Genomic DNA, 72089 nt, shown 5'->3' with positions numbered 1-72089 from the left:
GAAGAGATTCCCATAATTTTGGGAAGTCCGTTCTTGGCCACTAAGAGAGCTCTCATTGATTGTGAGACTGGGGAACTCAAGATGAGATTGAACGACGAAGAGATAACATTCAATGTGCAGAAATCTATGAGGCAACCAAGTGAATTCGCCAATTGCTCTCTTATTGATGTCGTGGATGTAATTGTAGAGACTGATGATGAGATGCTGACTATTGAGAACCCTCTTGTTGCATGTCTGATGAATTTAGATGAGGTAAATGGAGAAGAACTGACAGAATGAGTGATGGCATTAGAGGATAGAGGGTTCTGTGATAGAACTCTTGAATTTGAGCCCTTGCACTTGGAAAATAGAAAAACTCCTCCAGCCAAGCCATCCATTGAAGAACCACCAAAGCTGGAGTTGAAGCCACTGCCCGCCCATCTCAGGTATGAGTTCTTTGGACCTGACTCCACATTACCTGTTATTATCTCATCTAGTTTGTTAGATGTGCAAGCACAACAACTCTTGCAGGTACTTAATGAGTGTAAGACTGTTATTGGGTGGACCATGGCAGATATAAAGGGGATCAACCCAGCCTACTGTATGCACAAAATTCTGCCGGAAGAGGGACACAAACCTTCCAGGGAACACCAAAGAAGGTTGAACCCCAACATGAAGGAAGTGGTGAAGAAAGAAGTGATAAAGTGGTTAGATGCGGGAATCATTTTTCCAATATCTGACAGCAGCTGGGTTAGTCCGGTTCAATGTGTACCTAAAAAGGGGGGCATGAAGATAGTTAAAAATAATAACAATGAACTTATCTCTACGAGAACCGTCATGGGCTGGAGAATTTGCATGGATTACAGAAAGTTAAATCTAGCCACCCGGAAAGACCACTTCCCACTTCCCTTCATTGATCAAATGTTAGACAGATTGGCAGGGAGGTCACATTTCTGTTTTCTAGATGGGTACTCAGGGTACAATCAGATCTCTATTGTACTAGAGGATAGAGAAAAGACCTCCTTCACTTGCCCATATTGCATTTATGCCTTTCGGAGGATGCCCTTTGGCCTATGCAATGCACCAGCCACATTCCAAAGGTGCATGATGGCCATATTTACTGACATGGTGGAGGACATAATGGAGGTATTCATGGATGATTTCTCAGTGGTGGGGAAATCATTTGATGAGTGTCTTATAAATCTAACTCGTGTGCTGAGACGATATATTGAGACTAACATGGTTCTTAATTGGGAGAAGTGTCATTTCATGGTACAAGAGGGCATAGTCTTGGGGCACCGGGTGTCAAGCAAGGGAATTGAGGTGGATCATGCTAAAGTGGATGTGATAGCAAAGCTGTCCCCTCCAACTTCAGTCAAGGCAATCAGGAGTTTTCTCGGGCATGCCGGTTTCTACTGGAGATTCATAAGAGACTTCTCAAAAATTGCCAACCCTCTCTGTATATTGTTAGAAAAATATCACCCTTTCTTATTTAGTGATGACTGTAGGGTAGTATTCGAGGAGCTGAAGAAGAGGCTAGTCACAACACCTATAATTGTTGCCCCTGACTAAGAGCAACCATTCGAACTCATGTATGATGCCAGTGACTACGCAGTGGGGGCAGTGTTGGGACAGCGGAAAGACAAGCTGATGCATCCAATCTACTATGCTAGTAGAACGCTGAGTGGAGCCCAGCTGAATTACACTGTGATTGAGAAAAGGAGATGTTGGTTGTGGTGTTTGCTTTCGACAAATTCAGATCATACCTGATTGGCTCTAAGGTAATTGTATACACTGATCATGCAGCTTTCAGGTACTTGATTGAGAATAAGGAGTCTAAACCGTGCCTGATTCGTTGGGTGCTATTACTGCAAGAGTTCGACCTTGAAATTCGTGACCGTAAGGGCACATAAAATCAAGTCGCTGATCATCTATCGCGACTTGAAGGAGCTGAAAAATCAGTCGAGGTCGAAGAGATCCTGGAAACCTTTCCAGACGAGCAGCTGCTCGCAGCCAGTCTTGAGGAAGTGCCATGGTATGCAGATTTTGCAAACTACCTGACCTGCGGTACTGTTCCCTATGACCTTTCATCTGTCCAAAAGAAAAAGTTTTATCGTGATTACCGCATGTATTATTGGGATGAGCCCTATTTGTTTAGAATATGTGTTGACAATATGATCCAGAGGTGTGTCCTCGAGATAGAACAATCTTCTGTTTTGCAGGCTTGTTATGCATCAGCATATGGAGGACATTTTGGAGGGGTCAGGACAGCTCCGAAAGTGCTAGAGGCCAGATTCTTTTGGCCAATAGTGTTTAAAGATGTGCACCAATGGGTGAAGGACTGCAATGAATGTCAACGGACCAGGAACATTTCCCATCTCCATGAGATGCCCATGAACCCGATTCAAGAGGTGGAAGTGTTTGATGTCTGGGGGATTGACTTCATGGGTCCTTTCATCAGCTCCCTTGGTAATAAGTACATACTTGTTGCTGTGGATTACGTTTCTAAATGGGTAGAAGCTACAGCGTTGCCCACTAATGATGCAAGAGTGGTGGTGGGATTTTTGAAGAAGAACATATTCACCCGCTTTGGGACACCAAGAGCGATCATCAGTGACGGAGGCACACACTTTTGTAATAGAGCTTTCGAGAAGTTGCTCGCAAAGTATGATGTACGCCACAAGGTGGCTACCCCATATCATCCCCAGACTAGCGGACAGGTTGAAGTGTCCAACAGAGAGATCAAGAATGTCCTAACCAAGACTGTGAATGCCACAAGAACTGATTGGGCGAAAAAGCTAGATGATGCACTCTGGGCGTATAGAACCGCTTTTAAAACACCAACTGGTATGTCTCCATATAACTTGGTGTTTGAGAAGGCCTGCCACTTGCCAGTGGAACTTGAACTTAAAGCTTGGTGGGCACTGAAACAGCTGAACCTTGACATTGAAGCTGCAGGCACAACGAGGATCACTGAATTGCACGAGCTCGACGAGTTTCGACATCTTGCTTTTGAGAGCACAAGGTTGTACAAGGAAAGAATAAAGTGGTTGCACGACCAAAACATTGTTGAGAGATATTTCAAACCAAGGGACATGGTACTGGTCTATAATTCAAGATTACGGCTATTCCCAGGTAAGCTTAAGTCACGATGGTCTGGGCCATTTCGAGTGGTTGAAGTATTCCCTTCAGGAGCTGTAGAGATCGCCTCAGAGAAAGACTCTCACACATTTAAAGTCGATGGGCAGAGATTGAAGTTATACATAGGCATGAAGGAATCAAAGGAAGTGTTAGAGGTCCACCTAACGGAACCTCAGAGGTCGAGAGAACCTTAAATGCGCTTGTCTGCGTCGTGCCATGACATTAACTAAGGCGCTGATTGGGAGGCAACCCAACGATAGTAGTAGTTGTTAATTGTGAGTTTTAGGAAATTCTAACCAATGCAGGTGCCAATGGGCAGGTAATAAAGCCATCGAAAGTGGTAACAACAGGTGGAAAATAAAAAAAATATCTGCCCAGGAGTGCGCCCGCGCTACAGGACGCGCTATTTGGGCAAACATTCTGCCCAGCCCGCGCTCGTGAGCACGCTACTAGCCACGCTACTGGCCGCGCTAATGGGAAAACATTTTGCCTGGCCCGTGCTCGTGAACGTGCTCCTGGCCGCGCTACTATCACGATCGCGCTCCTGGACGCGCTAGTCCGACGATTTTTTTTGTTTTATATTTTCTGAAATTGTTATACATTTTATCCTTGTGATTTCTAATAACCCCCCCCCCCCCCTTTTTTTTATTCCTCCAAACCCACGACCCACTCCCAATCCCCACACCCCAATTCCAAACACAAGAGAAAGAGACACAAAACCCTCCCCAAATCATCTTCTTCATCAAATCCCCTTCACCTTCAACTCCCCTCTTCCACAAATTTTCAATTTTTTTTTCAATTGGCCCCAAGTCTCCAACCACAATCTCCTCCACCTTTCTTCTCTGTTCCCCACCTTCTATCACTACAGGTATGCATTTTAGGGACCAATTTTTTTTTCTTTTGTTCCTTTTATTTCTGATTTTTATTATTGTTGCTCTTGCCTTTGTTTAGTCGAAATTTGTAGTATATGTTGTAGTAACTATGGATCGAATGGTTGGTGGAGTTAGAGAATGATTTGGTTGTGCTTGTGGCTGCATTGTGGTGGGTTTTGATGTTGTCAAATGCTTGAAAAAGGTTATAAGTGCCTAATGCCCACAAGGTATTTGTAAAAATGCCTCAATGAACGTAACTATGTAGTTGTGACCATTTATGCGTGTGAAGTATGAGTAACCGCGATGCGTCACAATTTTGTTTTAGGCTATGCTAATATGTTCTCATTTTTCAGGTACTATGACTCTCGGAAATGCCGCGCCACAGGTGCATCTTCTAGCAGCCAAGCCGACTCGTCTAGGACACGAGGAGCAGCCCCTGCATGCACATTTGATAGCACCAGATTTGTCTTGGCCAAGGCTCAGGACCGCTTTGCGGCGAAGGCCTCTAAAAAACCGATTCCGTAGAGGGGTATTAACATCGGATCGGTCCAGCGGCACTGCCCTCACATGTACACTGAGATGCTGAGGCGGGGGTTGCAAACCTTCATTAATGAGCCAGGTGAGGGCAATGTCATGGTTGTTAGAGAATTCTATGCCAATGTTTCGGAACATGAGAATGGTGTAGTCATGGTGCGCCATAAGCCGGTGAATGCTTCTATAGAGGCGATACGGACGACATACCAGTTGCCCCCTCCTGTGGTTGATTATGATGACTTTTATAAGTATGGTTGTAACCCAACACACGAAAAGTGGGAGCGATTCTTTGAAACAATATGTGTCCCAGGGAAGGAGGTGGTTTGGATGAAATATGGTGAGAAGTTTCACTCCTCCGCACTAACCTTTGAAGGAAAGTGCTAGTTGTATCTTATAAACAACCGTCTGCTTCCGTCCTCCAACACTACGGAGGTAAATGGACCCCGAGCAGCTTTGATTTGGTGCTTCATTAATGGTTACAACTTCGACGTGGCCAAAGTGATACATGAAGAGATGTTCATCCACTGCCTGGTGAAAAGGTATAGGTTCTTTTTCCCTTCTTTAGTTACTCAGCTTTGCAGGGAAGCTCGGGTGCCCGAAAATCTAGCTGTTGATGGGTTAGTACCAAGAGACCGCAAGTTCTGGGCTGACAAGGTAATAACGGGTAAGGAGCCGGCGGCAGTTGAGGGGGAGGATAGTAGTGGCTCTAATGACTCGGAAGAATAGGAGGACGAGCAGGAGGATGTGGAGGCCGAACCACAGGCCCATGAGCACAGTGCAGCAGCTGCAGCACCACCTAGGGCTTCAACATCTTCACAGCCACGCCGTAGTACCCACATGACCGCTTTGGAGCAAGATATGGCTGGGTTGCGTACCTCTGTCACTGATTTAAGTGCCCGAGTTGACGCGGTAGCTGAGTGGCAAGTGACTTCGGAAAAGAAATTCTTAGACTGGCTAAGAGCTCTGGGTCGCGCATGCAATGTGAAACCATACACCGTCTCGGATCAGGAGTAATCCTTCAGGGAAGTTCCTTCACCTCACTACTTTTTAAATTTTGATGCCATAAGGACATGTTTACATTTTAAGTGTGGGGTAGGGGATACTTCAATGTATATATGTAATTGTACAATTTGACTGTTTGATGTTTCTTTGTTTTGCATTGATTGTTTTCGATGTCTGAGTAATAGTTTCATTAGGTTAGTTTAAAGTAGGTAAGTGGCTTATTCCAAAGACGGATCTCTTTCGGCGGGATTCTTGAAGGACTAAGTCGATTGAAAAAAAAAGGAAATATGGAGACTCTTCCTGATGACGGAGCCTTTAGACAATTTTTTTGAGGGAAATAAGTCTAGAAAAAAGACCAAACTTTTTTTTTTAGGTAGTGTAGTAACCCCCCCCCTGGTTTTTCTTTGGGCCACGGTTCTTTTCCAAGGGTTTAGCTTGAACCGGGTATAGGTAGTTTTTGTTTATTTTGTTTTCTTTTAGTAGATTAGGATTAATAGGCTACGAGCTAAAAACCGAAAGTTAAGCCTCCAGCGTTGATACACCTGAACACAATAGATACTAGAGTGTAACGCTTAGTCTCAATAGTTGATTCTTGCTAAAGTACATTACAAATTGTATGTTTGTTACTGACTTGAATACTCAGAAGAGAGTGTCTTGATAAGCCAATCTGGAATGAGTCATGTGCCATGTGTGTGAGAGCTTTACTGTATTCCATGATTCACATTTGATGCCTAAAACTTGCCCTGTGTGTTTGAAAGCGAAATAGTAGTTTCATTCAGTCCTAAAAGTCATATAGGCATTTCTTTGTTGAGCCAGGCATATAGTAAACTCACCTAAATGTATTACATCTTAGTTAACCCCATTGAGCCTATAAGCATGTTTCTTTGGCAACCACATTGCGAACCTTACCCAATTGTTTGAATAGCCTACTGTTTGAACCCTTTTACCTCTCATAAGCACTTGAATGGTATGGAAATTATGCAAAGGCAAAAGTGTGGGGCGGTGGTTTTGTTTTTGAGTAGAACCATCGAAATTGAGAAAAGGTGTTTGGAAAAGTAAAAGAATAAGCACCACTGGAAAAAAAAATGAATAAATGTAGTAATCGATAAGTTGTGGTTTGTTATAATTGCATCCAATAGAATAGGGTTGTTGTAAGTAAAAGAAAAAAAATGGTGGGATGTTTGGTTGACATAAGTATGACTTTGAATGTTAATGTAATTGTATTAAAAAAGTGCTTAGGGAGGTTAGTCACTATATCCAAATATATCTTACCCGTACCTTAGCCTACATTATAACCAAGTGAAGACCTATTAATCTTAGACTGAGTGGGCTCGATTAGCAGAGTGGTATGCTACGGGCAAGCCTATGGTGCATATTTGTGGCATGTGAATGTTCTTTTTGAGAGTGGGCTAGTTTTGTCTATCTAAAGTTCCTAATTATTCTAAACATCATTATATGTGGAACTACTCTCTTGTGTGAATGTGAGGGCATGTGATTCATGAAGGAAAGGCAAGTTTTGACTTCTGTGTAGAGTAGTTCGAGAAAGTATGAATATTGCACGACACGTGAGAGTCGACTTTTGAGGCTAAGATTGTTCACTACTAGGCGTAACTCATGTAATTTGCTCTTGGTGTGACGCGTTAAGGAAGAATGCTTAGTGAAGGAACCTCTATAGAGTGTGGTGAATTGCTCAAGGGCTAGCAATGATTTAAGTGTGGGGTGTTGATAATAGGCTAGATTTATGTAATTTGGCGATTGTTTATGCCCTAGCTTAATTATGTTTCAATGTTATAATATAGTTAAATGATGAAAAATGGGCTCTAATTGTGAATGTCACGCGTTGCAGGAGTAAGGAGCTTGTATGAGGCCTTAAAGCTGTGATTGGAGCTACATTGAAGCAAGAAACAAAACCCCTAGGAGCTGAGTACGCAAGAAGACGAGACAAAAGAATAGTTAAAATGAAGGCGTGGAGTAGCGCGATCGCGCTAGACTAGATGGTTGAGGCAGAATGATAGGGCATTAGCGCGCCCACTAGCGCAGCCGCGCTAGTCTAGTTCCAAAATATTAATTTTCAGGGGTAAACTTGGAAGTCTGGGAAAAAAATTCACTTAACCTATAGAAGGTTAAGCTCGACCAAAGGGGGTTATGCAGTTTTTGATAGCTTAGTGCAAGAAAAGGAGAGGCAAGAGGCAAGGAGGAGGATTCAACATCAAGTTCTTCATTTCTTCCTTTTGTTTTTATGATTTGTGATAAATTTGATTATTGTTGTGATGAACACTCGTATGAGTAGCTAAATATTTATTCTAAGGTTTGATGGAACCTATTGAAGTATGAACTTCTTGATTATGTTAATATAGTTTGCCTTTTTAATCTCTATTTATTCAACTACATACTTGTTGTAGTTAATTGACAGGATCCTCAATTAGTTGTGCCTATTTAATGTGCATAACTCGGGAGAGAGTGCATATTTAGGTAATTGTTGAACAACACCACTCCCAAAATATATAAGGGATCAATAATTACGGGTTTAAAGGCGGGATTAGGAATAACGAAGCCTTGGGTGCAATCTAAAGTGAGCTGTAATAAACAAAGCCAGCTAGCGTATCTCGGGAGAGTGCTTCTAGTAAATTATCGTGATTACTCGGGAGAATTTAAGGTAAGAGGAGTGCTCATGATTGATAGAGATGATTTGGTGATTCTATGTGAAACATAACCGGAAGGGATTCCATCAATAGGGGAAATCATAGCCTTAGAACCTTCTCTTAATTGTTACAACTAAATCATAGTTAGTTTTAAGCTGTTTAATTACATTCATTCTTAGTTAGTAGAGATACCATCAATTGTTATTGACAACGTTTGGGAAGTTGATTTTGTAGAGTTTAGTACGTTTAACGAAAGTAATTGATAGGTTAATTCCTTGTGGGTTCGACTCTGGGATAAATATTCAGATTATATTTTCAACGTCCGCGTGTCCTTTTTATAAGGCATAGTTGGGCGTGATGAGGACTCTTTAATCTTCTTTGTGTATGAAGTACATAGAGCTCCCCTTCCTTCTTACCAATCTCCTTCACCTTCCCAGTGAAGAGATCCTGTAAAATACAGAAATCAGGATAGAAAGCAGCACAACATTTAAGGGCCTTTGTCAATTGAGACACAGACAGTAGGTTAAACTTGAATGCTAGCACACATAAGACACCTATAATAGTTTCTCCTCCATTCAGTTGGCAACTTCTAACATGAGACACTTTGACTGAATCACCTGTAGGAAGCTGGACACTACCTACATTTCCTATTATCACTTTGTCATGCAAAATGTCTTGGTTACCAACCATGTGATTAGTGGATCCAGTATCCACAATCCACTTTTCATCAGACTGTTGAACATAGGAAACATTACCTGCCATATGTGCAGAAGTAGGAGTCTCTGAGGCATGTGTTTTATTCAGCATAGTAAGGATTTGTTGATACTGCTCAGATGTAAAAGTTGGTGCTGGTGCATACTGTTGGTGCCCTAGTTGTTGTCCTTGTCCAGGTCCTTGTTGACCATAACTCTGTGATTTAATTGACATTCCATCTGATGGAGCATAAGCACATTAACTTGGAACACTGCTGGTCATATTTGCCTTCCTCTTTGGCTTAAAATCTGCAGGGTACCCATTCAACTTGTAGTAATTTGTCTTCAAATGCCCTTTTATGTTGTAATATTCACACCTTAATAACTTGTAGCCGTTATCTCTTGTATGTCCTTTCATATTACAATAGTCACACTCCAAATTGTAGTTTTTCTTCATCTTTTGCCGCAATTTTGATGAGTACAAGGCTGTGGGATCTGATGAATCAGGAACATATCAACTATTACCAGCCACAATTTTTTGACTTTCATCTTGTAAAATCATTGCATATGCTTGATTAACAGTGGGGATTTTAGACTTCATAAGAATTTGACTACGGGCTTGACTGTAACTATCATTAAGTCCCATCAGAAATTGCCATAGTCACTGATATTGTTGGTGATCTACAAACTTTTTAGACTTATCACAACAGGTAGGAGGTGGCATTATTGAGTCATATTCATCCCAGAGATCCTTCAGTTTAGAGTAATAGACAGAAACACTAGTCATTCCTTGAGTCAATGTGAAGATTTCTCTGTGAAGATAATACATGCGTGAAGCATTCACCTTATCAAAATGCTCACGCAGATCAGCCCAAATCGCACATGCATTTGAGCGAAACAGAACACCACACAACAAATCACAACTAACATTATGCATAATCCATGATTTCACTATAGCATCAATCCCAGAGATTAGCATACTTATCTCCATAAGTGTCGCGATTGATGGTTCCATCAATAAATCCCAGCTTGTTGCGAGTCAACAGTGAAACCTCCATAGCTTGGCTCCACATAGTGTAATTCTCTATTCCGATCAACTGAAAACCTAATGACAATGCTCCAGGTATATCGGATAGATACAAATACAAAGGATGATTGCGATCAATCACAATCGAGCTTTGATCGGCAACTTCATCAACTGCCATTGGAGAAAATTAGATTTTTGAACCAAAACAGAGAACAAAACAAAATATCGATTTATCTCTCGTTCTTCAGTAAATTCACAGTGAAGAACCCTAGATTTGATTGATTATCTGCTCTGATACCATGTCGAATTGATGAATTCAGTTAGCTTCCAATCCAGATCTGAAGAGTGAAAGATGAAGACGAGAGAAGAAGAACTGAGAAAATGGAAATATTACTATTCCATTGAGAAAGTATACTGTACAACACCTACAACTTCCCAACTAACATATATTTATACTAACTAATCTCTAACTCAACTATAGTTACTAGTATGTACTCTAGTTAGCTAGCTATGGTTGATAAATAACAACTAACTAGCATTGTCCTGTATCAATACATTTCTCAACAGTTAAAAGTCAAAATGGAATTTTAGTTACTCCTAGTATTCCATTAATTATCCTCGAGAAAGAAAGAGTTAGGATTAATTTGACAAAGGTTTTTCCTCCTTTTTATTACTCCATTATTTATTTTTAGTATAGATACTCATTCCGTACTTGTGAAGATGAAAAAAGAAGGCTGACTACAAACTGTACATAGAAATGTAGCGGTATCGGTCGGTACAATAAGGTATTTACACATTTCAGATCGGTATTTTCGATATTCCGTTTTCTAAAATGGTATATCAATACTGTACCTAATTAAATTCGATATGGTTTTATTTTTCTCCTTTCGGTTTCGATTTATTCATTTCGGTAACTTCGGTTTGAATATTAACTAGTGCTTAGAGTCATAGGCTATAATACTATTAATTAAAGTACAAAAATAAAAAAACGTTTGTTAACAAAAAATTTGTCCAAAACTAGAAAATTTCAACCCAGAGAGAGAAAACTATACATAAAGGAATAAATTTGTTCATTCGAAATGTCTTGTTACTTGCTTAGAGTTAATTGATGAACATAGAGAATAAATGAAAGTAAAATCTTAGAGTTTTTATATTTATGTTATAATTAATAATATGTGTATTGTATAATATAATATATATTCGGTACAGTATCGATATTTTGGTATTTTATTTTATAATACCTAATATCATCCTTAATACCAATTTTTTTAAAAACTTAAACCAAATACTATACCGAATATCAAATACCAAATTTTTTTATTTCGATACGGTAATTCGATATTTACCAAATTAGCACAGCCTTATAGAAATGTTAACGATATTCTTTCAAATTTTAACTCATGACAAAAATTTTGTCTAAAGAAGTTAATGTTAGCCGCACTGCATAAGTTCCTAAACTCTATTCATGAACAAAGGTGGTCCCACAATTTGAAGTTTATAGTTTTAGAATATTAACCCTTTTAAATTATTAGATTTTAAATTAATAATTTGTACATATTTAATAAGTTTATTAAAACAAATATATAGTTTTACTGGATTCGATCAAACTCATAGCCGAAGGGCTGGCTCCACCAAAATTCATGAAGTCCAATGAGAAGCTAAATAATGAGAAATCGCTTGGCAATTCTTTAGTTCTCAAATGAGATAAATGAATTTGTAAGATTTGACTTAGCTTCAAGATCATAATTATACAATGCATCTACGTTACAGATTGAAGAGGGGCATTTGTATCTATACCCGCTTTTTGTGTCACGTTTTAATTTGTATCCGCTTTGCAAAAAAATTATAAGCTTACCCACTTTTTCGCATAAATTCAGCATACGGGACTAAAGTAGCAAAGACAATCACGCAAAACTTCAGCATTCTAGTAGACGGACCTGAAGTTTTTGTTTTGTATCTGGCGAACTTCAGCTTTAGAGCTGAAGTTTTTGTTTTGCCTTAGCTATTAATTAATAAATTGATATCTGACAGGAGTTGAAGCTAATCATTTGTGTTCCCAAGCATTTCCAGATGCTCGCAAATGGAAAATATGACTTGCGATTTCAATTGTGGCATACAGTATCTTAGTTATTTGGTAGGCTTTTCACGATAATCTTATGAAGTTTTCGTCTTTCCCTTAATTAACCTGTTTAATTAGAAACATTATGTCGTTATATCTGAGGCATCTTTCCTTTGGCATATAATAACGTAAAAATGAACCAGCTTGCAAAAATGTAAATACACGGTCTCATTGTTATCATCTAACAAATTTATCTATGCACAATTCAATCCAAAGTAGATAAAATAGGGAAAATTTCACATGAGAACAACTGGGCTCCCTACTTTTCAATTTTATAACTCATATTTATGGCAATCATCCCATGAACTGAAGTTCATAGCAGCACCAACAGCAGCAGAAGAAAGACTAAGAAAAAGAAAACGAAGGAGGAGAAATGGGGCTGAATTTATTTAAAAAATAGGTACAAATTAAAAAAAAAATTAAAAAAATGGATATAAGTTAAATGGGGGTCCTAATAGGACGCCCCGTGCAATTTTAGTTTCCTAGGAAGTGGACCATAAATAAAATAAAAAATGGGTATCTTTGCTTGACCCCCTTGAGGGCTGAGATTCATATGTATCATAATAACCTTTGGTATTCACTATTCTCATTTTTTTTTTTGCTTTTTTTTTTTTTTGGTAAGTAACCCTTGGTATTTCTCATTAGTGGTGAAACCACATGGTCATGAGGGTGGTCAATTGACCATCGTTCGTCGAAAAATTATATTGCGTACATAGGTATATGATACATATTGAACACCCTTTATCGGATTTTTTTTTTACTTTTTTAAAGTTTGAACACTCTTAAGAAAATTTCTAGCTTCACTACTGATTCTCATTATTAAAAAGTTTTTCACTTGTTGTAAGCAGAGGCGGATCCAGGATTTTAAGTTTATGGATTCCTGTCGCAATTTCAAATTAATATACAATAATAACTGGGTTCACAAATTGATATTTATAGATATTTAATAAAGTTTTTAACAAAAATATAGGGTCTACGCAAAAGTTATTGGATTCCCGGAAACACGTATACTACACGCTAGATCCGCCCTGGTTGTAAGTATTTTTACAATATGGGCCATCCCTCCCCGTCTCACTGTGACTTTTTTTATTACATAAAAACTTGAAAAGAAAAAGAGGAAGTTTGCCCCAAAAAATCATTATTTCGTTGCTGTTTACACAAAAGTTATGTTGGTGTTCGAAAATTTAGCTCGTCTTTCAGCACCAGAAAATTAGCCTATTGTTTGTGTTTGAAAACTGCTTCAAGCTTTAACCATGAATCATGATCAATCACAATTGCCATGATTTGAAATTTTTCACAAGTTATCAAACATTTTGACCAAATTTTCTGAAGCCTCTGTAGATTGACATTGAACCTTGACCTCTGCTGTGAAAATTGCTCGTACTGGTCTGTGGTCCGATAGTTTACACTCACTTCTATTATACTGCCTTTGCTTCAGTCCTTTCCCAAACCATATTATCCGATCACACCTGCACAAAAATTAATTACTTCAATCTTTATTTATTAGTAGATTTGCAGTTCTATTTGTTCTGGGATATCTTGACACATCAAATGGAATTAATCATGCATGATCTTTGCAACCAAAAAATAAAACTAAAATATATGATGATCTTTAATTTGCACTTAACATAAAAAGAAATTATGATCTTTTGCCACTTACCAAGCTGGGGTTCGACTCTTTCCCTTTTTTCCATTCTGATCATTGCAGCCATAATAATCATCAGAATCTAAGTTATATTTATATGTCGGTGGAAACTCGATTTCTTCCTCATTCCATCCCTCAAAGGTACAGCCTTCTCTTAGTTCAGCCTTAAGCTTCAGTTTACAAGTTTTTCAACGTCAACTTCAGAGTAATGGTTATACTAGATTACTAGTATACTATTAATACTAAATATTATACATCGACACTGTATAGATAACTAATCATAAAAGGTGGAACTAGCTTAATTTCTGGCTGTTAAATTACAAAAATAGAGTAAAAATTTATTACACAGTTCGTGTTAAATTATTTATTATTTACTGATCGATCATGATTTAGAATACCTGATCGTTTTGTAATAATGTGCTCCATTGCTGGTCATTGACTAAAGATCTAGTTGTGGGTTCTGGTAAGTAAATCCTGTAATTCAGGTCGCCAAGCCAAATCACCCTGCTGCATGACATTACGTAGCTTGTTTCTGTTAGAAAATATAACTGATATACTAATCGCTGCGTGCAAATTTTGTGGTATTTAGAAGATAATTAAATGTTTCAAGATATTCACCACTTGATATATAATAATCACTGCTTGCAAAGCGAAATCTTCTTTGTTTGCTAAAATAAATGAAAACTTTGACTTATTTGCTAAATAAGTGAGCATCCACATGACGACACTACAAGAGGTTAGGTAAGCATATTTGACATTTTATGTAGCTAATTAACTTTCTTTTAACTTGTAATTTACGCCTTTTACTTTATGAAACATAATTAAACCGTTTACTGTGTTAGAACTAGTTTCTAAAACTACCTTTGGAAACTGGATCCTTTGTTGAAAAATTATATCGTATAAAACATGCAAAATTCGAGAGCTGTACATACTCGTGCTGTAAAATTTTGCTGGGTAAACAGTGAAATGGATCAGAAGGAAATCTAGTGCGCGATAGTATTTGGGAGGCATTTGCATTTCGCTCTCTCTTGTCCCCTTCTTTTCCACCAGAAGCCAAATGACAACACACAAAGCAGAAGCTTGTTTCGTGCAAGCAAAATCTCACCGAAACTGAACCCTGTATATTATCAATTGCTCAGTAAACCAAAGAGTTGTGCAGTAATTAATCTGTAGTGTGCTAAATGAAGAAATTACAGATAGTGACATTTAAAATTGTGTACCTTGTTGCCAAGACAGCCGAAGATACCACAGCCTACAGAGGAGACACTTGTATGTCTGATATAGGGAAGCAGGGGAGTCCTTGCCCATATGGTAATAAAAATTCCTACCATTTGTTTGCTAATTATGCAGTCAAAATGTGTTGAATTATTCTCTCTCTTTAGTGGGTAAACCTTTTGACTTTCGCCCACCTCTGCCTTCTGATGACCAATAGTAGTCTTGTTGAGAGCTGCTCTAATAAGAGAATTCCATTGCATGGATATGCTTGTATTCTCTGTCACCATAATATTTCCAGCATTCAGAGGTACGATTTCTTGAAACCTGACAAAAGTTTATAAAGTACAACTTTTGGCGGCTAATTTCTGATGTAATAGGAAAAAGAGCTACAATATCTTTTGTCACGTTAAAGTAACTCAACTTTACTCACTATAACAATAAAGTCAGTAAGTATTACCCGAGAACATAGATGTCAGCCAACTCATTTCGAGTGTCGAGCAAGTCTTCCATGTTTAATTCGGCAGGTGGTGTAATGCCTCCAACATTCCATGAGCTAACAAATAATCTTTTCCAAAAGAAAAAAAGGGACAGGAATATGTATAAGATAAAATGGAAGTGTATAGAAGAATTTGTAAATGTTATAGATAAAAAAATGAGAAATGTATACGTGAAATTTTGAATCTCAGCTAAAGATTCTGACGTTTCAGAATCAGCTGGTGAGTCTTGATCGTTGACTCTGTCCTCTAGGATCTTGTTAGCTGCTAAAGTAAGCCACATGACCTCGGAGGAGTGGGCAGAGACAGAAGAAACAAAGTGCAGAAATTATGTCATAAATATGGGCAAATGTGGGGAATAGAGATAGAGAGATGGTGGGCAATAGTTAAAGGAGAAGTTCGTGTATATATATATATATATGAGGGGGGACAAAAAGGCTTGTGGGAGTTCTATAAGACTTTAACTAGTAAATGGTCTATTCCTGAATGTAAAAAGGTGAAAACAAGTAGTAGAACACTAGACTAGAAATATTGCTAATGGTAGGTGGTCTATTCTGGAAATGCTTATATAAAGGGAAAGAAGTAGTTAAACACAGCAGTAAAAGAAACATATTCAATCTATAATTGGAAGGACAGCCTCAAGGGGAGAGTGATGTGAGGGATGATGCAAGTTGGACTATTCAGTTTTTATAGTATAATTTTGTCACTAATTAATCATTTTAATTACATACCGAAAGCGGAAGGGAAGGTTAATATAAGAGAGGGTGGTGGGGGATGAGAAAGAGGCTACGATGATTGGAAAGGTTGTCACTTTTCCCTAATAATTATTGTTCTAGGGCAAGGGAGTTAATGGATATTTAAAAACCGACTAAACCGACCGAATTGTACTGCACCGAACCGATTTTTAGTTTTTTTAATAAAATCGTAGGTTTTTATATAAATCTACACCCGTATCGATAATTAGGATATGTTTTTTATTTTATGAAAATAAATCGAAAAAATACCGAACCGTACCGATCGAATAAATTTACATATGAAAAATATATTTATATATTAAGTTTAAAAATAATAAAGTACTAAATTTTTCCCTAGGTATTTGAATTATAAAAATGATTACAAGCCAACAAATAATTAAGATCAAAACAATCCTATTATGCTACTACTACTGAAACTAAATTATTTCCAGCATATTCACTAGCAAGATACAAAATATTCTAATGATTATGAGTAACAAACTACAATGTATTGAATATGTTTCCCTTCGTATGATTTCTATTAATCTTTTTGAATATTTAATCTTCTATATACTTTATTCTTGAGTTTCAACTAGGTTAATATCTTTTTACTTGTGTGGTTTATCTTTTCTTTATCTTTGCGTGGTTTCTTTTACGCAGTGGTAGAGTAGTTGATGAATTTATACTCAGGCCATCTTTCATGTTTTCATAATTCATCACCATTTAAACAACAAAATTGTCTTAGAGAGTTTTGCTAAGTCCTATAAAAGCATGTATGTTATTGCATTCTACTTTTACTAGTGACCTTTATATGACATTTAAAAAAATACCGAAATTAATCAAATCGTACTGATACCGAAGAGAAACCGACATGATTGGGATGATTTCAAAAAGTTTAATTTTGGTTATACATAATAGAATAACCGAAAAATTGGTATGATATAAATTTTATAAAATAACCGGCCGAACCGAACCATTGACACCCCTACTGGGTGGTATAAGATATTAATTAGCTATCTCAGCCACGGATCCACAGTTGCACGGCTTTTAGCTCGAACCATATGGCTATAAAATGTGAATATAATAAATAGGGTTAAAATAAATTTGATCTGCTAGGTACTGGCTGTCTCATGATCAAAGATATTGTTATTAAAGATGGTAACATCTGGGATAAGCGATTTTGGACCATTGGCAAGAGTGATCTATCTGGAGAAGAATAAAGAAATGCTCGCTATGCATTTTTGTAGTACTATCTGTTTTTTTTTTTTTTTTGAGGAATACCGGTAGTTAATTATCATATAATCATACAAAATAACTAGAGCAGAAGAAATAAGTATCGATTTACGAGGTTCAACCAAATCTCTTTTCTAATTTTGGATCGTGAATTTATGAAGTGGGTTGCAATTTGAATTCAAGACACAAACCATGCACGTTAAATGTTTAGGTCCCAACATTTTTGCATTCAATATTTGTTACTTTCCGTATTTGTCTGGGTTGGATCAGGCGTATATATATAATCAACCAAATACTATATTATTCCATTGTTTATTAATAAGCTCCTTCCTTGCTTGGGTTATTTGTCGACTCTACATTGGTCCGTAACAAACCAATTAACCTTTGATTCCATCCTTTCCGAAAAAGGAATTGGAAGACAGCAAAAGCACTGCATGCAAAAAAAATTTGATGTCAAGAGTAAGATTTATGTTTTAAGTAAAAGTTTTAGTAGTAGTATATTAGAAATCCGTACACCACGAACAATATTATATACAATTCCAATGTCTATACTTCAAGTTGGGTCAGCCACTCATCCATGGCTTTTGTAATTGGATGGACGGAGAAAAATATTGTGTGCCAAATCCAAAAGTGTATTAAAGAAATATATTTAAAGCATATTTTAGTCAACTAATTGGCTATTCTATTTTATTAACGCAGATCAACATGAGAGGTTTGTTTTACGTGGGTTAGGCTTTGGAGTACCAATCAACTTCTTCAAATTATCAACACTAATGACATTGACATAGTGTCAAAAAGAATACTACGTAGTATTAAAGTTCTTTTCACATCAAAAGAATGCTCGATACTTATTGCTCAACAATATTGGTTGTTAATTGGCAATTTGGTATCACTAGCCAATCATGATTAGGAACTACACTTTTGGAGGATCATATTTTTTATATTATCTAGCTCCTTTTTTTTTATGGTCTTTCCTTTTTATTTTATTATTTTCTAAATTGTCGCAAATACTTCCTTGATTTTAAATCGACGTTCTTCTTCTCTTCGTTTTGACATTTTCAATGACAAATCCTATTTTGAAATCTTATCCTCTTTTTATGTGTTTTTTCAATGTAATCTACAACAAATATGGATAAATATAAATCTAATTTGGTCACTCATCTGGGGAATATAGAAATGATGTATCAGAAGGAAAATATAGTCTTATTAGCACATATTTATTAAATTTTGTTACCGAAATATAGTATTACCAATGAAAAAATAGATCAGTGTTGTGTCGAGGAAGAGGCAAACTCGAAAATAAAGAAGATAAATAACACCAAATTTTAATGTGGAAAACCTTTCAAATCGACGGTAAAAACCACGGGATCACAAAGATCCAAAAAGATCCACTATAACAATAAGAGAGTTACAAAAGTTCTCCAAATTGGCTACACAACAAGTGTCAAACACGGAGCAACAATAACAACAACAAATCAGTTGAATAAAGAGGAGAAATCACAAAAATGGAGCTGTTGTTCGGGGTTCAAAATCGGTTGCTACAGGAATTCAAATTCGATCTCCACCATTTAAATCAAAGAGCAAGATGTTAAGAACACACAATCAAAATTTTAGCCCGATCCAACGGTTAACGAGTCGGAAAACGTGATTTGAAATTAGCTGGCCGGAACAAAATCTACAACAAAACAAACACTTATTCTTCTCTTCTCTCTTGATGAAAGCTCTCTCAAAAACCATTCTTATGTGTTAAAGTCTTTCAAAGACTTGTACCAATGAGCATAGAACAATTCTCTAAGGTTGTCCAATTTATAGATAATGAGTGGTGCTTTCTCTTAAAGCCAAAACCAACACTAAATAGGAATAAAAAACGAATTCAATTCCGAATAGTAATGAAAACTAAAAGAGAATAGGATTAGACCATCAGACCTTTGGCTGGACAATATGGACATGGGCCCAACAAACTTCCCTTCCATCCAAGAAGCCAAATATGTCTTCAAGTAGAGGAACTGTTGACATGCTTCATGTCTGCCAATTTTCTACAAAACGTATGCTTATCTGCAGCCACCGCTTTTATCAGCATATCCAAAGGATTTTCATCAGTGTGTATCTTCTCAACGTCAAATAATTTCTCTTCCACAGTCATTCTTATCCAATGATACTTTCTATTTATATGTTTGGTCTTAGAAGGAAAAGTGGAGTGCTTGGTGAGACAGATAACTCTCTGATTATCACAAAATAAGATGTACGTTGGTTGTTCAAAGCCAAGATCATTAATAAACTCCTTCATCCATAATAGTTCTTTGGCATCTTCTATGATAACAATATATTCAACTTTTATGGTGGATAGAGCTAATGCACTTCTATAGTCTAGATTGTCAAGAATCTCCCTTTTCAAAGTAATCAAATAACCGGAAGTGGATCTTGAATTATCAAGATTGCCTCCTAAATCAGAGTCTGTGTAACAAACAAGTTCAGGTTTGCCACTGTTAAAGCACTGCTTCAAATCTGAAGTACCTTTCAGGTTAATATCCATTTTACTGCATCCCAATATTTCTTTCCAGGATTAGAAAGGAATCTACTAACAGTACCAATGGCATGTGCAATATTTGGTCTAGTGCAAACCATAGCATACATTAGACTACCAATAACTGAAGAGTAAGGAATACGAGACATCTCATTTTTCTCTTCATCAGTAGATGGACTCTAACTAATACTCAGTTTAAAGTGTTTAGCAAGAGGAGTACTAACCACTTTTGCATCTTTCATATTGAACCTCTTAAGTACCTTCTCAATATATTGATTTGGGGAATAAAATAACTCCTTTCTATCTTTATGTTGATGGATTTGAATGCCCAAGATTTTCTTTGTTGGCCACAAGTCCTTCATCGCAAACGATTTGCTCAACAACTTCTTAAGGACTACATTTTTGGACTTATTCTTGAGAACAATAAGCATATCATCCACATAAAACAATAAGATAATAAAATCATCATTAGAGAACTTCTGAAAGAATACACAGTGGACTGAAGAAATTTTCTTGTACCCTTATTTTTCTATGACAGATTCAAACTTCAATATCATTACCATGGAGCTTGTTTCAATCCATACAAGCTCTTTTTTAGTTTGTAGATGTAATTTTCTTTTTCCGTAGTTACAAAACCCTCAGGTTGCTCCAGATAAATCTCCTCACCTAAATCACCACGAAGAAAAACAGTCTTTACATCCATCTGCTCAACCTCTAAATCTAGACTCGCGGCTAAGCCTAGAACCACACGAATAAAAGACATCTTCACAGTAGGGGAGAAAATTTCATCAAAGTCAACTCCCTTCTTCTGGCCAAAACCGTTAACAACTAACCTGGCCTTGTATTTAAACGCAGAGGTATGGTTATCTTTCTTTAATCTGAACATCCATTTGTTTGATAAAGCTCTTTTACCTTTCAGTAATTTCACTAACTCATATGTGTCATTCTTGTGGAGTGACTTCATCTCATCTTCTATCACTTTTATCCACTGATCTTTGTGAGTATTTTGCATGGCTTCATCATAATTCTCAGGTTCTCCCATGTCAGTCAAAAGTACATACTCATCAGGAGGATAGCGCATAGATTTTTGTTTTTCCTTTGTAGATCTTCTAAGAGAGGTTTCAGGAGTATCTGAATTAGTTAACTGAACATGAATTGGTTGTTGATCAACCACAACTTCATTAACTGGACCATCCATAACATTTATACCATGATGATCATTTTGATCTTGATCATTATCTTCATTATTGTCTTGGGTTCCTTCATGTGTAATAGGTGTCTTAGCAACAGAAACTAGATCAATATTAATTAAGCTCTCATTGCTCTGATCTATCTTTCTCAGCTTTGTAAATATCTTCAATAGTCTGGTCTTCAAAGATATTGCATCGCGAATTCTAATAAGTTTATTGTCAACTAGATCATAAAAACAATATCCAAACTCATCTTGACCATAATCAATAAAGATGCACTGCTTAGTTATGACATCCAGTCTCGATCTCTCATCTTTAGGAACATGCACACAAGCTTTACACCCAAAAACTCTCAGGTGATCATAAAAATATCTTTGGCAAACCAAACTCTGTCTGGGACATCACCATCCAAAGCAACAACATGAGAACAATTGATACATAAGCAATAGTATTTAGTGATTCCGCCCAAAATGTATTTGGAAGTTTAGCCTCTGAAAGCAAGCATCTAACTCTCTCAACTAGAGTTCTATTCATCCTCTCTGCCAAACCATTCAATAAAGTGTCTTGGGCAGAGTTTTCTGATGACGAATTTCTTGTTCCTTGCAATAGTTATCAAAGTGACCATAATATTCACTACTATTGTCAGTACGATTACATTTTAATTTCTTCCCCGTATGTTTCTCAGCTAAAGCCTAAAATTTCCTAAACACGCCAAGTGTTTGATCTTTAGATTTAAAAGGATACACCTACACCTAGAGGTTGCGAGAATGATCATCAATGAAGGTCACAAAGTAAAGTGCACCATTTTTTGACTTTACTTTAAAAGGACCACACAAATCAGAGTGTACTAGCCTAAATAATTCAGGCTTTCTTGAAGTAGGATGGCTATGAAAGGAAACTCTTTCTGTTTTCAAACTAAACAATAGATACACATTTTCAGCTTTGCTTGTTTCATTCCAGAAAGTAAATTTTTCTTAGCCGAACACGTAATACCCCTCTCGCTCATATGACTCAATCTTCTGTATCACAATTTTGATAAAGTGTTACTTTTCACCAGATTTATGGAGTCATTAAAATAAAGCGTTGTATCACATACAAATGAAAAGACTTAACTCATCGAGTCACTACTAATGAGCCTTTGGTGAGCTTCTATTGGCCATTAAAGAGGGCATATAGTAACCTTCATCATCTAATCTTCCTGCGGAGACCAAATTGAAAGGAAATTCTGGAGCATGTTTGACATTTTGAAGAACTAACGTTGAACCATGATTAGTTTTCAAACAAACTGTGCCAACACTAAACACCTTAACTTCACTAGCATTGCCTCTCTTTACCACTCCAGAATCAATAGGAGTATAAGATGAGAAAAAGCCTTTTCTTGGTGTGACATGTGAGGCAGCTCCAAAATCTGCTATTCAGCTCGTCTCATGGGATACCAAATTGATGATGTTTTCATCACAAGCAAAACGAAGGTCATCTTGAACAATAACAACAACATTGTTCTCGTTATTTTCAAATGTCTTTCCTTCTTTAATGTGATAAGTGAGGTAGCTCCAGAATCTGCTATCTAGCTCGTCTCATGGGATATCAAATTGATGACGTTTTCATCACAAGCAAAACGAAGGTCATCTCGAACAATAGCAGCAACATTGTTCTCGTTATTTTCTTACTTTCTTTCCTTCTTTAATGTCTTGCTTCAACTTGTGGCAGAACCTTTTGATATGCCCTTTCTTGCCACAATAGCTGCACGTAATATTATGGTATTTGGACATTGACTTACTTCTATTTTTACCTCTATTCCTCGAATCTCTTGTTCTATCTCTCCCCCGGTCTTCATGTGAGGACGAACCTTGAGATTTTTTCCTTACTTCCTCGTTCAACACACTACTTTTAGCATATTTCATGGTCACCTTACTACCAGAAGCCGAAATTGTCAAAGAAACACGAAGCATTTCCCAAGAATCTGACAGAGTATTAAGAAGCCAAAGTCCTTATATCTCATCATCAAAATTAACTCTCATTCCAGATAGCTGATGAAGATTTCCTTGGAAATCATTTATGTGATCAAGGATATGACTATCATCCTTGTATTTAAAGGACATCAATTGCTTTAGTAGGAATAACTTGTTGTTTCCAGTTTTTGAAGCTAAAAAGTCTCTAGCTTTTCCCACTATGATCTCGCATGTGTCTCATTCACGATATGGTTGCGAACATTATCTTCAACCCATTGTCGTATATATCCACATACTTATTGGTGTTCGAAATTCCAATCTTCATTAGATATAGTCTCGGGTTTATGAGTTGTAACCCCCATATGGCTACATTGTGGATGCTACAAAATGAAAATGATCCTCAATTTATAGAAGTCCAAACTTTTTCCTACAAGAAAAATGACTCGTCATATATGGGAGATTTATAATTTCCTACTAAGAAAAAAAAAACTCAAGTATGGTAAATATGTTGTCCTTTCCTTCGAGAGATAAAAAAATCAAACATGGTAAGAAAATCAGGACAAACACCTAACAATGAGTACCCAGAAAGGACCTACTCGATATAAATTAAAGTACGGAGTAACAATATATATATAGTAAGTATATGAGTTACACCAAAGGATACCTTTTGGACTAATCAGCAAAAGACGCTTGGAAAACGTTTATTTACGGGTCGAAGCTACGTGTTGGAATATAATTAGATCATTACTGTCAAAATGTTTTATTTATTTATCACGTTGTTTTCAACTCAACTTTTGGAATTAATTAGCTTAATGAACCCATATCTCCTGGCATTTTTTTTTTCCCTATCTCTTGGCCTACGTACTGGATGGACTAAATATTTGTCCCTCCTACTTTCTTGTTGTATAGCCAAATCTTTGCTTCATATATAAAAACAAAACTTTTAATGGAAAACACTTTTTAAGGAATCAAATACCGCATAATTTAGAATGAGGGAAAGGGAATTGGTGGAAAAGAATAGGCTATACAGAGTACAGATTAAACAGTACTCCCTCTGGTTCCACTTTAATTTTTTTTTTGACTGTTTTCACACTTATTAAGGAATTCACCTTTTAATATTCATTAACAATGTAATTGATCACCTTAATTTGTTCATTGAAAATACAACAAATACTCTTAGGCTCTTTACTCCCAGGCCAACTTTGATAAAAAAGAAGTTAGTTCTTTCTAATATTTGATTTGATATTTGAAAAATCAAATATTTTGGACCACAAAAAAATGCCAAAAAATTAATTAAAGTGGACCGGAGAGAGTAGTAGCCTAGTAGGCAAATGAAATTTGTGTTGATCTCCATCTCTTTAATCAGATGGTAATGAGCCCAGGGCATATCTAAGTTAAGGAATATGGGTTCATGTGGGATTTGAACATTTCGGCGGTTTAAAAGCGCCGTTATACGTAAAAATAACCATCACAAATGCCTTATTTTTTATGTAGTAACTGAACCAATTCGGTTTATGTATATTCCTACCTAAAAGAAGAAAGACTTAATATTTGTACTGGCGAGAGAAGAAAGACTTAGTACAAAGCGAGAGGTAACAAACATTCGATACAAAATTTAAGGTACACATAAAGCGGCACAACGACTATAAAAGAAAGAAAAAAAGAAAAAAATAGAACGATAAATCTAAGCAAAGTATGAGAGATCCGATCTCTGTAGTATGTCCTGGAAGGCACTATTCATGACATCAAAGCCGACCACATGAATTTCATCTAATTGTTGACATCCACCTAGTGCAAGTGGTCCATATTCTTGTCTTTTAGCATAGACGTTCCTTTCATATATTTCCTTAAATTTTAAACCGTTTAGTGGAACTCTCTCTCACTCCAAACATCAGAAAAGAGGAAAAAAAAAATAGGAGAACATAAAAGTGCAATTATTAAGCACTGGATTTATTTGCAATAGTGTATCTTGGATAGGCTTGCTAAGTTTAATGAGTACTACTTACGACTTCTCAATCCCCAAGAAGTAAAATCTGTGTTCTATCAGTAACAAAAAGAAATATAACTCTTGCTACTTATAAATTAGAACCAAAAAACAAGAAGTCATGGCATATAAAGATTATTATGGTCTTCTTAAGCCAGAACATTATTATATTGAACACTTTAAAAGTTACTCTTAAACTAACCGGAAGTAAACTACGGGCACGAGCCACACGTTGAATCAAATTAATAAAATATATGAATTAGTCACTATTACTTGCTCCATGGCCTTTTTTCTCCCTCTTATGTTTCACAAGTAATAAAAGATATGAATTAGTCACTATTACACAGGCTGGAGTCTTCTTAATATATCTTCCAAACAGAAAGAGGAACGCTATCACATATTTTTATTTCTCTTTTCACAGCTGTCTTGCTGTTAAGATAACATAAAATAATACGTAGAAATTACTAAAGACAGGTCAAGAAACAAAAGAAAACGTTTTGAATGGTTGCTTTACTTTGACAGTCGGTTATTCATCAATTGTGTTTATCTGAGGAGTTATTGTACTTACAAAAGCTCTAAAATCAAAGCATGATGAAAATAAATTAATAAACCGCTTTTGACCTTTCACAAAAACGGTTACCCCAAACAAACCGGAGGAAACTAATTTCTGAATCACAAAAGTCCATCCTGGAAACAGAAAAGATTCCCTTAGAGTATTCCTTTCCAAGAAAATTGACAAACTGAGTATAGATTAGTTTACATAACATCTAAGAATGCAGGGCTTCAACCAAGTTTTAATGTGCTTAAAACTAATTGAGCAAAGTTCAATTCTCTTCCTCTCTATAATCTCTTCGGATTCTGCAATTTCCCCCCTATCGATCTCTTCTGATTGAACCGTTATAGTCCTTAACAATTCAGCAATCTTTGGTTCAACCAGTCAATTACGTCCTTCATTACTTCTTCTCTTTCCGGCTCGAAAAGCAGGTCATGCAGCAACCCTTGATACAGTTTGATACTTTTATCAGTTGAAGAAGCCTCTTCGTAGAGTTTCTTAGAACCTTCCGGGTCAGTGACCGCATCATCAGAGCCATGAAGAACTAGGAATGGTACTGTCAACTTGCTCAGATTCTGTTGCAAGTAAGCAGTTATCCGAAGAATCTCATAACCTGTTCGTACCCTAATGGATCCAGTGAATACTAGTGGATCTGAATACTTGGCCAGTAATGCTGCCGGATCCCTAGATACTACGGCACCCCTTTTGTTTGCTGCACTGAACTGGTATCTTGGCATTAGGAATGAGACAATTGGAGCAAGTACCTATAAATTAAGAATCAGAACTCCATAATCGTTAAGGCTCAACAACAAAAATGATCACATCTACGTTATTTAATGTTCAATGAAAAAATACAAGACAAAAGCAGGAATTTGATTTTGAAACGAACACTTACTGTGAAAATTGGATGAGCTGGTTGAACTCCTACAGCAGGTGAAGTTAATACAACGCCAGCAATCCTAGATTCTACCTTTGGATCAAGTGCTGCCTACAAGTATCAGTGAAGGACAGAGTCAGCGACAGTCTTGATTACCAATTCGACAGATAATTGAGCAGAAAACCATCAGTTTCATTTACCTTAAGGACTATAGCTGCACCAGTCGAATGTCCAAAGCAAAAACACGGAAGTCCAGGATTTTCAGCTAAAACCTTCGAGAGAAAGTGTTTCTGCACCAAGTGGAAGAAAGGTTGTAAATAAGACTAACTCAAATGTTTCATGTTTCAGCTTTTTTACGCTATGCATGAAAAATAAAATAATCATACCATGTCATTGACAGCATCATCAAGAGAAGGGACATAAGCGTGCAGTCCATCACTTCCACCATGTCCTGCGTGAGGAAGAAGCTTGAAATTTTAGAAAGAACATTCCCAAAGGATTCAGAGTCACCCTTAATTGGTACAGAACTATTTACACACTACCAAATGCATTCCAGTGATAAACTTAAACATACACAGTTAATAAGCAATAAATAGTAGAAAAGGCCAAGGCCTACAATGAGAGAAAGGGGTGATTTCAGACAAATTCAAGGTTTCAAGACAACAGTTAGAGTCAGATTGAATATTACTTTCTGAGACATGGCCCTCGTTAATGCGTGATAGTATATTAGGATTTTCTTTCCAGTAAAATGTCTTTAAAATGGAGTTGTAAGCACCTTCTCCTCCCTCCATTACCCTTTCATGCACAGAGGCAGATACAAAGATTCAATTTAATAGCTTACTTATGAGATGGAGCTTCACATGTTACTTTTTCGCACCAATGGCACCCTGATTGGAGGAAATCCAACCCCTGCAACATGCGACATAGATGCATAGTTGAAGACTGACTTCTCAACCATAATAACAGCAACCATACAATAAATTTTCTTCCTCTATAGATCATCGACAGATGAATATCAGAATTTTAAAGCTTGAGAAAGGGAAGAAAATGACATTCAGGTTTAAAATCGATAGATGAACCACCTAAAATTTAGGTCTTATATCATAGAGAAGAGAAAGAAAATTGCGCATTAAGTAGTGTGGTATAGGTATTTTATGATTTACTCTCACATACACCCAGATAACCATGTATTTTCTCGTCTCTGTTATGTGAAGAACCAATGAGTTCGTAATAATCGCATAAGTATCAGTGTGCAGTCGAACAGTTCATCGCCAGCCAGCTGGTGGATGACTTCTAAAGATAATTCTTGGATAACCTGCTGGCGCTGAAGCTTTTATTAGATATACGTGGAGCATCGTCGGAGCATTTTCCTTTAACCTTTCACCTTCCCCCCAACCCACACTCCAAAGCGGGGAAGTAGCACATTTCATTTCCTTTTTTCTGCTTTATTTGCTCCTTCTTTAATACAACAATCAAAGAAGCTTAATGGAGAAAGCAAAGACATTCTTTAGGTTTCTGGCAATTGGTAAAACACATTACAACAAGATCCGATCCTAGCGAAAGATACGAAAGTATAAGATGTCTTGATATCTTTCCATTGGAAAGAACAGATCAGATTGGAGAGCAAGCAAGTGGGAGAAAATAGTGTAAATTTTAGAGCATTATATTATTACAGGGAAGCATCACTGGAATAATCAATACACAGCAAAACTAACACAGATCTCATTTAGTAAAGATTTTTAGCATTTGAATGTTGGCAGAGTACTCACTCGTAATTAAAGAGCGGACAAAATCTTAAGGGATTGAACATCCATAAAGACTAGGATTTGGATAAATTGAGATGAAAACAAAACAAGATAAAGAAAAAAGAGAGCCAGATTTCTGGCAGGGATCGAAACTAGACTAAGCACAAAACCATTGTTCCTAAAATAAAGGAAAGAGTGAGGAATTTAAAGATAAGCCTCAGAGTGCCTTGATGAAGAGTACTGCTATAGTTCAGTCAACATACATAATGAAAGAAACAGGAGAACAGAAATAAAATAAAATAAGAACACCGCTTTGAGATAGAGGACGCCAATCAACTATACCTTGAGAGTCAATTTTATCAAATTCACCAGACAAGAAAAAATAAACAGAACTAAGATGCCAGAATGCAAGAATACCAGGGAATATATAAATTATTTAAGCAAGCGCTGTATAATAGTAATGCGTTTCGCAAGCACAGAACTTACCAATCCAGTCCATTCCATAAACTTTATAGCCATTTGCATTTAGCTTCTTGGCGAAATCATTATACCGGCCGCTGTTGCAAAATGAAGAATGCAGAGACTTTAAGATATAATGAACATTTGAATCGAAATTAAAAATCACGAGAGCCTTGCAAGACAAATGTAAACCTGTGTTCATTGAGGCCATGCAACAAGAAAACCAAACCCCTGCACCAAGACAAATAACATCATAAAACTTTATTTCAACAGAAAACTTGTGTGGAGCAAAACGTGCAATATAGATGATCAAATGTTTTTGCTGAACCAAGCAAGAGAAGCTGAACCAAGAGAAGCTGTGTATCAACATAATTTTAACTTTCAACTACCCATAAAACTAACCAAGAGAAACGTGAAATAGAAGGAAAACAACATAATTTACTGTGTATCAACAGCAAGAGAAGCTGAACCAAGCAATTACTCCATTTGTTTTATTTTACATATTTTAACTTTCAACTACCCATTTTACACTTAATGTCATTATGTTATAACCACAAAAATGCCAAAGCATATTTAAGTCTATAAGTTCTAAAGTTTTTCATATTTTCTTGAATTTCATGTTCAGTCAAACGTTGTTGTATAAAATGAAGCGGAGGTTTACCATATTTGGAACGAAAATTAATTTAATGCACTCGTTTCTTAGTATCACCCTTAGGGGTCGTTTGGTAGGGCGTATAAGAATAATGCTAAATAAGGTGCATTAGTAATGCAGGGGTTAGTAATGCATGGATTAGTAATGCAAGCATTAGTTATACAGAGATTATTTCTTATGCATTGTTTGGTGTGGTGTATTAAAAATTAAAATGCAGTGCATAATTTTTAAGAAATTTAATTGTTTACAAAAATGCCCTCCATATTCTTTAACTTAAGGGACTTTAAGGATAATTTTGTCATTAACCATGCTAATGCATGCATTAATAGCCTTTGTATAGCTAATGACATGATTTTCTATGCATTAGCTATACACAGGATAATACCAAATAGAGCGTATAACTAATGCTTGTATTAGTTATACATAGGTTGAAAAAGTGTACCAAACAAAACATTACTAATACACAAAGCTAATACATACATTATTTTCTCTAACACACTATGCCAAACGACCTCTTAATTACCTTTTAATCGGAGCAGGATTTTGTATTCATGTTTGTGTCCAATAGTGAAAAAACAAGAGCATAAATACTAGTCACCGGAAGTCTCTTTAGTTCATTTCTTAACAAGGCATCTAGTTACATTGTGAGCCAATTGGACTTGTGAGATATTTTGAAAAGAGCTGCCACGTTATGGCAGCTCATGCGAGGAAAAAGCCGGACCTCCCATTATGCCCATGGCTACCACACAAAATAATCAGAAAATATCATCATTTGTGACTTGGGTTTTGGGATTCTTGGGAAGCGGTCCACTCTAGGGACCAACTCCCATTATTTGCAAGAAGCTGCAATATTCCTTTTAAGCACTTATAACAGACCCATCACATATCACTTTCAGCCAAAATTATAAAGAACGTCTAGTAAAATTGTAGTCAAAGATGAAATTCAAATGGAGAATAACCATTCAACTACTAGGAATATTATTTTTAAAACGTCAAGAACCTGTTAAAACAGGAGCTTTTTTAGCTCAAATATATTTAAAAGAATGTGGAGAACCAAAATTTTCTGAAAGCAAAAAAGAAAATACACCATACATTAAGACGATAAAAGTATACCATTCAATTTTGCATTCAGAATAATTGCAGGCACCGCACAAAAGGAATAATGGTTAATATCAACTTAGCTAATCAAGACAACAGAAATACCCTTGCCATTATTACGCGTTACTGTGCAGTCACGCTCAGAACACGATAAAAACAAGAAGAATAATTCTCTGAAAAATACTCTAAGCTCTGCTGTATGGTGGAAATTTAAGCAGAACAAAATTCCATTCTAGTAATTAAATATCACAATACAAAAAATCTGCATTCCCTAAGCATCAGCAGAAATCGCCATGCAACTCATTTTTCAAAGTTATCAGTCCACTAGTTTGTAATCCTGTCCAACACTAACGTGGAAAGCAAGAAGCTCACAACAAGAAGACATTGCATGGCAGAAATAAAAACACAAAAAGAAATTAATTTAAGCAATAATTGCACTTTAGGTCCCTCAGTTATTAATAAATTTTAATGTTAATCCTGGTAATTTATAACAGGGCATACTTGACCTTCAATTTATTAAAATTGTTTACTTTTATCCCTTTATCTAGGAAATATGTTATATTTAGATGACTTTTAGAATATTACTCACAAATATGGAGTAAAAACAAACTTAACATAATCATTAAAAATCACATAAATGTAATGGTATATAATTCATTAAATTTATTAAGATTCAGAAGTAAAGGGGATTAAAAATAGACATTTCAATAAGTTGAAGATTAAATGTACTTAATAGTGATATCACAAGGAATAAAGTTAGAATTTTTAGATATTTGAAGGACTAAAGTGAAATTCCCCTCTATTCAAACATCCTAGGACCTTCCAAAACACCAAGAAAGGGGTCCTTCTGAATTTGGAATAATATACTCACCACATTAATCAAATAAAAAAAAAAGACGCTGAGAATAATAATGATTACAGGTAATCAATCCCGAAGAGTAATGGCTTTCCATTACTACTATCCATTGCGTAATTTTTCGATTAGAATTTTAAAATACACACACTACTAATATAATAAATCACATTTTCTCATTTTAATAATATTTAAAAGTTAAAATAAGGGCTTTCGTTTTGGAATAGGAGTAATCAATTAATTACCTGGGTTTGAAGGAAACAGGTGTCCATGATTGCGTGAACATGGTGTCTCCTCTTGACGTAACAAACAGCGAAAATTCCCTCAGCGTCTCTTTATCATCATCCTGAAGCACTCTCCTTATCGCCAGCGATCGTCTCGCCGCCACCTCCTGCTCCACCGCGCTCTTCCGCGGCACCATTTTCGACGGCACTCGAACCACCGGACCCTTCCTTTCCAACGCCGTCGCTTTTTCCTCCTTCCCGGTCTTCTCCTGCGACCCCGACGCCGCCGGCGACGTCATCCTCCTCCGTCCACGAAATGGCAACAACAATAACAACACGAAAGCATTTATCAAAAGGAACAAACTTCTCAATACGCACAACGAAAATAGTGCGCTGATTCTCCCGCTTGCACCTGACGTCAATATTAACGTCGCTTCGTTTGCTTTCGCTATTTCGACCGCCATTGTTGTTGATGTCGTCCTTCTTTTTATCCCAAACGTCGTCAACGATTTCAACTCGGATAAATATTTATGAAAATTCCCAGAATTAATTAATCTCAAATTTCGTTTAGTGTTAATATAGGTTCCGAAATGTGATTCAATTCGTGGAGGTATACACAACTTATGACTTGTCAAGCAAATCATAAAATGGAAAAATTGGATGAACAAAATTTCGAATTTGTTGGTAGGAAAAATTTAGATAAGATTGTGGTTATTCCGGAAAGCAAAGTTGAATACGGAATATTTTTAAAAAATTAGATAAGGAAATGGGGAGAGAGTTTGAGAAGAGAAGAGAAGAAGTTGGAAGGCTGAAGGGGGATGCGTAAAGGTTTTTTCCTTCGGTCTCGGCCACCACCCTCCTCAAGCTTCCGAGAAGTTATGAATAAATAAAGGCCCAGAAAATTACGCTACAGACTAGCGGTCAATGATGCTACCACGTGTCACCTAAGCACATGTTTTCTTATGCGGCGATAAGTTTTGACACAGTCACAGCAGTAAAATTGATCATGACACGTGCCATTTACGGACCACGATGTTTCACCTGAAAGAGAAAGTGACTTGGAGCACCGGTCACTTGGTTTTTATACTGTTGTCAATTTTGACTTCATCGGAATATGATCAATGTTGATGTAATTTATTTGGTCATGGCCTCACCGGAAAACTTTGAATGGTCAGTATTAGTTTCAGTTCAAATAATCTTTTTTGTCGGGTCAAAATTAAATGACTCATCCATTTCACACCTTAAACTGCCACTATTAGGTTGTATTGTGTTCATTAATTGGTTTCTTTCCATAAATAAAGGTTCTGTATTTTCTTGCAAACAAACTAATCATATCTTCTTATACTATCCATGTAGTAGTGGATTTATTTCAACATAGGTAGATTTTCTTTTCATGCAAGTTACTTTACTGAAATTTATTACTAATTATAACCCATGGACCAACAGTTCCTGTTTCGGTTTCAGTAGCTCCACATCCAAAAGTAACCATTGGGCTTAAGGAACACCAAGTGGAAACAAGAGACCCAGGGTCCTATTGTGGATTGTGGATCGTCAGTAAGGGAAAAATTCAAAAATAGCCAGATTTACAAGTGGTCATTTAAAAATAGTCATAGTTTCAAAAGTAATCAAATTTTAACCACTTTTCATGTAAAGATAAATTTAAACCAAAATACAGTTCAAACTCCGGAAAATACTGCAGTATAATATACTGGAACTATACTGGAGTTCCAGCATAATATGCTGGAGTTCCAGTATAATATACCGGTCCAGCATAATTTGCTGGAAGTTCATACACAAGTGCACCGATCTACAGTATATTATGCTGAAACTTTCCGTGTTGCAGCAAAATAGTGGCTATTTTTCAATGACTTTCAAACGCTGACTATTTTTCAATGACCAGTCCGAAAACTGACTAGCTCGTACTATTTTTAGGGGAAGTTACATGATATACCCGTTTATAAAACTCACTTTCATGATATACCTAAGTTTTGAAATTACATCAAATATCCCAAAAATATTACACGCTATGCCTCCATATATTCTAAAACATATAACGATATTCTACTTTGGAATACAAACCAAACCTAATTTACCATATATACTAATTTGCAATAAAATATTCTAACTAAACAAACCATAATATTTTAATTTGGAATATATTATTCAAACTAAAGATACCATAATATTCTAATTTGAAAAATCCAAACCTAGCTTACCCTAATATTCTAATGAAGAATACAATATCCAAACTAAACATACCATAATATTCTAACAAAACATACTACACTATTTTAATTTGGAATACAGTATCCAAACAAAATATACTACAACGTTTTAATTTGGAATATAGTATCCATTTTTAATTTGGAATACAATATTCAAACCAAACATGCTACAGTATTCTAATTTGGAATACAATATTCAAATTAAATATATCGCAATATTCTAATTTGAAATATACAGTATTATATTTTAGAATACAATAGATATACATGGTAAAATAATTTTATAAAGTAGGTATACAGAGTAAAATAAATATTTTAATTGTATATGGTGTTAACTGATGTTTAGATATACATGGTAAAATAATTTTATAAAGTAGGTATACAAAGTAAAATAAATATGTTAATTGTATATGGTGTTAACTAATGTTTTCAATGGGCATACCACGTAGATTATCCCTATTTTTACGTAAAAATAGCACGGTATAGTCAGTTTTCAGACTGGTCATTCAAAAATAGCCAGCGTTTACCAAGTCAACGAAAAATAGCCACTATTTTGCTGCAACAGAGACCGGTCCAGCATAATATATTGGAGTTCGGTGCACTTGTGTATGAACTCCAGCATATTATGTTGGACTGGTATACTTTGCTGGCTCCAGTATAATATACTGGATACTGGAGCACCGGTGCTCCAAATTCCAGTATATTATGCTAGACCGGTATACTTGCTGGAACTCCAGTATATTATGATGGAGTTCTAGTGTACTTATGTTGGAACTCTATCATATTATGCTGGAGTTCCAACATACTTATCCTGGAACTCCAGTATAATATGCTGGAGTTCAAGTATACTTATGCTGGAACTTATACTGGCGTATTTTTCGGATTTTGAACAGTGCTTTTGCTCAGATTTATATTTACACGAAAAGTGGCTAAATTTCGATTACTTTTGAAACTGAGCTATTTTGAACGACCAGTTGTAAATCTGGCTATTTTTGAATTTCTCCCTATTTTTACTCAAGGATTTTTCATTCCTACACACTATTTGAAACTTTATTACCCTTAATGTTCATGTTTAGCTAATTACCCGGCATAAACAAGTTTTGTTTACAAAAAATATACAACCTACCTTAAAAGGCTTCCAAATCCATTATTTGTGCCTTCAATCAAGAGATTTAGTTACACCCTTTTTCCTTTTTTTCTCCTCCCTCCCCTCTTCTCTTCAAACAAATGCAATTTAGATTTTTTTTTCGACTTATATTCTGTATTTTATTTCCTACTATTTCAGTTATAATCAAAATTTAAAATCTGGAAATGAGCAAATAAATGAGCTTAGCTAGTAAGCCACGTTACCTCACAAATTTGGAAGCTTCCCTTCAACCAAACCAAATACTATAAAAAAAAAATCAAAAAGTAGGCTAAGATATGGTATTCCATATTTATAAATCAGATGTTGTTATTGAAGGAACCAAGAGAAAGACGAAAAAAAACTACAGAAAAAACGTAGAAGTTCAGGCACAGACCTCCATCAGGTTTTGTGTGCATCAAATTATAACTCAAAGTAATTTTTTTGTTAGGTTTGAATTTATAAAATTAGTTTTATCTGTCTCTAACTCTTTGTCTGCACAATTTATTCAGTTGTCAGTTTATTAACATATTATGAATTCGTTTATAAGCACACAATTTATTCATAGAAATTTTTTTGTACACTATCCAGTTAAATACAACTAAACTAACATACAACTTAAACACAAATTTGATACAAAATTTAAAACAATGTCTTTTATATGTTTTGTATCTGATTTATACATAGTAAAAATAGATTTCATACAACTAATTATATATTATACAATTTATCTGTAACTTTCACATATTATTTCTACCCAATTAAATACAACTACAAAAATATAAAATTTAAATACAAATTTTATACAATATATTTTTTGTATATTTTGTACCTGATTTATACATAGTAAAAATAAATTTCATTCAAGTAATTATATTATACAGCTTATCTACAACTTTCACACGTTATTTCTATCAAGTTAAATATAACTACAATAACATACAACTTAAATACAAATTTTATATAAAATTTATGTCTTTTGTATATTTTGTATCTGACTTATATAAAGTAAAAATAAATTTCATACAACTAATTATATATTACACAATTTATCTACACTTATCTACAACTTATCTACAATTTTCTTATATTATTTCTACAATTTTACTATAATTTTGTAAATATAGTGCATATCACGTCTTCTTCTTCTTCTTATTATTATTATTCAACTTTCAATCTGAAATTCAGCAAAAATCAAGTCTAATCTTCACCAAAACACCCTCAAAATTAAGATATAAACTCCAACCATATTCCCAATTGTTTGCAACAACACCCAATCCAAACAAATAATGATTTTGAAAACTCAAATTCGAATTCAAAGTTTTAAAGTTTTTTAATGGCTATCAATGGTGGAATTGTTGCTCTCTTTACCTTTGCTTTATATTACTGGAATTAGGGATTGAGAGATAGAGAGAATTCCCAATTGTTTTGCAACAACACCCAATTCAAACAAGTAATATTTTTTGAAAACCCAAATTCGAATTCAAAGCTTCAAATCTTTTTAATGGCTATCAACGGTGGAACATCGGATCGTTTAACTTTGTTAGGGCTGTTCTTTGAAGCTATGTTCTTCTTCATTGAAAATTGTTGAAGCTAGCTTTGCAAAAGTCGTTAATGGGGGTATGAACTTTGTTAGGACTGGTATACTTTGTTGGCTCCAGTATAATATACTGGATACTGGAGCACCGGTGCTCCAAATTCCAGTATATTATGCTAGACCGGTATACTTGCTGGAACTCCAGTATATTATGATGGAGTTCTAGTGTACTTATGTTGGAACTCTATCATATTATGCTGGAGTTCCAACATACTTATCCTGGAACTCCAGTATAATATGCTGGAGTTCAAGTATACTTATGCTGGAACTTCAGCATAATATACTGGCGTATTTTTCAGATTTTGAACAGTGCTTTTGCTCAGATTTATATTTACACGAAAAGTGGCTAAATTTCGATTACTTTTGAAACTGAGCTATTTTGAACGACCAGTTGTAAATCTGGCTATTTTTGAATTTCTCCCTATTTTTACTCAAGGATTTTTCATTCCTACACACTATTTGAAACTTTATTACCCTTAATGTTCATGTTTAGCTAATTACCCGGCATAAACAAGTTTTGTTTACAAAAAATATACAACCTACCTTAAAAGGCTCCCAAATCCATTATCTGTGCCTTCAATCAAGAGATTTAGTTACACCATTTTTCTTTTTTTTCCTCCTCCCTCCCCTCTTCTCTTCAAACAAATGCAATTTAGATTTTTTCTTCCGACTTATATTCTGTATTTTATTTCCTACTATTTCAGTTATAATCAAAATTTAAAATCTGGAAATGAGCAAATAAATGAGCTTAGCTAGTAAGCCACGTTACCTCACAAATTTGGAAGCTTCCCTTCAACCAAACCAAATACTATAAAAAAAAAATCAAAAAGTAGGCTAAGATATGGTATTCCATATTTATAAATCAGATGTTGTTATTGAAGGAACCAAGAGAAAGACGAAAAAAAACTACAGAAAAAACGTAGAAGTTCAGGCACAGACCTCCATCAGGTTTTGTGTGCATCAAATTATAACTCAAAGTAATTTTTTTGTTAGGTTTGAATTTATAAAATTAGTTTTATCTGTCTCTAACTCTTTGTCTGCACAATTTATTCAGTTGTCAGTTTATTAACATATTATGAATTCGTTTATAAGCACACAATTTATTCATAGAAATTTTTTTGTACACTATCCAGTTAAATACAACTAAACTAACATACAACTTAAACACAAATTTGATACAAAATTTAAAACAATGTCTTTTATATGTTTTGTATCTGATTTATACATAGTAAAAATAGATTTCATACAACTAATTATATATTATACAATTTATCTGTAACTTTCACATATTATTTCTACCCAATTAAATACAACTACAAAAATATAAAATTTAAATACAAATTTTATACAATATATTTTTTGTATATTTTGTACCTGATTTATACATAGTAAAAATAAATTTCATTCAAGTAATTATATTATACAGCTTATCTACAACTTTCACACGTTATTTCTATCAAGTTAAATATAACTACAATAACATACAACTTAAATACAAATTTTATATAAAATTTATGTCTTTTGTATATTTTGTATCTGACTTATATAAAGTAAAAATAAATTTCATACAACTAATTATATATTACACAATTTATCTACACTTATCTACAACTTATCTACAATTTTCTTATATTATTTCTACAATTTTACTATAATTTTGTAAATATAGTGCATATCACGTCTTATTATTATTATTATTCGACTTTCAATCTGAAATTCAGCAAAAATCAAGTCTAATTTTCACCAAAATACCCTCAAAATAAACTCCAAACCATATTCTCAATTGTTTGCAACAACACCCAATCCAAACAAATAATGATTTTGAAAACTCAAATTCGAATTCAAAGTTTCAAAGTTTTTTAATGGCTATCAATGGTGGAATTGCTGCTCTTTTTTTCTTTGCTTTACATTACTGAAATTAGGGATTGAGAGATAGAGAGATACGTAGAGAGAATTCCCAATTGTTTTGCAACAACACCCAATTCAAACAAGTAATATTTTTTGAAAACCCAAATTCGAATTCAAAGCTTCAAATCTTTTTAATGGCTATCAACGGTGGAACATCTGATCGTTTAACTTTGTTAGGGCTGTTCTTTGAAGCTATGTTCTTCTTCATTGAAAATCGTTGAAGCTAGCTTTGCAAAAGTCGTTAATGGGGGTATGAACTTTGAAGAAGAGTACAAATTTTGACTGATTTTTGAAGAAAGTACTTGCAAAATGCGTTAATGGAGGGGTTAACAGTTTTTGGCTAGTTTTAGAAGAGAAAATCGTGGGGGATTGAAGAGGAAAACGTGGGGTGTGGTTTGATACGTGGGTGAGGGGGTGAGATTTGGAGAGAGAAACGTGGGAGAGTGAGAATATATGGTAGAATTAAATTAGAAGACTAATTAATACTATTAAATCTCTTAAAATAAATGGTAATTAGGTATATAAAAGGTAATTATATTAAAAGTTGAGGCGGGAAGATAATATAGATTCATATATAGTATATGAATATAAAAATCTCTTTTACTCGGTATCCTCGAGTCTAAAGCCCAAAGGAGTGGATACAACACGCAATCCAAAACAACTTGCAGAGTCCAAAGCCCAAAGGAGTGCTTTACTGCTTTGATGAAAGTTTGGATATTAACATGCAGCAAAATACAAGTTCTAACATATCTATCTTTCTTTTCATTCATTCTTCTTATCTCCTTTTTGTTAGGTTAAATTGCTACTCATCTCTCCCTGAGAAGATGTACCTTTGTATGATTTTAATTTATCCCGTAACTATTATTTTTGGATAAAGGATCAAAATTTTCTTCAAACACATATCTTTGCTGGTTGTTGCATTGTAATTTAACAATAGGTACAACTTACAAACACTCTTGAGCCGCAATAAACCCTAAATCAAATAGACTATTTTTATTATTGTAGGAGAAAATTAGGGCTTGCAAAAATCAAATGCCAATTTCTTCCGCATCTATCTTCAACTATTTACAACTACTAAAATTTTATCATTCAATCCCGATCAAGTAGGAACGAATCCTCACTTCATTCACATGTATAAAAGCCGATTAGTCTATTGTAATCTATCCTCCTTGTTTCTAAAAAAATAAAATGCAAAATCTAAATAGCCGTGTGAAGCAGTTGCTTAGGCCTACTCCATTTATGTATAACTTTGCCAAAAACATCATACAACTCGATCTCTACGTGAGTTGGTGTTATTTGGACAGACATGAAACCTTGTCCATCATAGAAGAAATTCACTCCTTCTCTGTTTAAGGATTTCACATCTCCCCTCCATGCCTTTGATCCTGCTCCACTCGTCAAAAATTGGATGGGGCTGCAATTAAACCAAAAATGGATTAGAATAAGAGAAAATACAAAAATATATGCATTTTTATCTCAACTCCAGCTTTACCTTTCGCTATCACTGATGTGTTCAAGGCAATGATCGTGCCCATTCATGTATAGATCTACATCATATGCCTGATAGTTCATAACCCAACAAAAAAAAGTTAAATTCTAGTGAAAATTTCCTAAATTAATTATGGGATGTAAATTGTCAAATATTGGACAAAGAAAAACCAATTTACCCTAAGGATAGGCAGAAGACGGTCCACAAGTTCATTAGTATCACCATGATGTCCTACACTTCTAATGGCATGATGTCCCACTACTATTTTCCATTTTGCTGTTGATTCACTTAATGCATTCTCGAGATCCTGCAACATATATAAACAATTCAATAAAAATCATAAAATTATCTCCCTAAAATAGTACGTAATTTTTTTAATCATGTCAACATACTTTTAATACGTTTTCTGTATATGTTTTTTGAGGCATCACATTACGCCAATCGTAAGTATGTTCTGTTTCCACAAAATACTCTTTCACGAATGGAGTTGTATCCACCAAGAATATTTCAGCAATTTCTGCAAAAAGTAAAAGGAAGATTTAATGTATTAAAATCACGATAAATAAAGTTTAACCAATAACAACATTTTTTATTCAAAAAAAAATGAAAAATGAGAGTGTTTTTCTTTTACCTGCATTGATCAAGAAAGATCTCAAACAAATCCATCTACTGTCAATTTTCCTAAGGTAAGGACTAAGTTGTGCTACTGCATCTCCCCTGTAATCATGGTTACCTAATACTGCAAATCAACAATAATATTTCAGAATTATAAATCATTAAAATAATGCATTTATATTTTGTAAGTAGTTTTTGTTTGTAAATTCACCTGAATACCATTGCTTTTGCAAGCTCTTTGCTGTGTAAACATTGGTAAAAGATTCTAGAAAATTTGGATCATCTTCCCCTGTTAATCCATTATCATAAAAATTGTCACCTGTTGAAACTACAAAATCTATGTCTAGTTCCTCTCCTATTCTTCCCATCTGCATCCAAATTATTCACATTATTAATTATCAATCCAAAACACCAAAAAGAATAGATAAAAATCATATAGAAGAAAAAAGGTACAAATATTTTCGAAAGAAATTTACCTGGAGAGCAACAGCAGATTGATTATAATCGCCTTTACGTCCCCAGTCACCAATAACCAAGAATCGAAGATTGCCATTACCTTTAGTTGGGTGTTCAAATTTCTTAAGTCCAGTTGCATTAGAACAAGAAATCAAAAAACTAATAACCACCAAAAGGAACAGAACCTTAGATTTCTTATAAAAACTAGCCATGGCTCTATGTTGAGATTGACAAAAAAAGAGAAACCAAACAAGAAATCTGAATATCTGTTATTTCAATTAGAACACAAGATTAATTATTGTTCTATAGGCCAAGCTGAAACAATCATGAATAATGCATGAGAGAGCGACTGGTATAGGATTTTGTGGGGTATTTAAAGATTATTAAAAGCAGGCAGTAAAAATATGGGGCAATAATAATAAGATGTAGGTCACGAGTTTTGGATTAAAGGAGACGGTCAATTATGTTTGTGTTGTTGGATATGCGAATATGCTGGTGGATATTTCTTATATTCTATGGATGGGGATCGCAAGGAGAATATTCTAAGGAACTGATTCAAAAGTTCCTATCCGATTGGATTAATGAATAGGCGAAATTGTTGTTTTTCGTGGAATTTGGGTAGGGCTGTTCACGGTTTGACAGAAAACCAATTCAAATAGAAAATTGAATCGATATTTTTTTTTATTTAGATTTATTTTGGTTTTAAATTTTAAAAACCGATAATATTTGGTTTGGTTTTGGTTCTATTTTAAAAAACCGAAAAAATTGAACCGATTAATTATATAAAAATATGAATAACTATTGATATATGATATAATATCTTTTCGTAAATAATTATAAATACTTTATGCATTTTAATTATTATTTTAAATTTTGATTTATCCTACTTATATCTTAAAAGATTGCCTAAGCCCAAAAGAATAGGAATCGACCAATTTTCTTTTCCTTAAGAGAATCTAATTCTCTAACCTACACACATACTTTTTCCTAATAAAAGAGTTAGAAAAAAAAATCTATGACAAGAGTAAAGAAAGCAAACTCAAATTGCAAGACTATAATAACTAAAGCCTGAGAAAGTAAATTTTTAGTTTGTTTTTTATTCATTTTTTCGTATAAACAGGTAAATAAACTTTCAGTTCCGAAATAAATATATAAAAAAGCATAAATTTAGCAAATTATTTTCAGATTGTTGTCTAGTGTTGTTTTATTATTATCGACTTATCATTAGCTTACTAGGAACCGAAAAACCGAACCAAATCGAACCAAACCAACAACAACCAAACCGATGGTTTGTATGTAATTTGGTTTGGTTTTAGTTTTAACATTTTAAAAACCGATTAAATTAATTTGGTTTTTGTTTTAATAAAAAACCGACCAAACCGAACCGTGAACTCCCCTAAATTTGGCCATTGGGTTTAACAAAAGAACGGAATGTGTGGACCCTTGATTTAGCGGCTAGTACTACGTCAAATTTTTTGTGCATTCATAAAGTATACTCCACTTAGGTATTCAGTAAATTAATTTAAGTATCACAAATTTACCGGACACTAAAAAAGGAATGTACAAGATATCGAGCGTTCACGCAGTATTTGAGGAAGGGTGACACCAGACAACCTACCTTAATGATTGATTTCACGGCTCGAATTCATCACCTATTTAGGTCACTCGAATATTTTTTTGATATTTTATTATTGATAGTAATTTTATTACAACTTAAACACGATAAAACAGCAAATCACTTGGTCAGAAAGAAAGGAATATAGCAAAAATAATCTTGTGTTGACTGTTTAGGATTTAGAGATTCCTTTTGACAATCAAACTTTTTTTTTTTTTATATTTGTTACTCCGTTGTTTCTTAATTTATATGGCATTCATTTTATGTTTAGAATGTTTAAGAATATCTGACACCAAAAAAGTATACAACTTTCATCGATTTTTCAACTCAAATCCATATAATTGTGTAAATTTAAAACTTAATTGTGATATTTATCTTTTGGTAACAACTGCCAGTTACCATTAGCTCCAAAACCATTACAAATAATATCTTTTTAATTTTTGAATTTTTTTTAAAACTAACTTTTTTAACTATTAATATCTTCTCATATGACTTTACTTGAACAAGATCTGTTCTATACGCTCGTACCACTATATCCTTGAGTTCTAAGTAGACGAGAAGAAACCAAGTTTGCTTGATGAAGCTTGGCCAATAGACCAGAGCGTGATTACCGCTCCCACGGTAAGTATAATGTTTAACCAAAAAGTATAATTTCGGTCAAAACTTTAATTTAGAAAAATACGGGTTACTGATAATCAAAACTGAATAAAGGAAAGTGATTTTGCTAACAATAAGATAGACAGAAGAAAACAAAGTAAACCAGTATATTCAAATGATCTTTCGTGTCCTTACAAATGACTCATTCTCTCCTTTTTATAGCTATCTCAAAGATATACATTTTGCCTTTGTCATAATAAGGCCATTATAGACAATTAAAGGCATTAAATGCTACGTTACATAATCATTGTAGTTTAATACAGATTCTCTAACGTTTTTAATATTTAATGCTTATTAAATATTGTATCTGTACTCTCTTGTGCTGTCAGAGTCATTCTCCTTGATTTTTGGGTATAAATAGGTACGAGCATTGAATCTTTTGAATAACTGCTCGTGCCTCTACTTGTACATCAGTTCGTCTCTATTGCAACTCGTGCCTCTTTGCCAATCATCACTCTTTGACCAGCCTCCGTGTCATGACACATCATCTTCCAATCACTTCAATATGTAAACTCGATTTTCCCAATACAGATAGTCCCCCCACTTGCCATTTATTCATCAATTGAATATTTGGAAAGTGGATTTTATTAAAGCGGGAATATTTGCTGCTATTAATGCTACGGTAGAATCGACGCTTCAATTGTCACTTCCATTTAATGCTTATCACACGTGACACCCTTTTATTGGCTCTGCAACTTTGCATCACTTTTTAAGGCTTTTTTATGGTGTCATTAATCATGAAGCGACAGTTCTAATTATGACCTTTCCATCATTGCACTTTTTTCTTTGACGGTTACTTCTTAGTATAAATATAGTTTTCGTCTTTATCCTTATCATATAAAGTTCTCTGAATATTCAATTCTTGAATTTTTGTTTGCTTCTTCCTCGTACTATCATGTCTTAATCAGACCCTAACCCTAGAAGAGTCCCCATAGCTGATAACTTTCCTCTTGCCCCTAGCAGGAGTAAAATAGGAGGTAGACTTCGTAATTTAGGGTCTTCTTCTATACATGGTTCTTCTTTTTCTTTATCTAGTTCCAGTCCTTCTTTTAGAAACAGAGGTTCTTTCTCACAAAGATCTTCTTCCAGGGGTAAAGAACCCGCTGAACCTGTTCGTGAACCTACAGTAGAATAGTTCCTGCGGAACTATCTTTCTACAATGATAAGGAATCCCTTAGAAATCAAGTGTCCTCTTTAGATCGTGCTGATATCTATCCAACTCAGATCACAGAGGGCCTGATTTCTTTAGTTCGTAAAGACTGTCATTGGAGTCATGACTTCCCTATCATAATTCTCAACGCGAATCAAAGAATCACCTTTTATTTAATTGGATTTTCCATTGTTTATACATACCCTTTGACATTAGGATTTAAACCTGCTATTGATCCTGTTATTCTCGAATTCTGTCGTGTTTTCGATGTTTGCTTAAGTCAAATTGGCCCTATAGTGTGTGTCACACCTCCTTTTTACCTACACCCCGGAAGGGTATAAGGGAATTTTTTCAATTAAAGGACAATCGAAACGGGATTATTTCATTTAAAGATTCAGAGTCACCACTTGGGATAATTTATGGTGTCCCAAGTCACCGGTTCAACTCCCGAATCGAGGAAAAGATTGACTCTATTTTACAGTCCGCGAACACAGAAATCCGGGTAAGGAATTCTGTTAACCCGGAAGAAAGTGTTAGGCATTCTCGAGTTCCGTGGTTCTAGCACGGTCGCTTAATTGTTATAATTGTCCTGATTATCTGATTTTATTACATGTTTTATCCGATGTTCAGTTTTAACTTTATAACCGCTTTTATTTATTTTAAAGGAAGATTGCAACGTCATTAAAATACGTCTTGAACCACGTCACATAAATGCACCCGCGGTCCTCGACATATTTTATTTAACATTGTTGAGATTCAGATTTGGGTCACATAAATGCGCACCCGAGTTTAGGAAGGTAATTTTAAATTACGCGCCTAAAGCAACTATGCATTTTCAACTTTGTGAGGGCCATGGAAATTCGCTAAATGGCGCGCCTCGATTTCTAAGGATAAAACAAAATTGATCAAAAATGAGGGCCATGCAATTGAGATTTTTGTTCGGCACGGCACACCTCGAATAACCCAAAGGTTTCTAAATTAAAACAAGAGGGCCATAAACTATTTTTGTTAACTATGGCAGACCCCGACTGTTGATAAGAGCCTAATTAATCAAAACGGCAAGTGTAATTAAAGGTTTCTCTAAAGGCTTACAAGATAGGGTTGGTTATTTAAGCAAACGGGTTTAATCAAACTCCAAATGAGCTGATGGCTTAATGAACAAAGGGCTGCCCAATTTGGGCCCGAGCATGAGCCCCAATCTTTGGGGAAGCTGGGCGTCAGCGGAAAGAGGGACTCCAGATCGAGTCCCTGAGCTTGCAACCGTCAGATTATTTAAAACAAATAGAACGGGTCCAATTTCTAAGCATTATGAGCCAATTCGAATCCCACCGTGCCTTTTCCTTGCCCAACGATCCGCTTGGCCCAAACGATTTTTGACCATACGACTTAATTCGCAGTTACCCTAAAAGAACCAACGCTTAATCCAACCAATTCAAACGACCTCAAGTTAATCTAAAACAAACGATGGCTTCTGCTTGGTACAAAATCAGATGGATAATGTAAACATGAATTGACAAACTAAACAAGCAGGAAAATCAAACTTGATTTAATTTAAGACTTCTATCACAAGGATCCATATACTTTTGATTCACACTTATAACTAGACCTTGGCATGTTTAACCAATCCAAACTTCATTTTCAAACAAATACATGTGCTCAATTATACTAAGTATCCACAGATTTACACCAATTAAGATAGCAATCATGAAACTTCAATTTCTGGACTAAGTAACCAACCTTTCGACTAAACACATCCCAGCCTTTAAGAATCAAAGTGATAAGCTAAGAGTTGAAAAACAAAAACAGATGCTTAAACCAAATTTGTAAGGTAACCACATGGATGAACACCTTCAGACTAAGCATGGACTATCTCCTAAGCCAAATGCATATAGACAAGTAAAGGCAACAAGTGTTTTTCTTACAAACCCATCCATCATGAAAATATAAATGAACCCATGCCATTCTTAATGACATACAAGAAAATGTTAGACTACGGACAAGCCATATCAATACAATATTCTCCAGAAAATTCAACTATTAATTAATATCAAAACTAATATGCATCTTGAGCTTCCAATTGATTTCAAGGCTTCAAACTTGCATGTCATACATTCATGAGTCTAAGAAAGTACCTGAATTTTAAAACAAAACAGAAAAAAACTGATGGTTCAGCAGTAGAAACAACAGCAGGAGTAGAGTCAGCCCACAAATAACCAAGGAAAACAGCTTCGAATCAAATTTTGAACCAGCAGAAATATCACTAATGCCCGGTAATAAAAAAAATGACCAAAACTTGAACCAAATTCTCGAAAACCAACCAAACTCAAATCATTTTAGCCTCCTCATTGTTCAGAGATTATTTCAGAGGTGAGATCCTCAAGAATTGCAGGATTTTTCAATGGAACAGTAAATTTTTATCTTTTTCCAGTCGTTTCTAATTTTCTGTATTTTTCTATCTCTTCCGGTCTGCCTTGAATGGCAAGATAGGGATGACTTTAAAGTCAAGGCAATAGGGCAACTAATAGAGACTCAAATTTTCCTTTAGGCCCTTTTCATGTTTTCATTTTTGCCTAGATATCCCTATTTAATTTTCAGATTTTTAAAACAATCCCAAAGTCAACTTCCAAGAAGCTTCCATTTCAGTTACACCCTAGATTCCCAAAACCAATTACCTAAATTAACCCTTAACCTTCTGAAAATTACTTCAGAAATCCAAACGGGTCAGATTGACCCCAACTATATAGACCAAATTAAACAGGCCACACTTGTCAAATGGGTCAGCAACAAACTAAAGCCCAAATTGTACATTAAAATCCCTAAATTCTATAAGCTTCTGAAAGACAGAACAATCTAAGTACTAGAATAATTTTCATAACTAAGACCCTAAACTAAATTACTGCTAATTGGCACAAGTAAGGGGAATTAACTAAACTATTAGACAAACTAACTAATTAAGAAAGGATCCCGAATTAATCATGCATGAATAAAAAAACTCCGGAACAACTAAAACAAAACCAAGAAGAGGAGACGAAGCAGAAACACAGAAGAAAAGACAAATAAACAAACAAAAACGAACAAAGAAGATACCTAAAACTAGCTAGGAGCCGATTCGACAAACTTTGAAGGACTTCTTCAAATTTTTGACCGGAATAGCCCTTAATCGTGTCTTTTCATGTGAAAACACACGAATAAAGTCCATTTCAGTCTAAAATCTTCAACAAACCCGTTGATTTGGACTTTGGACTTTTAGGGTTTTTCTTTCAAAACCAGATTCGAGCGGCCTCAGGGGTGTTTGAGGGGAACTGGTATAGGATTTGGGAAGAGTGGATCGAGGGGGCTCTAGGGTGTTATTTTGGTGAGGAATGGCGTTGGCGCCGCCAGGCTTGAGGTGGGAATTAGGGGCGGCCAGGGTTTTGTAGGGGTCTCTGAAGGGGTGTTTTAGGAGAGACAATGAGAGACAGGGGGTATGGACGTTTGGACATTTATATAATAAGTCCACCCCCACTTCCCCACCGTTGGATCAAGTAAACCTCGACGACCTTGATTTTACGCACTTACCAAACGAGGTCGTTTGGTTTAGTGATGGGGAGACCGGGTCCTGGGGCGGGTCTGGGCTACAATTAGGCGGGTATGGGGTATTTGGTTTGGGTTTAGTAAATTAGGATTAAAGGAAGCCCAATTATCGGATTTCTTCAATTCCTTTTCCCCTTTTCTTTTATTTATTTCAAAATTCTTTTTTACTTTCTTTTTAAAAAATAAAAATAAAACCTACACTAATTCCTAAATCAAATTAATCCTAAAAAATTAAATTAATTAACTGATAATTACCACAATTAATTAAAAACCAAATTAAAGGAAAATTACCAAAATTCGAACTATAATTAAAAGTGTGAAAATAAATTAATTTTTGTGATTTTTCCATTTCTATAGGGCAACTAATTTGATAATTAGTCTATCAAATGTAAAATTAAGTCCTAAATGCAAATGCACCATAATTTAGTATTTTTCATCAATTAAACAAAATTAACATGCGCAGACAAATGCAAACAATTAACAAAAAATGCTATAAAAATCTACGAAATTGCAAATAATGGGAAAATTATTTTGTTTTGAATTTGTGGGAGTAATTCATATAGGGCAAAAATCACGTGCTCACAGCTGCCCCTCTTTGCTCGGAAACACGAAGAGTTTTCGTGCAAAGATAAAGTGAGCGGATACGAGCGATTTTGCCCGTTTGAATACTCCGTGGGAACCATTTTTGAAAGATTTAACCGCACCCTACTTCCGAGGTTGCCTACATATCCTTGACTATAAAGGAATCAAGTTAGTGTAGTTCGGGAAGTTTCGGTAGCTGGGACTACCATGAAGCTGTGATTTCACTGTTGCTGCTGCTACTGCTACTGCTTATTGACCTCCTTATTACACCATGTCAAAATAAAAAGAAGCTAGACTAAACTATGATCTATGCATTACAAAAATTCTATTTGTATCTTCAAACTTGATCTTGTGGTTCTTGTTGCCTTGTTGACTTGTATTCTCCAGGTGAAATTCCTTTGTTGCCGACTTGAATTGTAATCTGAGATGCTTTCCCTTTTCTCCAGGTGGGCGCTTGACTGCTGAACTTGAATTATAATCTGAGATGCTTCCCTTTTCTTCAGGTAGACGCCTGATTGCTGAACTTGAACTGTATTTCCTTGCTCTCCAGGTGGGCGCCTGATTACCAAAACTTGAACTATATTCTCGCGCTCTCCAAGTGGGCCCCTGATTTCAAAAACTTTAACTGTATTCCCGTACTCTCCAGGTGGGCGCCTGATTCCCATGCTCTCCAGGTGGGCGCCTGATTGCCGAACTTGAACTGTATTCCCGTGCTCTCCAGGTGGGCGCCTGATTGCCAAACTTGAACTGTATTCCCGTACTCTCCAGGTGGGCACCTGATTGCCGAACTTGAACTATATTCCCGTTCTCTCCAAGTGGGCGCCTGATTACCAAAACTTGAACTGTATTCCCGTGCTCTCCAGGTGGGCGCCTGATTTCAACAAAGATAGACAGAACAAAGAAAATTTTCTGCCCCAGTTTGGTAGCTAGGCACATCTGTGAGTGTTAAACTGAATCATGTTACCAAATATTACTAAAAATTTGAAAGCTAGATCCCATTATCCAGGAGGGTCCTGACAACTCCTAGTTAAATGACAGTTTTTAAAAGCTGAATTATGTTTTCTAAAGGTATGACTTCCGCTAAATCTGGTTATCTAAGAAGGTCTTAAAACTACATCCCATTATCCAGGAGGGTCCTGACAATCGAAAATCAAGTATTATCTTAAGAGTGACAATTTTTAAGGCTGAATTATGCTTCCCTACAACAGAACTTACGCTAAATCTTGTTATCTAATGGAAGTCTTAAAGCTAAGTCCCATTATCCAAGAGGGTCCTGAAAACTCCTAATTGAATCCTATCTTAAACATGCTAACTTTGAAACCACTTATATTCCTTGGGGTACATTTATGCTAGATTTTGCTACTTATGATTGTTTCGATTTTTAATTTTCAGGAGGGTACTGAGAATTTTAAATTAAATCCCATTATCCAGGCGGATCCTGAAAATTTTAAATTAAATCCCATTATCCAGGCGGGTCCTGAGAATTTCAAATTAAATCTCATTATCCAAGCGGGTCCTGAGAGTTTACGGTCAAACCTGTCTAGTGCTTGCCTTTCCTTATGGAGGGTTTATCTGAAACAACGAAACTTTCTGCCCCTGCTTCAATCAAAGAAAATCTTCTCAGTTTAAAATGTGGTGGTTAGTTGATGGCATTCTTGCAGAAGGTCTCTCTGCTGCCGTGTTTTGTTTTGACTGGCTTCCCCGAACTAACCTTAAACCGCTTGGCTTTCTGACTGACTTTCAACCCACATGATCTCGGATGACCCGAGTGTTCTATACCCGAACCATTGTTTTACACCTCTGAACCCTTTAATTGAACCTCTGCATCTCTCATGAAATTACTAAATCATTCCGCTGATGGAACTTTCGCTGGCACTTTATATCCCACTTTACATCATAATATCTTTGGTATGTTCTGGCCGCACTGTGCTTTGCAATTTTTGAAGTTGGTAGTGAGCTTTGAAATACTTTCTTATTTGCTTGACCAAGACTGACATTGAAACATCTTAGAGAAATGAAACCCAAAAGAACTGAAATGCAATGACCCTGAGAGTTAAGGATAAAGAAAATCCAAAACTGGATAACTTACTAAAAAGGAAAAAGAAAAGAGACTTATCTGAGTGGAACGACTGGTACCAATGATCATGACATGCATTTTGGATTAATCGGCCCAATCTGTCCAACCAATCAATCTTCAGTTGCCATATTTTGTTTCCCCGGAATTTCCATAACCTGATTTCTTCACCAAAACCTTGACCTTGTTTTGCCCGTGATGCCCTGAAGGGTTTTCACCAACAAGCCTCTCTCATTTGTTCATCTCTCAACTCACTTTCGCCTTACGGTTCCCGTGAGGGTTTTAACCAATAAGACTCTCTCATTTTTTATTTCTCTCAGTTCCAGTCTCCTTACGGTGCCCGTGAGGGTTTTCACTAATAAGACTCTCTTATTTTCATTATTTTTTCCTTCTTGGACCACAGTGTTGCCCCTGAAATGAATCACCTCCACTTGCTTCACTTGGCATTTCTCGAAGACTGATCGGAAGGTCTTTCTTTGGACCGTAATGTGGGCTTTTGGATAGGGTTAGAAAGAAAGGGTATCAAAGGCTCAAAAGAGTTCAAATGGGTTCAAAATTACAACTTTAGGAATCAGATTTCTTGTAACAACCACAACTTCTGCCCCAGTTTCTTTGCTTGGGGACTTTTGGGGTTTTATTTTGATGGGACCGAACCGTGAGACTGCCTACGTATCCTTAAAAGGAATCAGGTCGAACGTAATCCATGACATAGAAGTTGCTTTGTTGTTGTGACTTTTCCTTCCCTTTTTCCTTTTTTCTTTTTCTTTTTTTTCTTTTCCTTTTCTTCTTCTTTTTTCTTTTTGTTGCTTTTTCTTCTTTTCTCTTTTTCTTTTCTTCTTTTTTCATTCTTTTCTTTCTCTTTTCATTCTTTTCTTTTACTTATCTTTTCTCTCGTGTTTCCGAGTTTTGCCACTGATTCCAAAAGAGGGGAGTGAAAGGAGATAAATAAGGCTCCAAAAGGGGTAACAAAGGATAAAGTGTTTGGATAGCAGAACAAAATGCCTTCGTCATTCCAATCTTCAAAATATGCCAAGTACAAACGAATACAATTTAACCAAAGAAATCATACATAATATCTTTTGACTGCATCAGAATTGATAGCCATTTCTACACATTTGCCTTCTATATCTGTTAAATACAAAGCACCATTGGACAATACTCTTGTTATGACAAACGGCCCCTGCCAGTTTGGGGCGAACTTGCCTTTTGCTTCAGCCTGATGAGGAAGAATGCATTTCAACACTTGCTGACCCACTTCAAACTTCTGTGGACGCACCTTCTTGTTATATGTTCTTGCCATCCTCCGTTGATACAACTGGCCATGACACATCACTGCCAATATTTTGTCATCGATCAAACTCAATTATTCCAGGCGGGTTTTGACCCATTCATCATCGTCAATTCCGGCCTCAGTGACAATCCGAAGGGACGTGATTTCAACTTTCGCGGGTATTATTGCTTCAGTTCCATACACCAGCGAATAAGGAGTCGCCCCTACTGAAGTACGAACAGTAGTGCGATAACCCATCAATGAAAAAGGCAACTTTTCATGCCACTATCTAGAACCCTCCACCATTTTTCGAAGTATCTTCTTTATATTCTTGTTGGCTGCCTCGACTGCTCCATTCGCCTTGGGGCGATATGGGGTGGATTTGCGATGGGTAATCTTAAACTGTTGACATACCTCTTTCATCAAATGACTATTGAGATTAGCACCATTATCTGTGATGATTACCTTCGGGATCCCGAACCGACAAATGATATTTGAGTGCACAAAATCGACCACTGCTTTCTTGGTCACGGACTTGAAAGTTTTAGCTTCAACCCACTTGAAATAATCAACGGCCACTAGAATGAACCTGTGCCCATTGGATGTTGCTGGTTCAATTGGTCTAATGACATCCATACTAGTGCGGACATTGTATGTAATTCAGATGGCGGAGAGTGGATCAAGTCTCCGTGTATTTGGCATTGGTGACACTTGCGCACAAAACTGATACAATCCCGCTCCATAGTAAGCCAATAATAACCTGCTCGGAGAATCTTCTTTGCCAGAATGTACCCACTCATATGCGGCCCACAGACTCCAGAATGTACTTCGGTCATGATAGTCATGGCCTGTCTAGCATTTATGCATCTTAACAATCCCAAATCTGGGGTTCTTTTGTACAACACTCCTCCACTGAAGAAAAATCCACTTGCCAAACGACGAATTGTTCTCTTTTAATCACTTGTGGCTTGTACTAGATACACCCCCATCCTGATATATTCCTTGATATCATGAAACCAAGGCTCACCATCAAATTCTTCTTCCACCACATTACAGTAGGCATGCTGATCATCGACCTGAATATGCAAAGGGTCAACATAAGCCTTATCTGGGTGATGTAACATTGACGCCAGAGTAGCCAAAGCATTGGCAACCTCATTATGGATCCTTAGAATATGCCTGAACTCTACTGATCAAAACTACTGACAAAGAACATGCAAACATTGCCGGTACGGTATGAGTTTTAAATCTCGTGTTTCCCATTCCCCTTGGATCTGGTGCACCAGAAGGTTCGAGTCTCCTAAGACCAAGACTTCCTGGACACCCATGTCTGCAGCCAACCTCAAACCCAAAATACATGCCTCGTACTCAGCCATATTGTTTGTGCAATAAAAACGAAGCTGAGCCGTAACAGGGTAGTGATGCCCTGTTTCAGAAATAAGTACAACCCCTATCCCGACGCCTTTCATGTTAGAAGCTCCATCAAAGAAAAGTTTTCAACCTGGCTCTTCAACTGGTTCCAACTCATCAATGTGCATCATCTCTTCATCAGGGAAGTAGGTCTTCAACGGCTCATATTCTTTATCTACCGGAATCTCAGCCAAATGGTCGGTCCAATGCCTGGGCTTTCATTGCAGTCTGGGTCACATAGACGATGTCGAATTCTGTGAGCAAAATCTGCCACTTTGCGAGCCTTCCTGTGGGCATAGGCTTCTGAAAGATATACTTTAATGGATCCAAGCGAGAGATGAGGTAAGTAGTGTGAGATGACAAATAATGCTTCAACTTTTGTGCCACCCAAGTTTGGGCGAAACATGTCCTTTCCAGGTGAGTGTACTTAACCTCGTAAGATGTGAACTTCTTACTGAGATAATAGATGGCCTGCTCCTTCCTGCCGGTGATGTCATGCTGACCCAGCACACAACCAAACGAACTGTCCAAAACCATCAAATACAGAATCAAAGGTCTCCCTAGTTCTGGTAGGACCAACACAGGTAGGTTCGACAAGTACCTCTTTATCTTATCAAATGATTCTTGACACTCATCTGTCCACTTGACCGCAGCATCCTTCTTCAACAATTTGAAGATAGGCTCACAAGTTGTCGTAAGCTGAGCAATAAACCTGCTGATGTAATTCAACCTCCCTAATAAACTCATCACCTCAGTTTTGTTCCTTGGGGTGGCAATTCTTGGATAGCTTTGATCTTTGACGGGTCCAATTCAATAACTCGATAGCTGACTATGAATCTTAACAATTTTCAGATGGCACACCAAATGCGCATTTTGCAGGATTGAGCTTAAGATTGTACCTGCGAAGCTTTTGGAAGAATTTTCTCAAATCTCTGACATGATCAGACTGCTTTCTAGACTTTATGATTGCATCATCCACATAAACCTCGATCTCCTTGTGTATCATGTCGTGGAATATGGTTGTCATTTCCCTCATGTAAGTTGCCCCAGCATTTTTCAAACCGAAAAGCATGACCCTATAGTAGTATGTTCCCCATGGCGTGATGAATGTTGTCTTCTCTATATCTTCCTCATCCATTAGGATCTGATGATAGACCGCATAGCAATCCACAAAAGACCCAATCTCATGTTTGGCGCAATTGTCAATCAAAATGTGGATGTTTGGTAATGGGAAGTTATCCTTTGGGCTTGCCTTGTTGAGATCTCGTTAATTAACACACACCCTAGTCTTACCATCCTTCTTTTGTACATACACGACATTGGATAACCAAGTGGGATACCGCGTGACTCGAATGACCTTTGCCTCAAACTGTTTTGTGACCTCTTCTTTAATTTTTACACTTATGTCTGTTTTAAACTTCCTTAACTTCTTTTTGACAGGAGGGAATGCCGGGTCTGTGGGCAATTTGTGAACCACCAAGTCAGTGCTTAGACTCGGCATGTCATCATATGACCAAGAAAAAATATCTTTGTACTCAAACAATGTTTTAATTATCTCCTCCCTGAGTTGAGGTTCAAGATGGACGCTTATCTTAGTTTCTCTGATATTATCGGGGTCCCCTAAATTGATTGCTTCTGTATCACTCAGGTTAGGCTTGGGGTTTTCTTTAAAGTGGCTTAATTCTTTACTAATCTCTTCAAAGGCCTCATTCTCATCATATTCTGATTCATCATCACACTCTATTTCTTCAATTACTATTTCAGAATTAGATTGACTTTTAAGACTAGGCCAGAGATTCCTCATGCATGTCATGTCATTGAAACCAACACAAAAAGAACTGTACAAGGAAGAAAAGAAAAACAAAAATAAAACTATCAGGAAGGAAGAAAAAAGGAAATTGCATTTCATTGAAATTAAAGATAACAAGGTTTATACATCCAAACAGACGGAACATAGAATCCGAATTACAACTCTGGAATAATCCAGATAAACTGAAAGAAAATCAAAGTAAACTACCAAAACTCCTTCCTGGTGGGGAGAGGAGTAGCTTCCCAATTGTTAATCTTTGCACTGGGCCCAACAAATTGCACATCCACCTTGCTAGAACCCTCTCCAGCTTCCACCATGTTCACATCATCGAATAACTTCTCGAACCTTTCAATCAACTCTTTATCAGAACCAACCACAGAACTGGGGACTGTTTTTACTGGGTGTTTCTTGGTACCAGGCCTGACAAATGATCTGGAGAGACGTGGGATGGGCTTTGGGAGGACCCATGCCATCTATTTCAACTTTCTGGCTCTTTTTATGTCCGCAATTGTGGGCTTGAACCCCAAACCAAATGTATCCAAGTTTTTTGGGGAGAGATACCAGCTGTATTATACCTTGCAGAGATGCACCCAAACCCTTGCCCGGTACAAAACCATTTTTCAACATTTCAATAGCTACCATAACTGATGTAGCAGATACCCTTGGAATTGGGATGCACTTCCCTTCTGGAATTTTCTCTACCGACACCGTGTCAAAAACCCGGTAGACCCAAGGACCCTTATCGTCTTCAACCTCAATGAACGGAACAATGGCATTACCGAGAGCACACAAATTATCCTCGCCGTGCACAACGATTTCCTATCTATCTTATTCAAACTTTATCATCTAATGCAGTGTAGACGGGACTGCTTTGGCAGCATGAATCCAGGGTCGACCCAACAGCAGATTGTAAGAATCAGCCATATCTAGCACCTGGAGTTCCATGGTAAATTCAACTGGTCTGATTGTCAGCTCGAACACTATGTCACCGACTGAATCTTTCCCTCCATCGTCAAATCCCCAAATGCAGATATTGTTCTTGTGAATTCTTTCATCATCCACTTTCAACTTGTTTAGAGTGGAGAGAGGGCAAATGTTCGCACTAGAACCATTGTCGACCAGCACCCGGGTAACCACGGAATCTTCGCATTTCACCGTAAGATAGAGGGCTTTATTATGCTCGGTACCCTCTACAGCTAACTCATCATCAGAAAAAGTGACTCTGTTTACCTCAAATATCTTATTAGCTATCTTCTCCAAGTGGTTTACTGAGATATTTTCAGGAACGTGGGCCTCATTCAGGATCTTCATCAAAGCCCAACGGTGCTCGTCTGAATGGATCAATAATGACAATAGTGAAATCTGAGCCGGTGTCTTCCTCAACTACTCCACAATGTAATAGTCCTGCACTTTCATCTTTCTCAAGAATTCCTCTGCTTCTTCCTCGGTCACAACTTTCTTCACTAGCACCGGGTTATCTTTGGAGATCTTAGCTTTTCTCAACTCTTCGGGGGCAAAGCATCTCCACGATCGAGTCAAACCATGGGTCTCACAAACTTCTTCTTTAACCTCTTTCCCTTTGTAAGTCACTGTCACTCGTTCATAATTCCACGAGACCGCCTTGCTGTTGACTATCGGTAATTGAGTTACCGGCTTGATAATGACAGGCTCTGTACGGGCACCTTCCACAATTACAACAGGCTTGTTCGCCATTCCTGGCACAACCACTTTTTCTCTTTCTTGTTTTACTGCCACATCACTTGGGGTCCCCTTCTTGACTACTACAGATGGTTCACTGTTTGCCCCGCTCAACCTAATCACTGATTTCTCACTTGCTGGATTTTTAACCGGCTTGACTTCACTGGACCGAATCATCATGACGGTCTGTGAAGGCTTCTTAGGCTCCCCTATGCACTATCTCGATCATATTTGTCTTGTGATGGGCCGATAATGGATTCTAGTTGATATTGGGCACCTCCGGTGCTTGGACTTCAATCCGATTAGTATCAATAAGCTCTTGAATAGCCGTTTTCAATTGCTAGCATTTCTCTGTATTATGCCTCGAAGCACCAAAAAAATATTCGTAACTCACAGAGTGATCAAGATTCCTCGGGGGAGGATTTGGCAGTTTTAGCTCGATCGGACTTAACATACCCAATTGTCGCAACCTGTGGAACAAACTGGTATAGGATTCTCCCAATGGAGTGAGGGTTTTCTTCTTCTGCAACCTCTCATTCTTAAATGCTTGGTTGGGCCGGAAACCTGATCCAGGAGGGTTTCGGTAGGCTCTTGGGGGTGGATAGGCATTTTGTGGAGCTGGGTATGTATTTTGTGGGATTGGCGCATGCCATTGTGCATGGGTCAGAGGTTGGCTGTATGTTTGGGCATGGTGGACAGAAAAATGGGGGTTTGGTGGTGGGTAGTAATGTTGGGGTGGATTATACGGGGTATGAGGGTAGGTTTGGTGGTGGGGACGAGGCTGATGATAGTGGTGAGGCGAACCTCTGGGTCCGAACCAAGCTCCTGAATCAATCGTTACTACATCCTCTTTCTTCTTCTTTCCAATTACTCCCTAAGTTCCGCTTTGAATAGACTGGGTGGTTGCCTTAATGGCCGAATAGCTCATAATTTTGTTTGTCTTGAGCCCTTCTTCTACCATACTGCCCATCTTTACCACTTTATTGAAGGACTTGCCTATAACTAATACCAGATGACTGTAATAAGTAGGTTCTAAGGCCTGCAGAAAATAATCCACCATTTCACTTCCTTTCATCGGAGGGGCAACCCTTGCTGCCTGTTTTCTCCACCTAAAACCATACTCCCTGAAAATCTCATTGTGCTTTATCTCAAGTTTCATCAAAGATAGGCGATCTGAACCACTCCAGCGCCGAACCACTCAGACTTTGACTGAAATATGCCATTAACAACTCGTCTTTCCCGCCAGCTCCCCTCATTTTGCTACAAAAACCTCTCAAATGCACCACTGTATCATCATGCCCATCATACAAATCAAACTTGGGCATCTTAAACCTTGCCGGCAATTACACATCTGGAAATAAACATAGATCTTTGTAAGCCACACGTACTTGACCTCCCAACCCCCGCATGTCTCTGAATGACTGTTCCAAGCTTTTAACTTTCCTGAACATCTCCTCATGTTCGGGATTTTTAGATGGTTTTTCGGTTTCTTCAAGGAGGTCAAAATGAGGAGTGTAGGAATAGGGTTCTGGAACCTTGAAAGTGGGCTCCGGGGGTAATACTGGTTGTCGTGAGTCTGGAACAGAGGCTCACTAGAGGATCAGTGTAATACAGCAGGTGGGGGTGCTACAAAAACAAGAGTGATTGGTGGAGGAGGGTACGAGACTTATTTGGGTGGTGGAGCTTGTGATGTATGGGAAGTGGTGATGTGGCATTGTTGGTAGAGGGGAAAGGCCGAAGATGAGTTCATAGTGGGAGATTCCTGGGGCTGATCCAATGGCGGGATAAAGCAGGGTTGGCAGGGTAAACTGGCGGTGGGTGCCCTTTTGCCCATGCTTGGTACATTTTAGCCATCTGCTGCTTCAGCTTATACAACTCATCTTTCAGATTAACCTACGATTCTTCCACCTCTTTTGACGGATCGACAATACTTGCCTCAAGTTCCTCGTTGGCCATGTTCAACTTGTTTTTGGCCCGGGTGTTGTTGGAGTGAGTTGCCAGAATGCCAATCAAACTAACCACCTGCCTAAACTGGAATTTCATCAATAACAAACTTGTCAGCGATTAGGGCTTTAACAGATAGGCAACTGCACATTTGAGGAGTGAATGCACCTAAGCAGTTAACCGTTTCTATTATGCATTTGATCGGTTGCTTGCGTCATCCCGGCTTTTCCTTATTTCCATTTGCAACTTCTCTTTTCTTTTCTCTCTTATTTTCCTCTCTCTTTTTCTTTTTTTTTTCTTTTTTTTTTCTTTTGGTTATGGTCAAATCCTATGGAGATTGACTACGTATCATGACCCCGCATGAATTAGACCAAACGTAGTCTTGGGGATAAGTGTAAAAATAAATAAATATTTTTTTGGGACTTTCAATTTTTTCATAAAATGAACGTTTTGATTACCACGACTAAAAAACTAATAGACTCGAAAAGGAAACTAACAGACTCCAACAGCAAGTTGAAAACACAGACTCGAAAACAAACTAACAAACTCCAACGGAAAGAAAATACAGACTCGAGTAAAAATCATGAGTACATCAATGCCTCAAATGCTCCTGGGGCCCGCGAGACATCATTCGGTCTTGCCACGGGCCTACGCGCTAAATCCCCTTGGAGGTGGTAGAGATCTTCCATTATCTGGCGGACAAGGTCATCACGGTGGCAAAGAACATGGATCTAGTCATATCCTCACAACTACTACACTTCATCGCGATGTAGTCGGCGATCCATCTGACTCTCTCTCTTATGACACCCTTTTCTTGCAACCAACGCCCAATCTGCTGGGCCCTGGCTTCCAAAGTTTGTTCAGCTACATGATTTTGTTCTTGAAGTTGATGCAAATCTCTTTCTAACTGTGCCATCGCTGCGTAACAATGTTCCCTTTCTGCCTTAAAGTCTTTTGCCTGCTTGATCATTTTGTTCTCAAAGATGGTGACCTTTTTCTTCAACCCCACAACCTCATTGTCATATTTCTCTTTTAACTACTTAACCAAGCGCTCTCGCTCCTCCGTATTTTTAGCCAGCTTTGTTCGAGCCCTTGCTAATTCGCCCTCTACCTTGTTCAAACCAAACCATACTAACTCGCCTTGTGCCTAAGGTTCTTTATAAGTTTTCATCTTTTGCAGTTCTGGCGGGATTTTTAGCTCCTATTTCCATTTCCCGAATCTGGGCTCGAAGGGCCTCATTTTCTTTGGCCAACTTATTCTTTTCACCCTCATATGCAGCGGCTTGCAAACCATTCTCGAATTGAAGGTCCTTAACTTGCTTTTCCAGCTTGCTTATGGTAGCCCTATACTCATTTTCTTTGGCCAACCAATCTCATTGCGCTTGTGACGCCTCGACGAATTCTTGAAGATGGGGTCTTTTGGTCGGCCTTCCAAACTCAACTTCCCTTTTATACCAAGCAAGGTATCCGGGTGAAACTTCACCTTTGGATAGATAACGCACATAGGTATTTGCCGTCAAGTATTGACACTCACTCCAGATTTGGTGAACTGTTGCTTCATGGAATTGACCATCAGGACCAATCTCGACTTCCTGAGCACTAAGATCTTCATCTTTTGGAACTATTTGAAATCTCCCCAACTGTCTCAAAACCCGATATGAGGCATAAGGCTGGATACTTCTAAGACCCATCAGGAGGAAGTGAGGTCTGGTAGCTGGCATGTATACGATTTTATCTATAGGAAGCCACCCGAACGTCCATTCTATTTGGTCTGCAGTGATGGAACGAAGATGTGATATCCATTATGTGACCCCTTCTGGCAGGCTAAACCCATCGACTCTTGTACAAAATTCCTCTATGTAGGTTTTCTCTGTCGACCCATAACTCATGAATTGAGGACGATGGCATAGATGTTCAATCATCCACATCTGCAACAACAAGTTGCACCCTTCAAAAAAGTCTCCTTCGGCTTTGCAGGCTGTGAGAGAGCAAAAGATTTCAGCTACTATCATGGGTGCGAGGGTGCTTTTGGCTTGAGTAAGCAAAGTGCTGACGACCCCAGCTATCCGTACATCGATATTTCCGTCTTTCCTAGGAAACATCAGAAGTCCCAAGAAGGCCACCATAAAAGCAAAACACTTGTGTTCTTCCCATTTGAGGCGATTCCCTTTGCTACAAATTTTGTTTTCTAGATTATTAAACCCCCCTATATGACCGTATATATGGTATATAAACTGCGGAGTGGAAAAACCGACTGCCAAATCTGGGTTGTAGACCCCTCTGCTTATCTTTAAGGAATCTAGGAATCTATGCACAACAACGACTCTTGGAGAAACCAAATACTTGTGTCTTAGAGGAACCTCGACGCTCCCAATATATCCGACTATTTCTTCCAAAGTTGGGGTGAGTTCAAAATCTGAGAAATGAAACACGTTGTGAGCTGGGTCCCAGAACGTAACTAACGCCTTTATGATGTCTCATCTATGCCTGATCTTCAATAACCCGGTAAGACCTCTCAAGTATAGATTGAGCTTATCTTGCCCTGATTTACCCAGATCTTCCCACCATATATGCAGCTCCAAAGGGATCTTGTTCATGACTGTTATTGACAAATTTTGACTCGTGCTCATTCTACACATTTCTTAGAGTGATTAAGCAAAAATCATGACTCATTTGACTCAAACAAAAACAAGGTTGACACTGTTTTTTCCTTCTTGTTCGTCCTTTGAATACCCGTATAACTATCGAAGGCTATTGAAGTGACTAATTCCTGGAAATTAGGAGGGTAATTCTTCGATTCCGCATGGTCGACTTTCTATTAATAATTTTGGAAATCCCATAAAGATTATAACCTGGATCAGATCGATTCTTTTTTGAATCTCTATACGTGAAATTCTCTCGACGCCAGAGGACGTTCTCATATTCTTTTGTACATAATTCTTTATACAATCTCTTATTTTTTGATCTTCTTGTTTTTCAATTTCATTTCAACAATAAAACTCGGCTTTGCAAATACGGCCTTTCAGCACTTCTGGGGAGAAGATTTTAAGGCTGTGCTTGCTAACCAGCCAAAAATTCAAAAATGAGACCAAAGGTGGTTTTTCTTGCAAAAACAGTTCTCCGGCATCCTTTTGGGGATATTCGGCTATTTTCGACAAGAATGGCATTAGCTTACCTATTTACAACAAAGTAATAAAATTTTGGTTCTTTTTGGGCTATTTTTGCAAAAGAAAAGTTGGACCCGATGGGGGTTGCCTACGTATCCCACATCCGGTGAGAATCAAACTGGCGTAGTTCGGGCAATTTTGACAAAACAAAAACCAACTCTTTTTTTTTTTAAACAAAACAAAAAAAAATCTTTTTTTTTTCAAAATTTCGGCAGAGTTTCAGTATATTTTGGGACATCGGTTTTTCAAAACAGGAAAATATCTCCCTCAGCTTTCTCATTGACTTTCCCTAAGTTTTTCCCCTACAAGCCGGTCAACATGCAAATCCAAAGCAAACGAATGCACAAGTAGCAAGTAAGATGCATCAGAATGGTCTTTTCATTTCGGGTACACCTGTCCTAGACAGACCCAACCCCTGTGTTGAGTATCCAAAGTCAAATGCACATGATACAAACAAACGTTCCTACTAGGTATCCGGCATGAGGCTGAGTTATTATAAGTTCAAAACTTGGGCATCTGTTCTAGACTGTGTACCCGAGCGGACAACTCGAACCGAGGAGGGGGCTACGTACCGGGAACCAAAAGGCCATCCGGTTTAACAACTTGTCCGAGCCTCTTTCTTATTTCAAGGTATGACACAAACAACATAAGGAGTCTCGACCAACAAGCACATCCTTGAAGATGAGAAGAGAAGGGTTTCGTAGCAGTTTATATGCAGTTCAGATAATATCAAAGTGGTAAAAGCATCATTTAACACATTAGGCTCAAACATGTCATAAAATCAGATAACAGATAAAGCCAAATATAACAATTCATCTAAGCTCGAATTCTGAACCCTGAACTAGAGATTTTGGGTTCAATCCCGAGCAGAGTTGCCAGAGCTGTCACACCTCCTTTTTACCTATACCCCGGAAGGGTATAAGTGAGTTTTTCCAATTAAAGGACAATCGAAACGAGATTATTTCATTTAAAGATCCAGAGTGTCCACTTGGGAAATTTATGGTGTCCCAAGTCACCGGTTCAACTCCCAAATCGAGGAAAAGCATGACTCTGTTTTACAGTCTGCGAACACAGAAATCGGGGTAAGGAATTCTGTTAACCCGGGAGAAGGTGTTAGGCATTCCCGAGTTCCGTGGTTCTAGCACTGTCTCTTAATTGTTATAATTGTCCTGATTATCTGATTTTATTACATGTTTTATCCGATGGTTCAGTTTTAACTTTATAACCGCTTTTATTTATTTTAAAGGAAGATTGCAACGTCATTAAAATACGTCTTGAACCACGTCACATAAATGCACCCGCGATCTTCGACATATTTTATTTAACATTGTTGAGATTCGGATTTGGGTTACATAAGCGTGCACCCAAGTTTAGGAAGGTAATTTTAAATTACGTGCCTAAAGCAACTACGCATTTTCAACTTTGCGAGGGCCATGGAAATTCGCTAAATGGCGCGCCTCGATTTCTAAGGATAAAACAAAATTGATCAAAAATGAAGGCCATGCAATTGAGATTTTTGTTCGGCACAACACGCCTCGAATAACCCAAAGATTTCTAAATTAAAATAAGAGGGCAATAAACTATTTTTGTTAAGTATGGCAGACCCTGACTGTTGATAAGAGCCTAATTAATCAAAACGGCAAGTGTAATTAAAGGTTTCTCTAAAGGCTTACAAGATAGGGTTGATTATTTAAGCAAATGGGTTTGATCAAACTCCAAATGAGCTGATGGCTTAATGAACAAAGGGCTGCCCAATTTGGGCCCGAGCATGAGCCCCAATCTTTGGGGAAGCTGGGCATCAGCGGAAAGAGGGACTCCAGATCGAGTCCCTGAGCTTGCAACCGTCAGATTATTTAAAACAAATAGAATGGGTCCAATTCCTAGGCTTCATGAGCCAATTCGAAGCCCACTGTGCCTTTTCCTTGACCAACGATCCGCTTGGCCCAAACGATATTTGATCATACGACTTAATTCACAATTACCCCAAAAGAACCGATGCTTAATCCAACCAATCCAAATGAACTCAAGTTAATCTAAAACAAACGATGCCTTCTGCTTGGTACGAAATCAGATGGATAATGTAAACATGAATTAACAAACTAATCAAGCAGGAAAAAGCAAACTTGATTTAATTTAAGACTTCTATCACAAGGATCCATATACTTTTGATTCACACTTATAACTAGACCTTGGCATGTTTAACCAAGCCAAACTTCATTTTCAAATAAATACACGTGCTCAATTATACTAAGTATCCACAGATTTACACCAATTAAGATAGATCATGAAACTTCAATTTCTGGACTAAGTAATCAACCTTTCGACTAAACACATCCCAACCTTTAAGAATAAAAGTGTTAAGCTAAGAGTTGAAAAAAAAAACAGATGCTTAAACCAAATTTGTAAGGTAACCACATGGATGAACACCTTCAGACTAAACATGGATTATCTACTAAGCCAAATGCATCTAGACGAGTAAAGAATGTTAGACTACGGACATGCCATATCAACCCATCCATCATGAAAATATAAATGAACTCATACCATTCTTAATGACATACAAAAAAATGTTAGACTACGGACAGGCCATATCAATACAATATTCTCCAGAAAATTCAACTATTATTTACTATCAAAACTAATATGCATATTGAGCTTCCAATTGATTTCAAGGATTCAAACTTGCATGTCATACATTCATGAGTCTAAGAAAATACCTGGATTTCAAAACAAAACAGAAAAAAACTGATGGTTCAGTAGTAGAAACAACAGTAGCAGTAGAGTCAGCCTACAAATAACCAAGGAAAACAGCTTCGAATCAAATTTTGAACCAGCAGAAATATCACTGATGCTAGTAATAAAAAAATGACCAAAACTTGAACCAAATTCTTGAAAACCAACCAAAGGCAAATCATTTTAGCCTCCTGATTGTTCCGAGATTATTTCAGAGGTGAGATCCTCAAGAATTGCAGGATTTTTCAATGGAACAGTAAATTTTTAGCTTTTTCCAGCCGTTACTGATTTTTTGTATTTTTCTATCTCTTCTGGTCTGCCTTGAATGGCAAGATAGGGATGCCTTTAAAGGCAAGTCAATAGGACAACTAATAGAGACTCAAATTTTCCTTTAGGCCTTTTTCATGTTTTCATTTTTGCTTAGATATCCTTATTTAGTTTTCAGATTTTTAAAACAATCCCAAAGTCAGCTTCCAAGAAACTTCTATTTAAGTTACACCCTAGATTCCCCAAACCAATTACCTAAATTAACCCTTAACCTTTTAAAAATTACTTCAGAAATCCAAATGGGTCAGATTGACCCCAACTATATAGACCAAATTAAACGGGCCACACTTGCCAAATGGGTTAGCAACAAACTAAAGCCCAAATCGTACATTAAAATCCCTAAATTCTATAAGCTTCTGAAAGATAGAACAATCTAAGTACTGGAATAATTTTCATAACTAAGACCCTTAAACTAAACTACTGCTAATTGACACAAGTAAGGGGAATTAACTATACTGTTAGACGAACTAACTAATTAAGAAAGGATCCCGAATTAATCATACATGAATAACAAAACTCCGGAACAACTAAAACAAAACCAAGAAGAGGAGACGAAGAAGAAACACAGAAGAAAAGATAAATAAATAAACAAAAACGAACAAAGAAGATACCTAAAACCAGCCAGGAGCCGATTCGACAAACTTTGAAGGACTTCTTCAAATTCTTGACCTGAATAGCCCTTAATCGTGTGTTTTCATGTGAAAACTCACGAATAAAGTCCATTTCAGTCTAAAATCTTCAACAAACCCATTGATTTGGACTTTGGGTTTTAGGGTTTTTCTTTCAAAATCAGATTCAAGCGGTCTAAAGGGTGTTCGAGGGGAACTGGTATAGGATTTGGGAAGAGGGGATCGAGGGGGCTCTAGGGTGTTATTTTGGTGAGGAATGGCGTTGGCGCCGCCGGGCTTGAGGTGGGAATTAGAGGCGGCTAGGGTTTTGCAGGGGTCTCTGAAGGGGTGTTTTGGGAGAGACAATGAGAGACGGGGGGGGGGGGGTAAGGGCGTTTGGACATTTATATAATAAGCCCACCTCCACTTCCCCACCGTTGGATCAAGTAAACCTCGACGGCCCTGATCTTACGCACTTACCAAACGAGGTCGTTTGGTTTAGTGATGGGGAGACCGGGTCCTGGGGCTGGTCTGGGCTGCAATTGGGCGGGTATGGGGTATTTGGTTTGGGCTTAGGAAATTTGGATTAAAGGAAGCCCAATTATCTGATTTCTTCAATTCCTTTTCCTCTTTTCTTTTATTTATTTCAAAATTCTTTTTTACTGTCTTTTTAAAAAATAAAACCTACACTAATTCCTAAATCAAATTAAGCCTAACAAATTAAATTAATTAACTGATAATTACCACAATTAATCAAACACCAAATTAAAGGAAAACTACCAAAATTCGAACTACAATTAAAAGTGTGAAAATAAATTAATTTTTGTGATTTTTCCATTTCTATAGGACAACTAATTTTCTAATTAGTCTATCAAATGTAATATTAAGTCCTAAATGCAAATGCACCATATTTTTGTATTTTGTATCAATTAAACAAAATTAACATGCGCAGACAAATGCAAACAATTAAAGAAAAATGCTACAAAAATCTATGAAATTGCAAATAATGGAAAAATTTATTTTGTTTTGAATTTGTGGGAGTAATTCATATAGGAAAAAAATCACATGCTCACAGTGTGGAGGGTTGTTGCCTGTTTGAGGCACTTGACTAACATGGCCGGTGTGCCTTTCACTTTTGCTCATTTAATTCACTTTTACTCTCCCAGACTTTTCTGCAATGTGTTTTTACTTTAGTAGCAAGGAGCAAAAGAGTTCTGGTTAGTCCAGAAGGTGACAGAGACTGTGGCTGGTACGCTGGGTTTGTTGCTGCCCCCACTGTTGGTTTAGTGGGTGATAAAATGTTCTCTTCCCCGAGAAGTGAAATTTTGCACGTGAGTTTTCTTTTTTAATAACTTTATCGTACATTTTTCTTCAATTTTAATGATCATTATTCTAATTTTCCTTTTCTTTTTCAGCAACCATGAGAATTGTTGAGGAAATTTCCAATTTCCGTGGTTGGGTAGGAAAGTTATTGAATACAGCCGCAATGGAGGGTAGATCTGTGATGAATCTTTCCCAACAATTTGGTTGGAAAGTGAAAACTCATGGTAAGAGTTTTTTATTTTATTTTTTATTTAACTCTTTACTGTTTTCCCAGAACTTATTTTAATCCTTCTTTTTATCAGGATTTGCTGTTCGAGGGGTTAGTGCCGAGGCGGTCGTAACTTCCCGTATTTCTTTGGAAAGAGCCCAAGAGATAACCTTGGGTTCTTCATCGAAAAGGAAAGCTGCTAGTGACCAAGACTCTGAAGAAGAGGAAGATGGAGGTTCCTTGGTAAAAGGCCACGAGCTCGTAGGCGAATCATTTATGATGATAAAGCATCCCCGCCTCGTTCTGTTCCTCTTACCGAGTCTATTGAAGCCCCGGTGACGATCCCTGATGATGAAGTTCCCGTTGCTGCTCATGATTCAGTTGAGCAACTTTTTAACCGCGGGTTTGGTGGTGAAAATTTAGGTCTGATTTCTGATGAAGCACCTCTTGCTTCTTTTTCTACTCTCGTTCCTTCCCAGGCTATTATGACTGCTTCCACAGTTCCTCCCTCGACTACTCCTCATTCAACTACTCCTTACACAGACGTTGGTTTTTCAAGCAGGAGTGGTGCTATGAGGCGAGTTACCATTTGAAGTCCCCGCTGAAGGTAACCTTTTAAGGAAATCAGGTCAAGCTGACGTGTAGCTAAAGCCTTTGATTGGTCCAGTTGAGAGAGCTAAGCTTGATAGCCATAGTTCTGTGACCTTGATAAATGATATAGTGCATGCTTCTTTAAAGGTATTCCCTTTTCAAGCTTTACTTTGTAATTTTTCTATCTTCAGGATTCTCATTTCCCCCCCTCTTTTTAGGTCAATCTAATTGGCACGAAGATGATGAAAAGGGTTACCCTCTCAGAGCAATTAGTGCGTGATTACCAAGTGGAGGCGAATAATTGGAAGGAACAATGTGAAAGTCTTCAGATCGACGTGGAAACTTTAGAAGAAAGTAAAAGTACCTTAGAGCAGCAGGTACGAGCTTTGACTTCAGAGTTGGCAGTTGAAAAAACTTCTTCAAATCAAGCAGGTAAGGAAAAGTCTCGTCTGGAAACCTCTTTTTCCGAGCAATTGTCCAAGGCAAGTGAATAAATTAGAGAGTTGAGGGCTCTCTTGGGTGAAAAAGAAGCATATGCTGGTGAACTCGTGTAGAATTTGACTCAAACTCAAGAAGACCTCCGGTATCTTCTGATAAGGTTTGTTCTTTAGAAAATTCCCACGCTTCTTATGAATCTGCCTTGGCTGAAAATGAAAAGTTAAGAAATGAGATTGCTAACTGGGAAAGAGATTACGAGATTCTTGAAGATAAAACTGTCATTGAAGTGAGTTGGGAGTTTTTAAATTCTCACCATGATACCCTCGTTGAAGTTAGCCAGGAGAATTTTAACTTGGAATCTGAGTTAGCCAAGATCAAAGAGACTATTGATAAGACTCAGCAGAACCAAGACTTTTCTTCTCCCATGGTTGAAGTTTCTGAAAATGTTGAAGATGATACAGGTATCCCCACTCCTTCAAATCAAGTTGAGCCTGCTGCTGTTGATGTCCCTGCTTCAGTTCTTTCATCTTCTCAGTGAAACGTTTATGTTGTTTGAATTCTTTTGTGTTTTTTTCTTTTAGAGGTTTGTGATTGTGACCCTTGGTCTTTTTAAGGGTTTGTTGAAAACGTTAAGTCCCCAAACCTTATATGGGGCACTTTGTATAAACAACTTTTGGTTTATGACTAAGTTCATACTTAGTCTAAACTTTTTAATATTAAGAAGTTTCCGTTGCTGTTTGAACTTCTGTTTTATTTATTCTTGCCTTTATTTTTAAGGACTTACTGAATAACTTGCATTTTTATTCTTTAAAAATGCTTCTGTTAACTTCATGAATACTTGAATTAATCATGAATTTAATAAAAGAGGGCTCTTTTATATTCGACACTTAATGAAGAAGACGTCTCAACTTCATAATGATGTTAATGTACAACAAATAAAATAGGTACACATGTTTCTTGAAATAACTTTGACTAGTTTTTATTTGAACTTTTGTTAAATTTTGAATAACACTTTACATGTATTTGAATTACTTCTATAACTTTATCGCAACTGTTTTTCTTATAACAGATTTCAAAAAAGAAAATAAAAACAAGGCTTTTACTTATAACCCATTTCAGTACATTGCCTTTACCCTAACTATGATAAGGTTTTTCTTTGGCCTTAGCTCGTGACTTTGCTCTGTACTTGACTTATTAATGAGTGAACTTCTCAGGTTTGATCTTTGATTATTTCCCAATCTTCTTTGCCTTCTTTATACACATATCTATGTATATTATATAGTCCCCCAAGTGTTTGAACATTGAAATATGAAGCCTCGAGCACTTGATTGTTCCTCTCATTTGGTCCTTTCCCTGAAAAGGAAAAACACACGGGACTTAGAGGTGCGATTATAGATGAAGACTGCTTAACCCGTCTGAATTTCTATCAGAATAGTTGTAACCCTAGACTGAGAATTTTAATTTATTCCACGTGCCTTGCAAGTCGTGATTCATCATTTAGTACAGGCTAGCTTTTTGCCTATCATCTAAAATCTTTAGTAAAATTTTAATAATTCAAAAATAAAAATTAAAAATATGGATACCTGACCGTGGGTATTCCTTAGAAATAGTATCTCTTCAAGTGAACAACATTCCAATGTGAAGGTAGTATCTTTCCATCCATCGTTTCCAGTTCGTATGCTCCTTTCCCTGCGATATCATGAATCTTGTAGGGTCCATCCTAGGTTGGAATTAATTTTCCCGCATTGGCTGCCTTCGTAGATTGAAAAACTTTTTTGAGCACGAAGTCCCCAATCTTGAAGAATCTTAGGCGTGCTTTTCGATTGTAGTATCGTTCTATGACCTGTTTTTGTGCTGCCATTCTTATTAATGCAACTTCCCTTTTTTCCTTCAAGTAGATCAAGATTTATGTGCATTTCTTTGTCATTAGATTCTTCTGATGCTTGTGTAAACCTCGTGCTTGGCTCTCCTATCTCAACTGGAATTAAGGCTTCAGCTCCATAAACCAATGAAAATGGTATTTCTCCCATACTTATTTTTGCTGTTGCGCGGTATGCCCATAAAACACCAAGTAACAATTCTGGCCAATTACCTTTGGATTCCTCCAACCGCTTCTTTAAATTGTTGATAATGACTTTGTTTGTTGACTCAGCTTGTCCATTATCCACCGGATGATAAGGTGTGGATGTAATCCTTTTGATCTGCCAACTCTGAGAAAACTCTGTGATTTGTGAGCCTATAAATTGAGGGTCATTATCATACACGATTTCCTTTAGTACACCAAATCGACATATGATGTTTCACCAAATAAAATCTCTTAACTTCTTTTTCTCGCACTTGTTTGAATGCTCCTGCTTCCACCCATTTAGTAAAATAATCAGTGAGTACAAGCAAGAATTTTACCTGTCCTTTTGCTTGTGGTAGTGGACCCACGATATCCATCCCCCATTTCATAAATGGCCACGGTGCAATGACCGGATGTAATAACTCCGCTGGTGTATGCATTTTATTACCGTATCTTTGTCACTTATCACATTTAGCCATGAAATTTTCCGCTTCTTCTTCCATTTTAGGCCAGTAATAACTTGCCCTAATCATGGTTCTTACTAGTGATCTTCCTCCGACGTGATTCCCACAATGCCCCTCGTGTATTTCTCTCATTACATATTCTGTTTGAGAAGGCCCGAGACATCTTGCTAAGGGACCACCGAATATTCTTCGATAAAGATTGCCTTGCTTTAAACAATATCGAGCAGCCTTTTTTGAAGCACATGAGCTTTTTCTTGTCTTCAGGGATGGTTCCACATTGCAAAAAAGCAACAATCTCGTTCCTCCAATCCCAGGTTAAGTTGTTAAAATTTACCTCATTTTTATCTGGATCGAGTATTGAATGAAACAAATGGATCACGGAAGCATTTCCATTGCTTGCCATGTATGCCGCAGATGTGAGATTGGCTAGGGCGTCCGCCTCGGCATTTTTATCTCTTGGTATTTTCATAACTTTCCAGGTTTGGAATTTCCTGATCATATCCCGTACCTTCTCTAAGTATTGTTGCATCTATGCTTCCCTGGCTGTATAAGTCCCCAACATTTGATTAACTACGAGCTGCGAATCATTTTTTGATTACAATCTGATTAATGCCGAGTTCTCATGCTAGTTCTAAACCTGTAATCATAGCTTCATACTCTACTTCATTGTTAGTTATAGAATGACATTAATGGCTTGTCGAATGGTTTCACCCGTAGGTGGTACCAAAACAACTCCTAAGCATGCACCCTTCACATTAGATGAACCATCAGTAAATAAGGTCCAAATTCCTGGATTAGATCCGTTGAAGACCTATAATTCTTTTTCTGCTTCCAATTACATTCCTTGGCTAAAATCAGCCACAAAATCTGCTAACACTTGAGATTTTATTACGGTTCTAGGCTGGTATGTGATGTCATATTCACTTAATTCTATAGCCCATTTGGCTAATCTACCTAAGAACTCATGCTTGTGTAATATATTGCATAATGGATAAGCAGTTACTACAACAATAGGGTGACATTGAAAATAAGGCCTTAATTTTCTAGATTCCATGACTAGTGCAAGTGCAAGCTTTTCTAATTGAGGATATCGCGTCTCTGCATCTAATAAATATTTACTGACATAATAAATCGGAGACTGTTTACCTTGATCTTCACGAACTAACACAGCACTTACCGCTACTTCGAAGACAGCAAGGTAGATGAGCAATATTTCCCTAACTTTTGATTTTGCGAGTAACGACGGATTTGATAAGTATGTCTTCAAATTTTTGAGTGCTTGTTGACATTCCTCAGTCTATTCGAACTAATCTTGTTTTTTAAGAGCTGAAAAGAATTTAAAGCATTTTTCTAATGATTTAGAAATAAATCTCCCCAAGGTTGCGAGTCCTATCAACCTCTACACTTCTTTTTTACTTGTAAGCATGTTAGGGATTTCTTCAATGGCCTTAAGCTGTGCGGGATTCACTTCAATACCACGGTTAGAAACAAGAAAACCCAAAACTTACCTGATGCAACACCGAATGCAC

General features: G+C 36.8%; 3 protein-coding genes across 4 annotated transcripts; all 3 read right to left on the bottom strand.

The window, feature by feature from the left end:
• Positions 1-13254: 13254 nt before the first annotated feature.
• LOC107773469 (type IV inositol polyphosphate 5-phosphatase 9-like) lies at positions 13255-15896 on the bottom strand. Of its 2 annotated transcripts, none has more exons than XM_016592882.2 (7): positions 15536-15896; positions 15326-15433; positions 14874-15192; positions 14586-14770; positions 14052-14160; positions 13669-13823; positions 13255-13477 (listed from the first exon to the last, which is right to left on the bottom strand). In XM_016592882.2, exons 1-7 carry the CDS (start codon positions 15643-15645, stop codon positions 13303-13305), a joined length of 1161 nt encoding a protein of 386 aa, XP_016448368.1. In that variant the 5' UTR covers positions 15646-15896; the 3' UTR covers positions 13255-13302. The 2 variants fall into 2 exon arrangements, with proteins under 2 accessions (XP_016448368.1, XP_016448369.1); XM_016592883.2 differs by having other exon boundaries at positions 14052-14157.
• A 9771-nt stretch (positions 15897-25667) lies between these two features.
• LOC107777694 (uncharacterized) lies at positions 25668-32305 on the bottom strand. Its single transcript, XM_016597781.2, has 7 exons — positions 31462-32305; positions 28806-28844; positions 28641-28711; positions 26796-26860; positions 26610-26699; positions 26428-26520; positions 25668-26296 (listed from the first exon to the last, which is right to left on the bottom strand). The coding sequence occupies exons 1-7, from the start codon at positions 32082-32084 to the stop codon at positions 25886-25888; spliced, it is 1392 nt and encodes a 463-aa protein (XP_016453267.2). The 5' UTR covers positions 32085-32305; the 3' UTR covers positions 25668-25885.
• Positions 32306-39178: 6873 nt separating this feature from the next.
• Positions 39179-41244, bottom strand: LOC107777693 (purple acid phosphatase 17). The gene is made up of 7 exons (XM_016597780.2): positions 40874-41244; positions 40609-40765; positions 40414-40521; positions 40175-40299; positions 39961-40089; positions 39786-39853; positions 39179-39707 (listed from the first exon to the last, which is right to left on the bottom strand). Exons 1-7 carry the CDS (start codon positions 41063-41065, stop codon positions 39491-39493), a joined length of 996 nt encoding a protein of 331 aa, XP_016453266.1. The 5' UTR covers positions 41066-41244; the 3' UTR covers positions 39179-39490.
• Between the last annotated feature and the right edge of the window lie 30845 nt (positions 41245-72089).

The sequence above is a fragment of the Nicotiana tabacum genome, chromosome 6 (assembly GCF_000715075.1).
Source record: "Nicotiana tabacum cultivar K326 chromosome 6, ASM71507v2, whole genome shotgun sequence".
NCBI lineage: Eukaryota > Viridiplantae > Streptophyta > Magnoliopsida > Solanales > Solanaceae > Nicotiana > Nicotiana tabacum.
Note: the sequence above shows the minus strand (reverse complement) of the source record. Positions and strands in the feature narration are given on the sequence as shown.

Bases quoted from the DNA above. Each gene is read 5' to 3' on its own strand.
- LOC107773469 (XM_016592882.2), bottom strand. From the start codon at position 15,645: ATGTGGCTTACTTTAGCAGCTAACAAGATCCTAGAGGACAGAGTCAAC. The intron at 15,434-15,535 runs GTATACATTTCT...CTTTTGGAAAAG, and splicing joins GCTGAGATTCAAAATTTCAC to ATTATTTGTTAGCTCATGGA. The intron at 14,771-14,873 runs GTACACAATTTT...GATAATATACAG, and splicing joins TCGGCTGTCTTGGCAACAAG to GGTTCAGTTTCGGTGAGATT.
- LOC107777694 (XM_016597781.2), bottom strand. From the start codon at position 32,084: ATGATTTGCTTGACAAGTCATAAGTTGTGTATACCTCCACGAATTGAA. The intron at 26,861-28,640 runs GTAAGTTCTGTG...TTCCTCACGCAG, and splicing joins TTATGGAATGGACTGGATTG to GACATGGTGGAAGTGATGGA. The intron at 26,521-26,609 runs GTAAATGAAACT...TGATACTTGTAG, and splicing joins GTGCAGCTATAGTCCTTAAG to GCAGCACTTGATCCAAAGGT.
- LOC107777693 (XM_016597780.2), bottom strand. From the start codon at position 41,065: ATGGCTAGTTTTTATAAGAAATCTAAGGTTCTGTTCCTTTTGGTGGTT. The intron at 40,090-40,174 runs GTATGTTGACAT...TATATGTTGCAG, and splicing joins ATACAGAAAACGTATTAAAA to GATCTCGAGAATGCATTAAG. The intron at 39,708-39,785 runs GTAAAGCTGGAG...GTTTAATTGCAG, and splicing joins CACATCAGTGATAGCGAAAG to CCCCATCCAATTTTTGACGA.